At 32.6% G+C, this 52,480-nt stretch overlaps 4 protein-coding genes across 5 annotated transcripts; 3 read left to right on the forward strand and 1 right to left on the reverse strand.

The window, feature by feature from the left end:
* Positions 1-2,435: 2,435 nt before the first annotated feature.
* LOC132739631 (uncharacterized) lies at positions 2,436-7,231 on the forward strand. The gene is made up of 3 exons (XM_060727382.1): positions 2,436-2,967; positions 5,358-5,469; positions 6,237-7,231. Exons 1-3 carry the CDS (start codon positions 2,697-2,699, stop codon positions 6,481-6,483), a joined length of 630 nt encoding a protein of 209 aa, XP_060583365.1. The 5' UTR covers positions 2,436-2,696; the 3' UTR covers positions 6,484-7,231.
* Positions 7,232-12,557: 5,326 nt separating this feature from the next.
* Positions 12,558-15,665, forward strand: LOC132739633 (uncharacterized). Its single transcript, XM_060727385.1, has 3 exons — positions 12,558-12,561; positions 13,930-14,041; positions 14,542-15,665. The coding sequence occupies exons 1-3, from the start codon at positions 12,558-12,560 to the stop codon at positions 14,786-14,788; spliced, it is 363 nt and encodes a 120-aa protein (XP_060583368.1). The 3' UTR covers positions 14,789-15,665.
* A 7,971-nt stretch (positions 15,666-23,636) lies between these two features.
* On the forward strand, positions 23,637-34,897 carry LOC132739632 (Krueppel-like factor 10). Of its 2 annotated transcripts, none has more exons than XM_060727383.1 (4): positions 23,637-23,829; positions 27,993-28,343; positions 28,673-29,528; positions 30,567-34,897. In XM_060727383.1, the coding sequence occupies exons 1-4, from the start codon at positions 23,758-23,760 to the stop codon at positions 30,959-30,961; spliced, it is 1,674 nt and encodes a 557-aa protein (XP_060583366.1). In that variant the 5' UTR covers positions 23,637-23,757; the 3' UTR covers positions 30,962-34,897. The 2 variants fall into 2 exon arrangements, with proteins under 2 accessions (XP_060583366.1, XP_060583367.1); XM_060727384.1 differs by lacking the exon at positions 23,637-23,829 and adding an exon at positions 24,277-24,387.
* A 2,191-nt stretch (positions 34,898-37,088) lies between these two features.
* On the reverse strand, positions 37,089-41,540 carry LOC132739630 (RWD domain-containing protein 3-like; the record flags this gene model as incomplete). The annotated part of the gene is made up of 3 exons (XM_060727381.1): positions 37,089-38,066; positions 40,231-40,349; positions 41,028-41,540. Coding segments are annotated over 3 exons (744 nt in total), but the record flags the coding sequence as incomplete, so codon positions are not given.
* Between the last annotated feature and the right edge of the window lie 10,940 nt (positions 41,541-52,480).

Here is a 52,480-nt window from a genome sequence, read left to right on the forward strand (position 1 = left end):
TTATCCTTTTTTGCCAAAAACATTATATAGCAGTCAAAACCTCGATATTTTTGGTTTATAAAAGAAAACAAGTAAAACAAAGTGGGAATTTCATAAAAAATAACTATGAGAATTAAAAAAAATTATAAAACTACTTTTTAAACAAAAAATTTTAACATGAATTTTACATCTTCCAAAAAATTTAACTAATTTTTTGCGAATTTAACGGTAAAGGGAAAAATTGTGGACGTTTAACGTTAAAATTTCGCATTTTTAAGGGGAAATTTTTTGCGTATTTTGGGCGGTTTCGCATTTTGCGCAAAGGTGCGAATTTTGGCAAGCGACATTTGGGCGTTGCGACATTTAACGGCGCCACAAAAATTCACTATTGGGCGGGTTCACTTGGGAAAAGATTCATGTTGGACGAGTTTTATAATGGGAACAATTAAAGTGGAACAAGATTCACTGGTGGGAACAAGATTCATTTGGTGGGAACAAGCTTCACTGGTGGGAACAAGGTTCACTAGTGGGACGAGTTTTCACTAGTGGAACAAGATTCACTAGTGGGGATGAGCTTAACAGGTGGAAACAAGATTATTACCTAGTTTGAACGAGCTTCACTGGTGGGAAACAAAGATTCACTTTGTGGGAACAAGTTTCGACTGTTTGGGAACAGATTCACTGGTGGGAACAAGCTTCACTGGTGTGGACAAGATTCACTGGTGGGAACAAAATTCACTAGTTGGGACAAGCCTTCACTGATGGGAAACAGATTTACTAGTTGGGAACAAAGTTTCAACTGGTGGGAACAAAAATTCACTAGTTTGGACGAGCTTCACACGTGGGGGAACAAGATTTCACTGGGTGGTACGAGACTGTCCATTGGATGGGGACGTGCTTCACAAAATACATTCTTGTCAAAAAAAATTCTTTTTGTGGTAAGTTCCTAATCTTACAACCCTGTTTATTTTTACTTTTAAAGGAACTCCACAGGAGGATCCGATAGCCTTAAATAATGAAATTTTGGAATTTTTTTTCCTTAAACCAAAACTGCCGGGTACATTTAAATTTGAAACGGAAGCAATAGAATGAAATATACATAACACAGCAATTAAATTATAATCGATTTTTATGCGATTTTTGGCTCCGATTTGAAGTCGAAAGCGCATTTAACCGCTTTTCATTTACTGGGCCAATTTGCACATTTCTGGAAAACGGAGAGAGCGAATGATCTGAGATTTTGTACATGAGTTATTGGTCCAGACATCTAGTTATACAAAAATATGGAAAAAATATTTTCGGTCCCTTCACGTCAACAAACCTCAGTGGAGTCCCTTTAATATACCTTTTTCACCAACTTGCTAGCATAAAAGCTTATATAGTTTATCACATATATGTTGAAAGAATGCATTGGATCGGGTATTTGCGACAAATATTTTGTTACTCATTCAACGGAAACTGACTTACATATACCTACATACAATGCATTTATTTTAGATATTGTCTTTAAAAAAAGCATTGAAAATTGTGTATAGATACACCAAAACAAAATAGCTCAATAACTTCGTGGTAATAACATTTTACTTACAAAACTCAATTGAGAATTATTAATTTTTACAGCCTGTCGCACTCAGCAAAACACGTCAGAAATGCGTTTGGTAACCTTATAAGCCCCACAACAATTCTGTGTAGTACCTGCAAGTATGGTCTGATTAGTAACTGTTATTTTAAATCCCTTTAAAGGGGACTATTTATACTCGTTAAATATAATCTCAAATTGGGCGGACAAAAAAAAACCAACGGTTCAAATATCAAATATTGTATGTATAAACATAGTAATATGTGTCAATAGCACTTTTTAAATGCTATCAAAGGTGTTATCATTGAAAAATTAAATATTGACGATGCATGAACAACACAGTCCTTTATTTCTAATCAATTAATTAATCGCGGTATTTCGGATTTCCATTAATAAACAATGCGATATTTTCATTTTCTGAAAACAAGTATTGTTGAAGTTCCGAAATTGTATAGCAATTATTTAATCAAAGGGATACAACTGCTGCATCCGATACGATTTTCACCTATATGAGGATATACGGAAGCTTTAGATAACAGGGGATGATAGAATGCGCTACACACGTCAATTGTTGTACAACCCAATATTACGACCTTGAAATATCGTAAATCAATCACTTAAGGAAGTTAAGGCAGAACTTTTGTCTTGCATGATTTTCGGAAAACGACCATAGTTTTAGTATACACCTTACGTATATTATTAAAGGGTGTATTATTAAAACGTACTTGTGACAATAATTATTGTATAGATCAGTGTCATCTATGATAAGATCTAGAGCGTTTTTCGAAAACGTACGCAAACAATTACAAAAAAAAAGAAAAAAAAAAGAATGTAATTTTATTTACTCGATCTGTAAAAACTAAATATAAATTTAAGGCTTCGGTGGTTTTCTTTTCGAAAAACGGATCATAAAAATATTATGATATGTTTTCATGTTTGAAATATTCTATTTTTATTCATGATGAATAGACATAAATGTTGAAACATTGTTTGATCATATATTTTTGAAAATCAAGTTATTCGGTTTACTTCAGCATGCACGTTCTTTTTATAGTTAAGAGAATTTTATAGATCTAATAGAAAGTCGTGTGTTTTATAAATTAACTAAACAAATTTAAAAAATAAATAAAATAAAAACATGTTAAATGGGAATCTTGGAAGTGACATTTTACGGATATATATTTGTGGCCCACACAGCACGGGTAAAACGACGTTATTAAACGATCTCAGACCACATTTAGGCGATGTAACGGTCGTGGAAGAGGTCGCACGTGGTATAATTAAAAATCATGGTTGGTCACGTGACGATTTCATACCAGACAAACACCCAGATGTATTTCGTCAGCTGAATGAGGAAATTTTAGAAGCACAGATTGCTAACGATATAAAGTATTCAAGTTCAGGTGAAGGTAAACTATTTCTTTATATTTTTTGGCGTTTATTGATAGGGAAAGCAAGAATCTGGTTCACAACAAAGTTCAAGATGCTCGATTGTCTACTTGAGTTCTCCTCAAGCAGAAGTTTTGTGACTATCCCTTCCAATATGTTTTATTTTTTCGAAAAATAAAATATTCAAAGAAAAGAGCAGAGACAATTTCATGCACGCAGGAGATACCTATACTGCTTTATCTTTTTTTTATTTTATTGTTTATTTTATATTATTTTATTTCATGCTTTCCAGTGTTTTATTTTAATATATCAGATGATTATATTCTGATAAACCACTATTGAAATCTATAAAATATAATTTTCACTGTAGCCGGACTATATCTGAATGCGGATGAAAAGATAATCATAACTAAATGGAATAACAGGCAGAAATAAATGCTGTCATGGGTAAATTTTGCTTCTTTAGGAAAAGAAAGGCGATGTCACCATACATCATCTTAAAAATGTAACAAAATTAGAGAAATTTAACAGAACTATATTTTGTTTTACATGTAAGATTGAAATATATTTCATTCGTGAACACCAGCTATTATATTTTCACTCGTGGCTACGCCACTCGTGAAAATATTGCATCTGGTGTTCACTCAGTGAAATTATATTTCAATCTTACATGCAAAACAAACAAATATTCTCTATATAATTATTTTTTGTAGTTCTGTTACAATTTTCGAAATATTACTCATTGGCCAAATACCGGTAGTTGAGACATCTTTTGCATTTGGGCAATTAGCACAGTAGCCAAACAAATTTTACGCAAGAGGTTTTTATTGTATGTCCGACGGTCGGCGAAATACTACTTTCGTTAACATTTTTTCACTTTTCTCATAAAAACTTATTTCACATTCAGTGCTATTTTTTCAGGTTATAAGCTTAATATATCTTTAAATATCGTCTTGAATATTCTAATACTCCATTATTACAGCATTATAAAACACATGTTTGCCCATTCTATAGAAAGAACAACATATTCATTCCTGAGGCTTAATGTGCCTTTAATGAATAAAATAAAGAAAAGAAATTTTATGATGTTATAATAAACTACATGTACACTAATGGGTAAGTCTGGTTACCCGTGTGGAAAAAAAGATAAAATAGGCGATAAAAGGAAAATGATTGGTTTTCATATATATTTAATATAATCTGATCAACAAGATCCAAATGACTTGTCAAGCGTTGCAAAAAATACATGAAACATCGCCATATACATGTATTCTTGGCTATCTTCTGTACTTTATATGCTTACATGCGTCAAATATATAAATTATTTCGTTACATTCTTATTGGAAGACAAAATGGACCAAGTGTAACTATTTGCCCGATCACAGTGATAAATGGTCACTTCGTGTGTGATACATCGACTTCGGGTATGCCGTTGTGCACAGAAAGGCGATTTGAACTAATAAACGACAATTATTCTCGTGGCCATGATAATTCAGTTATAGTATTACGATGAATATTATTTATATCTGCCTGAAGTCGAGGGGAGTGGTCCTATATGGTTGGCAGGGACCACGAGAAATTCGAGCCCCTATTACGCCATGACGGCTTGTAGGGCAGACCCTTTTCATAGCACCACTTTTGTCTCAGGTTACTATTTGAAAGACCCTGCTTATACCCATTTAATTCAGTATTAAACTTATTCTCATCCTCTTTTTATCACATATCTGTGCCGTTTTGCGACTCTACAATCCTCTATATCACAAACCTTTTAAGATATCATTAACATATGTTGCGCAAAAGCAATATCAAACAGTATGTATTTATATATACGTAGGACAAAAAACATTATTTTGTTTACCGATAAAAGAAGTGAAGAGGCAATTTCTGGGCTAAATCGAACTAACAATTTCAGGGCTTCGTAATATTGTATTTAAAGTCACAGAATGTGTCAGAAATTAATAAATTTGCATTTCTTTATAAAAAAAAAGAGAGAAGCCAACATGAGTTTTAAAACATTTAAATAATGGTTTTAGGGTATGTTAGATGCTTACTTAAGAAAGTAGCAGATAGATAGATACTTTTATTTCCTCCAGAATTGAAGAGCATGGACGTATTTTTTTATATTTTTTTTTGATCATGATAGTAGCAAAATGTAAACAATGTAGTATGTTTACTTCCAAATAAAATACTATATTACAATAATTGTACTAATTGCCAGAAAAGAACATAAGCAAAAAGAAAAGGTTCATGTAATTGGCCAATAAGTATTTTTTTGGAAACTACTGTCATAAAGGACACCAAAAATAAATGCTTTTTAGAAATATAAATAAAACTATGTTCGAGACTTTTAATGAGGCATATTATAATACAGTAATAAGTACCATTAAAGCAGATGTTTTTATATTTTCAGATTTTATATGTGACAGAGCTCTAGATCCAATTATTTATTGCGGTTATTATGTAAGTGAACAGGCCAAAGAAGCGATGTATAAACTGCACGGAATACATGAATGGCTTGATAGGTATGACATTTTAACCATTACCTTGTAACCATTACTCTGCTGGAACCGAAAGTGCCAGCCTGTGCCAGGCTAGCCTGCACGTCCGTGAAGTCTCGATTTACACTGTTGGCGGCTCATTTTAGTTGGGACGAAGTCCAACTATTGTTTGAACACCTTTAATATTCAAATGGACTGTTCCAAATGCAAGGCAAACAATCATGTAAGGAAGCCATCCAGCTGGCTTACGGAAGGTCGGTGGTTCTACCCAGGTGCCCGCTCGTGCCTGAAATAATGCCCAGAGGTGCACCTGGGGTCTTCCTCCACCAATAAAGCTGGAAAAAAAATCGACGAAAAAATCTCGGCGGGACGCTCTAGGATGGCCCGACTTGAGTCTACGGTCGCCCATAGGGGCTTTCCGGCGGCGACCTTAAATAAACGCATACAAAAAAAAAGGGCAAACAAAGACCACTTTTCATCATCAAACAACTATGCCTACCAGGTGGCTTGTTCATTTTACTGTTCAAAACGTTTGTGAAATGTAATTTATTTCTTTTCATGTTTTAATAATGCATAACAATTTACCAGTACAATATGACAGATAATATTATGTGATGTTGTTTTCTTTTCATTACACGAACATCAACATGGTACGTACAGGGTTGAATTTTCTTTTCAAACAAATACATTTTACAAATTTATAAAACTTTATTACACTTACAAGTATATATATGTTTGTTCATTAGCTACATAGCATTACATTAGACTGTATTATTATTTTACCACATCAGGATGCGGAGATCATTTGTTATACTGGTATCACCGCACCCAGAATGCATCACTGACGACAATGTTCGACTTCCGTCACCAATAGAGGAACTGAGAGAGTTCCATGCCAAGTTCAAACAAGAGCTGCATAAAAATAATATAAAATACTTGGAACTTACACAGCTTGACCGACAAGAAAGAGTTAACATCGTTATCAAAGAACTCAACAAATTTAGACAAAGAAAAGATGGACGCGATATAAAAGATTAATTTACATCCGGTGTCATAAACGATCATTAAGATTAAGGAACGCGGGTACACACATGAAACTGTTATTTATAGACCATGCCTTGACATGAAGGTGACCACTATGACGACGACGACGACGACGACGACAACAACAACAACAACAACACTCAAATGAACGGATCCGTTCGTGAAGTAAAATAATTTTGCCACTTTTGCCACTCCGTAAAAATTGGTATTGCACGGCCGTGACGTGACGTTACTTGCGTTATACAAACATAACGTTAAAGCGCGCTAATGTCGGCATTACTCTATATAGGCCTGTCAATGAAAAACATGATTGTTTAAATGAAAATCATTCTTTTTAAGTATGTGATAAATAGAATGTTATATATTCGTGTAGGTCTATGACTAAATTTATTGAACTCGTTGAATTAAATAATATTATGCCAGAGAGGCTCGCGTAATATTATTTAATTCAACTCGTTCAATAAATTCACTATTGAACCTACACTCATTCAATATCATCTATGTACGGCTACGTAATGTTTTTCAGATGATTAAACTATTAATGTACTAAATTGACAATCGACTTTGGACCATTCGTTTTTGTAATTATCTGCATCAAAAATGTAATTGTACTTTCACAGTTCAAAAGCATGTCACGTTTATCATACAACGTAATTATGTCATTTAAAAAACTAGTCAATTACGCAATGTTCCAAATATATTATTTCTTCTTTTTCCCCTTCAATTCAAATTGAAGAATCCGTTTGCGTCATTGGATTTCTGGAATGTGGGTATTCGAACGGTTTTAATTTCCCGTATTTTCGGCAATTTCCGACACATTTCGTTAATCGGCGAGGACTCGGATTGACAGGGTTAGCATCATCACGACTAGTTTAAACGATATTTAATTTGTATCATTTACATTGACAAAGTTAGCGATAACCTTATAACTCAATAAAAATTTATCTTTGCCTTGTCTTTTAATTTCTATCATACACACAATGTAAATATTGTCACAGATAACATTGTCCGTTATCATGAATGTATCACGCAATTTTATAATAATTAGATAAATGAAAAGTCCGGAATCATATAGCCATGTAAACATCGTGATGAAACCACCAGTGAATTCTTCTATATAGAACGTTTAACAATACGATATTTCCCTAAAAACGGAAGTTTCATTTCGTGCATGCGCATTCTGTGTACGGGAAAAAAGCAATAACGAAGGACTAGATTTTAAGGGGTTTTTTTTCAACAAAACTTCAGGGATATTTTTAAACAAAACATCATCGAAATGTCATTATGTTCCTTTTGCCGTGAATTTGTAAATTTTAAAATGAATTACGGCACATTTTTTCTGTTCACCTATGTATTATTGGTAGTGGAGAATTACCTGCATGGTTCTGAGACAACTTCCTGCCCTTTTAATATGTCTCATATCGCAATTGGTGTTCATAGGTTCGAACAGTCGTATACTATAAGTCGGTTCCGTCATACCTTATCTATAGATGACCTGAAATATCAAACCAATCAAAACAAAATGTGTCCGGTTAGCTCAATAGCTAGAGCGTTAAACTGTGAATCGGGCGACCCTGGTTCAAATCTCTGACGGTACAAATTAGCATAGATATTGCTTGTATATAAAATATTGCGTGGGAGTTATCAACAATAAAAGTACGCGTGGGGGTTACCCAAATAATTTTTCTTTTGTGTAATGGAATAGAAAATGACCTGTCAACTTTTAACATGCTTAATATTTACATTTTCAAATAAAGAAATTCTATGAACATTTTCTCTTTTCTAACACGACGTTGTTTAATCAAATTCATATAAAATACAAATATTGCGTGAATGTTACCCGAAAAATAATTGTCAACATAGAAAATTTCTGTTGAATTTTTGAGTGTCGGCGGCCAAAATACGACGTAAATCTGACGTCCAAAAACCGATGTCTATTAGACGTTATTTTTGACGTCGTACTAACGTCAGGTTCTGGTCGGTGTCCTGACGGTAGGTAAACAGTTAACAAAAAATAATCCTTATTCGCTGTTGTAATCATTTAAACTTTTTTTAAAATGTTATTTGGCTTACAAATGAAGTGTATATATATATATACAAGTGCCTTTCGAAGACAAAATGCACGGCGCTGCAACCTAATAAAACATATAGGTGGCGCTGTATATAGGCAAGTTACATAAGTTATTGTTATGAAAGCTATTTATAGCCACAGATCTGTGTACGAGTTCCATTCATTTAACGTTATAATATTATCATTTGTGGTACATTATATGTATCAAAATCACTAGTTTTTAATTTAATCATAGTGATAGAAAAAGGAAAGAAAACATAATTATAATTCGAATATACAGCCACGTGGATGGAAAATTCAAATTCGTAGGCGTTTCGTACGTTTTGGCTGTCAGTCAGGAATCGGGATGCATTGATAACGTGAATATTCCAGATTTTCTTGAACAAAAAGGTCAGTTCAATTTATTTAACTTTATTTCTTCTTTGTACTTGATAAATAATTGCATGATTGCAAGCATTCTTAAATTTGATTATCATTATTTGAACTGTTGAAGCAAAATGTCACTCAAATTCGCGATAGTTTGTTTGATAATGAATCGTTTGAAATTTGGCATGTTTTAACTCTGCTTGTGAAGCGTTTATAATGTGCCTATCAGTACTACCAAAGACAATGCTTAGTTTTCATATTTTAAACTGTGATGTTTTTGTCAGTTAAAATCTGAGAGTTGAGAATGAATTTACATTATCATGTATATGATTTCGAGCATTTCGGACCAAGACGTTTCGGTCCCAGACATTTCGGCATTTTCCCAATCGGCCCAATTTTTGATCACAATAAATCTTACCTTAATGTGTTTTACACCAGATTTTAATAATTATCATTCTAATAAATGAAAAGGAAATAAATGAAAGAGCGAATTGATTGATTATCTAATTATGTTTTTGTAATATATAATGAGGCTTCATTTTAATCATTATTTTTCCAATGTTCATAAATTTCTTTTTTTTTTCCAGTGAAAATGATATCACAAACGCTATTGGACATTAACATATTCTCCGGACAGACGAGGGGGTGGTGAGAGAAGGTCATATATCTAAAAGTATCACAACTCCAAATTCGTGCTAATTCTCGTGGATATTTAAAAGTATAACTTTGTGAAGTAATTAAAAGGAAGTAATTAATACGTCAGTGACAATTATCAAAAGGAGGTCAAAATATGAAAAATAGCACTAAATGTTTTAGTAATACTTTAGAATTATAGTTAAAATACTGAAAATCTGTCATTAATTGCTTGAAACATTATTACCCGAATCTTTTAATTTTTCTTAAAGTATAATATTTTCATTATTTTGTTTGATAAGGCAAACTTTGATAGAAATGTACATGCATTGTTTTGTTCTTTAATAAATTGTATACGTTTTCTTAGTTTCATTTATGTCATTGTTTTTGTAATACTTTTTTTTTGTTATTAACTTATTTCATGTTTTATTTTGTTTAATTTATAAAAAGTATTTAGCCTTGCAGAATTTACTAAAACTGTATGTATCAACTTTAAATTGCAACTTTTATTTTAAATAAAAAAAAAAACATAAAAACAAATTTTTCCTTTTACTTTTTTGTTATACATTTCATTGGAGGGAAAGTTACTTAATAGAATGAGTTACATTAAATTTGATCAAATCAGGATTGGCCAGAAAATATTTATTACATGGTAAAACAAGAAGGATTAGGGAAATGATCAGATTAAAGTCAGAAAATGGTCAGATTTAGGTCAGAAAAGGATTAAGATTTAGATCTGAAAATGGTCAGATTGAGGTCGGAAAATGATCAGATTTAGGTCGGAAGATGGTCAGATTGATGTTGGAAAATGGTAAGAAACTGGTTAGATAACGGCCAGATTTTGGTTGGAAAATGGTCAGATTTTGGTCAGAAAATGGTTACATAATGGTTAGATTCTGACGTCTACCTGACGTCAGATTATTACGTCAAAAAACTTTCAAATCCTACCGTTTTTTCGACCGTCATCCAACGTCAGAACCTGACTTAAATCTGACGTCAGTGTGACGTCTTGTGTTTGCTGGGTAAAATGTGTCAATAGCACTTCTGATGCTATCAAAGGTGTTATCATGAAATATTGACGATACATGAACAACACAGTCCTTTATTTCTAATCAATTAATTAATCGCTGTATTTCGGATTTCCATTAATAAACAATGCGATATTTTTATTTTCTGAAAACAAGTATTGGTGAAGTTCCGAAATTGTATATCAAAGGGATACAATGCTGCATCCGATACGATTTTCACCTATATGAGGATATACGGAAGCTTTAGATAACAGGGGATTTTTTATGTAGAAGATAATATTGGTTGATAGAATGCGCTTCACATGTCAATTGTTGAATGAATTGACGTACAACCCAATATTACGACCTTAAAATATCGTAAATCAATCACTAAAGGAAGTTAATAAGGCAGAACTTTTGTCTTGCATGATTTTCGGAAAACGACCATAGTTTTACGTATATTATTAAAGGGTGTATTATTAAAACCTACTTGTTACAATTGTATTGATTAGTGTCATCTATGATAAGATCTAGAGCGTTTTTCGAAAACGTACGCAAACAATTACAACAAAAAAAAAAGAAAAAAAAAAGAATATAATTTTATTTACTCGATCTGTAAAAACTAAATATAATTTAAGGCTTCGGTGGTTTTTCTTTTCGAAAAACGGATCATAAAAATATTAAGATATGTTTTCATGTTTGAAATATTCTATTTTTATCCATGATGAATATACATTATTTTGAAACATTGTTTGATCATATATTTTTGAAAATCAAGTTATTCGGTTTACTTCAGCATGCACGTTCTTTTATATTTAAGAGAATTTTATGATAGAAAGTCGTGTGTTTTTATAAATTAACTAAACAAATTTGAAAAATAATAAAATAAAAACATGTTAAATGGGAATCTTGGAAGTGACATTTTACGGATATATATTTGTGGCCCACACAGCACGGGTAAAACGACGTTATTAACGATCTCAGACCACATTTAGGCGATGTAACGGTCGTTGAAGAGGTCGCACGTGGTATAATTAAAAATCATGGTTGGTCACGTTGACGAATTTTCATACCAGGACAAACACCCAATGTATTTCGTCAGCTGAATGAGGGAAATTTTAGGTAAGCACAGATTGCTAACCGATATTTAAAGTATTTCAAGTTCAGGTGAAGGTAAACTATTTCTTTATATTTTTTTGGCGTTATTGAAGGTTTAAAGCAAGGAAATCTGGTTCATCTCTCAGACTTGTCAACAAAGTTTCAAGATGCCTCCGATTGTTTGATTGAGTTTCCTCAAAGCAGGTGGTGTCTTTTGACTATCCCTGCCATATGTTTTTTTTCGAAAAATAAAATATTCAAAGAAAAGAGCAGAGACAATTTTCATGCACGGCAGGAGGAAATTAACCTTATACTGCGTATAATTTTATTCTTTATTTTTATTTATTGTTTTTTTTTATTATATTATTATTTTTGTAATTCTGTTACCAATTTTTCGAAATTGGTTACTCAATGGCCAAATATCCGGCAGTTGAGACATCTGTGTTTTGCCTGTGGGGCAAATTAGCACAGTAGCCAAAATTTTGGTCAGTCTTTTTTTTGTAATATGACGGCCGGGTTTTAGAGGGCCCATCTAGCAATATCTTTGAAAAATTGGCCGATCTTGCAGTCGAAATATTGAGACTGTTAGTACAGATGTAATGATTTAGTATTTTGTATGGAAGTGAAATACTACTTTTATTAACATTTTGCTTCATCTTCTATACAACTTATTTCACATTCAGTGCTATTTTCTTCAGGTTATAAGCTTAATATATCTTTAAATATCGTCTTGAATATTCTAATACTCCATTATTACAGCATTATAAAACACATGTTTGCCCATTCTATAGAAAAAACAACATATTCATTTCCGAGGCTTAAAGTGCCTTTAATGAATAAAATAAAATAAAGAAAAGAAATGTATGATGTTATAATAAACTACATGTACACTAATGGGTAAGTCTGGTTACCCGTGTGGAAAAAAGGATAAAATAGACGATGAAAGGTAAATGATTGATTTTCATATAGATTTAATATAATCTGATCAACAAGATCCAAATGACTTGTCAAGCGTTGCAAAAAAATACATGAAACATCGCCATATACATGTATTTTTGACTATCTACTCAGTTTTATATACCTACATGCGTCAAATATATAAATTATTTCGTTACATTCTTATTGGAAGACAAATGGACAAAGTGTAACTATTTGCCCGATCACAGTGATAAATGGTCACTTCGTATGTGATACATCGACTTCGGGTATGCCGATGTACACGGAAAGGCGATTTGAACTAATAAACGACAAATATTCTCGTGGCCATGATAATTCAGTTATACAGTAGTATTACGATGAATATTATCTATATATCTGCCTGAAGTCAAGGGGAGTGGTCCTATATGGTTGGCAGAGACCACTAGAAATTCGAGTCCCTATTACGCCATGACGGCTTGTAGGGCAGACCCTTTTCTTAGCACCACTTTTGTCTCAAGTCACTATTTGAAAGACCCTGCTTATACCCATTTAATTCAATATTAGAATTATTCTCATCTTCTATTTATCACATATCTGTGCCGTTTTGCGACTCTGCAATCCTCTATATCACAAACCTTTTAAGATGTCATTAACATATGTTGCGCAAAAGCAATTTTCACAAAAGATTTATTGAGCGTAAAAAAGTATACGTATTGAGGTTTTTCCAGTATGTATTATATATGCGTAGGACAAAAAACATTTATTTTGTTTAGCAGAGATAAAAGAAGTGAAGAGGCCAATTTCCTGGGCTAAAAATCGAACTAACAATTTCAGGGCTTCATAATATTGTTTATTTAAAGTCACAGAATGTGTCCAGAAATGAAAAAATTGCATTTCTTTTATATAAAAGAAGAGAGAAGGCGCAACATGAGTTTTTTAAAACATTTAAATAATGGTTTTTGGGCATGTTAGATGCTTACTTAAGAGAAAGTAGCAGATAGATAGATACTTTTATTTCCTCCAAAATGAAGGAGCATGGACGCGTATTTTTTAATATATATATTATTTTTTTGATCATGATAGTAGCAAAATGTAAACAATGTAGTATGTTACTTCCAAACAAAATACTATATTACAATAATTGTACTAATTGCCAGAAAAGAAATAAGCAAAAGAAAAGGTTCATGTAATTGGCCAATAAGTATTTTTTGGAAACTACTGTCATAAAAGGACACCAAAAATAAATGCTTTTTAGAAATATAAATAAAACTATGTTCGAGACTTTTAATGAGGCATATTATAATACAGTAATAAGTATCAATAAAGCAGATGTTTTTATATTTTCAGATTTTATATGTGACAGAGCTCTAGATCCAATTATTTATTGCGGTTATTATGTAAGTGAACAGGCCAAAGAATCGATGTATAAACTGCACGGAATACAAGAATGGCTGGATAGGTATGACATTTTAACCATTACCTTGTAACCATTACTCTGCTGGAACCGAAAGTGCCAGCCTTTGCCAGGCTAGCCTGCACGTCCGTGAAGTCTGGCTTTACACTGTTGGCAGCTCATTTTAGTTGGTAATGAACGCCTATAACATTCAAATGGACTGTTCCAAATGCAAAGCACACAAAGACCACTTTTCATCATCAAACAACTATATATATGCCTACCAGGTGTCCTGTTCATTTTACTGTTCAAGCCGTTTGTGAAATGTAATTTATTTCTTTTCATGTTTTTATAATGCATAACAATTTACCAGTGTGTTGCTTTCCGTACAATATGACAGATAATATTATGTGATGTTGTTTTCTTTTCATTACATGAACATCAACATGGTACATACAGGGTTGACGTTTCTTTTCAAACAAATACATTTTACAAGTATATATATATTTGTTATACATAAGCTACATAGCGTTACATTAGACTGTATTATTATTTTACCACATCAGGATGCGGAGATCATTTGTTATACTGGTATCACCGCACCCAGAATGCATCACTGACGACAATGTTCGACTTCCGTCACCAATAGAGGAACTGAGAGAGTTCCATGCCAAGTTCAAACAAGAGCTGCATAAAAATGATATAGAATACTTGGAACTTACACAGCTTGACCGACAAGAAAGAGTTAACATCGTTATGACAGAACTCAACAAATTTAGACAAAGAAAAGATGGACGCGATTTAAAAGATTAATTTACATCCGGAGTCATAAACGATGATTAAGATTAAGGAACGCGGGTACACACATGAAACTGTTATTTATAGACCATACCTTGACATGAAGGTGGCCACTATGACGACGACAACGACAACAACAACAACAACAACAACAACAACAACAACACTCAAATGAACAAGTAAAATACTTTTGCCGCTTTTGTCACTCCGTAAAAATGGTATTGCACGGCCGTAACGTGACCTCACGCTAATGTTTGTACTCCTGTCAATAAAAAACATGATTGTTTAAATGAAAATCGTTCTTTTTAAGTATGTGATAAATAGAATATTATATAATTGTGTAGGTCTATGACTAAATTTATTGAACTCGTTGAATTAAATAACATTATGCCAGAGAGGCTCGCGTAATATTATCTAATTCAACTCGTTCAATAAATTCACTATTGAACCTACACTCATTCAATATCATCTATATACGGCTACGTAATGTTTTTGGAATGATAAAAGTATTACTGTACTAAATTGACTCTCGACTTTGGACCATTCGTTTTTGTAATTATCTGCATCAAAAATGTAATTGTACGTTCACAGTTCAAAAGCATGTCACGTTTATCATACAACGTAATTATGTCATTTTAAAAAAAAAACTAGTCAATTACGCAATGTTCCAAATATATGTATAGGATAGATCATGAGTGCCAGTTGGATGTGAGATTTATCAACGAGCGAAGCGAGTTGATAAATCTCACATCCAACTGGTACGAGCGATCTATCTGACTTAGACCACAGGTAGTTTTCTCTGTTTAAGGTGAAGATTAAACATGCGTAAACTTTTTATTCTTCTACTATTACATAGGGATATCCAAATATTTCTTATTCAATCTGTTTGGCCTTTTTTCGCAATAAAATGCACGATAAAACGGCATAATTCATGTTATTTTTCATATGTCTTAGAATGATAGATTTAAATTCCATAAAAATTTCTTACTCAGGAAGAAAATTGGGAAGAAATTTAACATTTCTGAATGTGATAATATTATATATCTCGCAAGTGAGATATTTTGTTGTTATTATGTTGATTCCTCAGTTAAATGATTTAATGACAACACCGTATACAGCCTTGAATAAAAAGTCAAGAAGCAAAACTGCTTACGGTAAAATACTCTTAGACAGAAATCATGGCGATGGCTGCTTATCAAGAGCCCGCGGGCGTGTTGGGGAGAAACGGGCAGGTAACATTCATTAAACGTTTTCTTAAATGCTTAAACAATTCAATGGAACAGGATATTTATGGTTGTCCGGCTGAAGTTGAAAATATTTTACTTGACGTATAGATTTGTTTATTTACATTATAAAACATCCTGCATTGACGTTTTTTACCTCATTCATGAACTAAAAAGTTTACAAACGTCCCTCTGAAAAGCCTTAAAGCATAGCATTTCCTTAGCGTTGCAACTGCAGCCCAGTAACATTTCGGAAACTCCATCCCCTTCCCCACCAGTGGAATCCCCTCTTCCCAAACCAGTAAATGAATGTAAATCTACAATGTCTGCTATTAAGAGTGAGCTGGGCATATTTCAGGATGAGATTATTGAAATGTTCCTGACAATATTACAGTAACACAAAAGGGGTCGTAAAATTAAGATACATATATAGATTTAAGTAGTTTTTGATAAACGCATTTCATTTTATTATTGCTTGTTTTTTCTTATTAACAAATACAGTAACTATTGAAATGACGAAATAAATTGGTCAAATGACTATTGCTATCTGTTAGGTTTTTTAATTGTCGTCAGACCAAACAAATAATGGTAGCGAAATATCAGACCCTGGTGCTGTTAATTGCAAATGCCGAAAGAAGTCCGCTTTTTGAAGCGGTTAATTCCCTTTATATGTACACTAACGCCGAAAAATTCAGAAGAGATCACTGCGTAAAGATGGTGAAATGACAGGCGCATTAATTTTCAAGCAAAATAGTTCCCGTATTGTCGAATATTTCCTATATTGTTTAATTCTTTATAGATATACATGCTTATATATAGTAAGCTCCATGATTATTTACATTTGTCTTAAACAACAGTTAGCGTCGAAATAATAAGGGTTACAAACCCTAATTTAGAATAATATGGTTTTCTTCAGGCCGTTAACATATAACTTGCCGTGACCGAGGGGTTAGGGCACTCCCTTAAGAAGCGAGAGGTCTGGAGTTCAAATCCCAATTAAGGCAACTCATTTTTTTTCAAATTGTTTAAGTTAAATAAACATTGAATTGAATATCAGTGTTGCAATTAGTCTTATAGCCAATTTACCACAATTAAAACGCTGGAAAGCATTGGTGGCACTATACAAAAACCAATTGGTTATTAGTCTCACAACCTTCACCTTTCTGACATTCTGAGACCCAAACAAATTCAACGCCTTCTGTTCTTTGATTTTAAAAGGGGCATTACACTATTTACTTTACCATATACATAGAAATTTTCCCCGCATAAAGCGTGCACATAACGGGTTTTTCGTTTCAGTTGAATACAAAAATGATAGTTATATCAAACACTTTACTGTGGTGTGTGGGATATATCAAACACTTTTAAACTTATCTGATTGGCTGAGAGAAAACAGCTGTGGTCTAATATTTCTTCTTTTTTCCCTTCAATTCAAATTGAAGAATCCGTTTGCGTCTTGGGATTCTTGGGATGCGGGTATTGAAACGGTTTTAATTTCTCGTATTTTCGGCAATTTCCGACACATTTCGTTAATCGGCGAGGACTCGGATTGACAGGGTTAGCATCATCATATATTTAATTTGTATCATTTACATTGACAAAGTTAGCGATAACCTTATAACTCAATAAAATTTTATCTTTGCCTTGTGATTTGATTTTTATCATACACACAATGTAAATATTGTCACAGATATTAAAGGATTTAGGAGAAAGCTAAAAACATTGTCCGTTATCATGAATGTATCACGCAATTTTACAATAATTAGATAAATGAAAAGTCCTGAATCATATAGCCATGTAAAAACATCGTGGTGAAACCACCAATGAATGTCTCCTATATAGACCTTTTTACAATACGATATTTCCCTTAAAACGGAAGTTTCATTTCGTGCATGCGCATTCTGTGTACGGGAAAAAAGCAATAACGAAGGACTAGATTTTAAGGGGTTTTTTTTCAACAAAACTTCAGGGATATTTTTAAACAAAACATCATCGAAATGTTCATTATGTTCCTTTTGCCGTAATTTTTAAATTTTTTAAAATGAATTTACGGCACTTTTTTTCTTTTCCCCTATTATTTTGGAGTGGAAATTACCTCATTTTTCTGAGACAATTTCCTGCCCTTTTAATATTCTCATATCGCAATTGGGTTTTCATGGGTTCAACATCGATCAAAGTGTTCCGTTCATATCTTTCTAAAAATGATTCGAAAATAAAACCCAATCACTAAAAAAATTTCCCGTTAGCTCAATAGCTAAGCGTTGAAATATAATGGGGCGACCCTGGTTCGTTCCTACGGCGCAATCTTTTTCTTTGTTTTGATCATAAATCATTTTACGGTATTTGCACTGACCTTTCATACACTTTTTTGGGGAATGAAGGCAATAGACTAGAAATGGGTTTACAGCTTATCCAGGAAGTAGGTACTAACTGGCTCTGATAAATTCAGCGTGATCTCTGTCGGATCCGGGGGGTAACTACATCCCCCAAAAATGTGTTTCACAACTTCACTTAAAAAGTGGTTTGAAAAATTTGTATTTTACAAACATCTTTATTGATCGCATGTTCCCCCGCAAAAGGGAAAACTATAGTTTTAACAAAAAATTTATGTGCGTTTACAAAGGGCCTTGGGGGATTAAGGCCTATCGAGGCCCCGACCGCTGTTCATAAAAAAAAACAAAAAGGGAAATTCGCTCCATTTACTGAAAGTTAAAAATGAAATTTACTTTCTTCTCACTCCAAATTACACCTTTTTATTTTAAATCCTTTTAAGACAATCTAAGGATGTTCCAACCTTACCATTTGTCGAAATCTTTTATCGAATGGATTTTAATTAAACATGAGCAAACAACAACAACAACAACACAATCGCTTCATGTTCTTTCTAAGTGACATTGACATTGTAATGTTTCAAATGCAACAACTAAACTTTTCTGCCGGCCCTCCGTGTTTGGTATATGCGTGTAACTCAATAGAACCACACCTCCGTAGAACCACACCTCCGTAGAACCCCACCTCAGTAGAACCACACCTCCGTAGAACCCCACCTCAGTAGAACACTGATATTTTGCTAGTTAGCAGGGTAGCTCTTTCACATGGAAGTTTAACAAATATGGTATAATTTGAAAACACAGGACAACATTCAGTCGAGGAGGTCTCACAAAAGTAATAATATCACAAGAATTTTGACATGTACAAGTACTAAAATTTCAGCAATATACATTTTACAACGTGGGACTGCCATAACTAGCATAGCTAAGGCGCTGAACACCCAATTTGTGTAATAAAAGAGCAGTCAAGTTGATGTCGTTGAATATCAGCTGTGTTATATTTGGCATTATCTTTATGTCATAAATTTATACATTCCGAAGTGTAGGTGTTTTGAGGCCTGTTTCCGTGACACATTTATTATAGTAGCTATCTCCTCGTATTTTCATATTTATAAAAAGTGAATCTCTAAGATAAACGTGTAAAGTTGATTCTCCCATCTATAAGTAACTGTTCTGCCACGACTTTCTTGAAATCATCGGTTGTAAAAGTATGTACGGAAATATCCCTTGTAATAGCGATAGACTTAATCGGTAAAAAGTTGTATACAGTTGTTCCCCTTGCCATGTTCACAATCCAGAGGGGCTCCGGTGTCGAGTGGTTAAGGACGTTGACTTCAAACAACTTGCCCTTCACCGCTGTGAGTTCGAATCCCGACAGGGACTTTGGATTCTTTCATGTGAGTAAGCTATCCAGCTAGCGTGCGGAATGTCAATGGTTTCACTCAAGGGCAAGGAAGGGCACCTGAGGTCTTCCTCCGCCAGTAAAACTGGAACTTCGCCATATGACCGTGACGTAAACCACATTTTCAGTGCCAGACGTTGATAAATTGAATTGGAAACTTGTAGACGCGCGAGCCCAGTAAAACAAACACAACATGCTTATAGCAATAGTGTATTTCATTTTTAAAATTTGACAATAATCATTAAATATATAATATATACAAGTGTTTAAATAACAGGAAAAAAAATATTTGTATTTTAGTGAAACGGGATTGATCGCTGATGTGTGATGTTGACTGAGGGACTGAACTTGTTTGGATTGATTCCATATAGACATAGCTTTATATCCTTTAAAATTCAAGTTCTTTTCGTGGTAAAGAACTTGACAAAACATATAAAGTGCTGCCGATGCAGACTTTCAATGAGTTTTCAAGGCGACCCTTTATTTTCAAGCAATTTCAAGCTTCTTTTTGTAATTGTCCTGCATTGTTGGCTTTTTTGACGGACTCCACATTTAAACCAGCCTTTAAGTGTTTACTATTATATTATGTCTATAAAAGGTAAGTAACCGACTGAATGGTGCCAATTGTACCTCCAAATGCATGATTTATGTAACTTTTATAGAGGACAACAAAATCATGCTACATATGCCGAACATCGAGTGTATATGCTCTCGGCATTGTTTTTTTTTTCAGAGCGGAAGATTTTTACAACATTTTTCATGTAAACAAAGTGACCACTAGGTTTGGGGTCAATTTTTTACACCAGTGAAATGATTTATGTAACTTTTGTCGAGGTCCATACTTAACATACTTTTGGGTCCGATCCCAGAGTGCGTTACGAACTTTGGGGTCCAATTTCTCGATTTTAACCTCAAAGTGCGTTGGACCCTAAAGTACGATGCAAAGTATAACGCGCTTTGGGGTCGGACCCTTAAGTGCGCGGGACCCCAAAGTGCGATGTCACATGCTCAACACGCCAAAAAATCTAAGCTCTAGGCCTTAGAAGAAGCCTTGCATGTGTTTTCATAAACAAATTGATCTTCTTGTTGGGCCAGTTTTCACCCCAAGGACACGATTTATGTAACTTATGGACAAGTCCACAAGGCAATGCTACATGCTAACTATCTAAGGTCTAAGTATTTAAGTTCCACACAAGAAGACTTGGATGTATTTCATTATATAAAAAATATAAATGTATTTAAACTGATTGGACCCCAATGGCAGAGCCAACTTTGACCACATGACATGGCTAATTTATTAAACTTTTGTAGAAGACAGGAAGGTGATGCTACATGCAATATATTAAAGCTCTTACTATTGTAATTTCGGAGAAGAAGATTTGAAATGCATCAGTATTTTTGTTTATAAGTCTATGTAGACTAAGTAACCAAGGAAGGTTGCCATTTTAACTGGCATAACTTATATCTTTTGTAGAGGTTAACGTTAAAAAGGCAATGCTACATGCAAACTATTGAGGTTCTGGGCATTGTGGACTCACTCTATCATACTTATATAAGCTAATTGTGCTTCCAGTTTAAATCTATATAAACAATAAAATGACACAGAGCGAAGAATATGTCTGCAAGGTGATGCTACACCAAATATATATGGTCTGAGCAGGAGAGGATTTTAAGTGAGTGTAAGTAAACTAAGTGATCCCCAGGGCCCGACTAATTTTGTCACAAGGGTCATAACTTATATTACTTATCGAAATACACTGCAGTGGTACATGTCAAACATTTAGGCTCTTGGCACAGTAGCTTCACGGTGTATTTAATGAACTTAGTGATCCTAGACGGTGCGAATTTAGCCCAAACGTAACTCCGAAGAAGACCATAAGGTGGTGCTGCTTCTCATGTACCAAACTTCTTGACATTTTAGCATCAGGGAAGAGGATCTTAAAACCTGACACTACAAGTCCATTTAAACTAAGTCATCGCAAGGGTAGCACAATTCTTGATCATTGGGACATGACTGTAGAGGAATAGGCAATGCTTCATACCGCAAATCTAAAAATACTTATAAATGTATGTAAATCAACAGAAACGAACTGACCCACGGCGCAAGACTTATTTTAACTCCAGGGTCATGATTTATATAACTTTTGAAGAGGACAACAAAAGGACGCTAGAGCTACTTGCCAAATATATCTATGTTCTGCGCATTGTTGTTTCGGAGAACAGGGTTTTAAAAACATTTTTAAATTAGGGTTGGATGGAAAGGGGCATGATTTATGTCACTTGTGTAGAGGTCCATGCTTTAGAGGTTCACTAGGCAATGTTACAAGCCAAATATAAGCTCAGGGCATTGTAGCTTATGGGGAAACTAATTTTTAAGATTTCATTTTAAGGTACATGTAAGTATATTTTTAACTCCTGTCACCTACTTACACAGCAGATCATCAGTATTACTTTTGTACAGGGCCACCTAAGGATCATTCTAATGAAGTTTGGTAAAAATCAATCAAGTGGTGAAAAAGGCGATGTTCAAAAATTGTGGACGAACGGCGGACACACTGCCATAAGAAAAACATTTGAGCATTTTTCCCCTGGTGGGCTAAAATATCAGTATTATCAATTCTGGGAAGTTAATTACTTTTTCCAAACAATGAAAAATTGTTAAAGGAGTAAGTCTTTTAATAAGAACCTTGAATCATTAGATTTAGAAACGTGATGTAGGTATAAAGTGAAAGCAAAAAATAAACAACAACATCAATTAGCGAGCTAATTTATCGGCAAGAAAATACCAGAGATCTGGTACAAAAGTTATCCCTGATGTTATTTGAAACTACTGAGCATTTTTCACTTTATTTAACTCTGCAATTACATTTCCTTTAATAATATATGTGCATGTAAATAAATATATATGACAAACTCATAAAATTGTATCTCAGACCAAGTACAATGTACGAGTATCTACATATTTCATTTGTAAGTTCCTGATAAGAAATTATATTTTGCATTTTTTAAATCTGGAGGATATTCAAGTTTGATCTTCAAGTTTGATCTAAGTTTACAGGATTTATTTTCATCGTGTGGCATGAAAATAAATATTTCATGAGTGGCGGTAGCCAGGAGTGAAATGTGATAATTCTCATACCATAAGATGAAGATAAATTCTGTGTTTGTTGGAAAAAAAACAACACAACACTTGAATATACAAATTTCTCAATTTAGACATTAGAATTTGAAAGACTCCATCTTAAATTGTGTGTATTATTAAGTAGTCCGACAAGACACCAGTGGAAATACGGAAATTATGTTCCACTGCGGCGAAAAATTCGGAAAATGAAAATAAGCATTTTATCTCATCAATATTTCATTTGTAATAGATAGATCTATATAGATCTTTAATAAATATTTTAATTCCCAGTTTAAATGCGTAAATATATATTCCCTGTCTTCATACAATCTACATCTTTTCCCGGATTGCTTATTTTCCAATTTAAATTTAATAAAAACATTATCGTTTCCATAATTATGTGATAGAATTATGTGATAGATCTAATGTGGCTGACGAAATGTAGATCTAGATATATATAGATCTATTCTAGATCATTTTGCGCTACTGTAAGTAGCTTATTTTAATGTAGAATATGCATTTCACCATCTGTCGTACGTGCTTTTCCGCAGGGAGCTTTATTAAATGTTTAATTATAAAACTATTCACCTTTCTTTCTTTATTATCTACCTTTTCCCGCCTTACGTGATTATCAAGCGTCGCTTCAAACGTAACTCCATGCTCTTGGCGCATGATTAGTTTACAAACATAAACCACGTGCCTCCAAGGTAGTATCAGCCGCTGATCAGTCGTTCCTTGCGCTTTCATTGGCTGTGAAAGTCGTGCCCTCAATTCTGATTGGTTAAAGTGGACCTACCTTCTCCAGGTCATGGTCACATTTATTATGATTTTTCACACACACCCCTTTAGCATCTCGGAGAGAAAATTACATTACAGTGTTTCGTTTATTTTAAACAAATATATAGGATATGGAAAGGAAACTTGTGGATGGAGTTTATCCGCCAACCCCGCCGAAAACGCCGCCGTCTTCGGAAATATACGTAAGTTTATCTTTTGAAACACATCGTCTGCTCGCATTGTCACATTGTGATTCTTTGCTATTGTTGTCATTTTCGTTTGTTGATACTTTACAATCTTTTTTATCTCAAAATCTTTCAAACAAAAGTTTTATTTGTGTATCTTCTGCATCTTTTATTTACATTTTGAAAGTACAGCGCGATTATGATCCATGCAATAGGGTACAGTAAACTTGCTCCCAACGGTGTGATTTTTACTTTAATAAATTTTTTAATCATTCAAAATATGAAATGAGATGTGACTGAGAGAACTGACAAATAACACATTTATTGTTCCAGTCATCATTTAACTGTTAAAAGCATTCAATTCAGTGTACTTTTAAAAAGTGATGCAAGGTAAATATTAGACTCCTGTTCTCTGCGACTTTAGTTGTGTAAGACTTCTTTGAGACTGCATCGAGTTGTTTCCCTTTGCGCATGATTTCCACGCTTAAATCACGACCAGTTAAAATATATTACGAGTGATTGTGTAGTATTTCTTATAGTATTGTTGCATTCATTTGTTCTCTTGGAATTAATTATGTAAGTTGATGTTAAAGTTCTTGTTTTCTTTTTATAGAAGTGAATGATGTTTAATTTGAACTTGAACCACCGATTGTATATCAATAGGTCAAGTTATACAATCGACCTAGATTTGTCATACTGCACTTCAGACTTGGGAGTTCAATAAGTATAACGTTGAAAGATAACTCAAAGTTGTATTCTACGTGCAGTTGCTGTTGTTCACAGTAAAATTAAATGTATGATTTAAATTTTAGTGATATATTTCTCATAAGTCGATATAGTAATTTAGTATTTCTATTTGAGCTAGATAAAAGTAAAGTAAAAAGTAACTTTTAGTAAAAATCCGTAAAAATGGTTATTTTATCTTGCTTACAGTATCTTATTGACATGCCAAAGCAAGATGCTGAGATATTTTCGTGCTGGGTCAGAATCTTGCTTCTATGTGGTAGAGGCGAGATATTGCCCAAAATAGCACGAAAAGCACAATATCTTGTCTCGAGGTACATTAGTTGGGGTTGGTCTATTTACCCCAAGACACCTCTTGATACCCCAAGACTACTTTGGGACAGAAAGATGCACATTTTTAGTCCCATGACTACACCAAGACACCCAAAGAAACTTATTGTCTAATATATCAAATATTGTTAATTATGTATGCAGGGTTGTCATTAATATTTTTTGCAGAAGGTTTGTTTTGAACTTGAGGCGGTCATTTCTGTCTTTATCATGCATAACAAAGAGTGTTTTCTTAATTTTGAGGCGGCCCATAATGCATTTGAGACAGGCATTTTGGCCTCCTGCCGGCTCTTAATGACAACCCTGTGTATGAACTTCTTTCATCACTAAATTATTTATTGATATGCTCCTTAATATAAGATAAGATAAGTTTTATTTCAAGTCGGCAAATTTTCAACAGTACAAATTTATAAAAATATTTTGATTAAAATTAACTTTACTGGTTGGGGAGATAACTTCGGCTGGTTGATAAACTCGGCTTTTTATAATTAAATGGAGTTATCGGAATTTTTAATCTAATCAAGCTCACCATCTCATACTATCGCTGAAATTCGACAATATCTGGAAATTTTGTCAAGTTTGGTAAGATATTTAAAAAATAACACAGACTTTTACCTGTTTGTTTACAAAACATGCCTATAAAAAGTAAGGGAGTCCCATTGTTGTGCGCATGTGCAGCAGATGCTCATTTTGTGGCTCGCACAGGAAACAGGGGTACTTTTATATATTGACCGACTACCTGTAAAGCAGACGACGTTTACGTATACATTTTGTAGATGAAATTCAGACTCACTTTGTCTTGCTAACTCAAAAAAAAAGGCTGATTACACAATTGTAATCTTTAAGTGGAATGGATTGAAAGACTGATGTTAAATGCTCCTTTTATATGTTAATGTGTAGGTTGAATACCACTAAATTAATTTCTTCTTCACTCTGTTAAGCTAAGCAAAAATAAATTTGAATCACTAATTCTTTAACTACATATTTCGTTATACGTTAATAAATGATAATGCATGTGTTTTTACGTAAAAATGATTTATATGTTACATAGTACGTTGCATATAAATATCGTGTTATCATAGATATTCATTATACTAACGTAATGCTCAACAATTTTGGTAACAAATATTTTTTATTTGACATAAATGAACAGCAAAGAAATAATAAAATGTCTAAACATGTTATTTTACGTTTTAACTTACTCATTTAAGAAGAAAAACAAAGAGCCGGAATTATCTACATGCGCGCGTTAAAAATATTCTTTTTACTTACCTCTTCCAGGGCCTCTCAAAATTACCCGTTATGTTTCTAAATATAACTTTTATGGTGAGACCGGGAAATCGAAGAGCTGAAGTTTATTATGGTGCAAGATTCATCAGAATACTTAAACAAATAAATGAAACATGCCCCCAAAACACTGATTTTCGGCCGAGTTTATCTCCCCAACCAGTACTGAAACAACAAGACTATGTTAATCTGTTAATCAAGTGAAAAGTGGGACAGATGAAAAAAAATCTATATTATGAAACAGAATATTATCAATTTAATAATCAGGCATCAAAAATGTGTCACTCATAAAATGTCATTGTCGCAGAATTAAATTGCACTACACACCCAAATCCCCCAACATTGCCATTATTTCATTGTTGTAAACTATTTTGCACAAAAATAAGATAATATTTATAATCTTACTAATTTATAAATAAAATATGAAATATTCTTATTCTTATCTAAGGATTGATCATATAAAATGATGCTTGAAAAAATCATAATTAGATCTATATTATATTTTTGTAGATATCAATCAAAAACAACATAAAAAGGAAGTTGTTTTCAAAAAAGAAACTCAAATAGCAAGTTATTTGTAATCAACTATGGACAACTGATGGTAAACCTACCTGAAACTTGACCTTTTCAGGCATTCGATATTTGGAGCATGAAGATGTTATAACTAAAGGATTATTTAATGTAACAATTGAAGGTCCTTTTAACTTGTAAAGGACATCTAAATAACGAAGGTACAAACTGTAATTTGATAGTTCACTAAATTGGATGTTCATTGTATTTCGAATTTCAAACTTATAGTGTTTAGTTGAGAAATGAAGTGGATGTGTTTTTTCTAATTTTGGATAAGAATAAAAATATAAACCAAAGGAATGATGTTATATAGTCTGAATTAAATAATTTTAATTATTGTGGTATGAATATTAATAATTTAAAAAATAGCATGTGGTATTCTTGACTTCTATAGGAATAATTATTTGATTTGTAGTCATTACTTATGAATAGTTTAATAACCATTTAAAGGAAATAAAGGGAAATGACACTTATTAATTATGTTCATCAAGTATACACTTAAATATATATTAATATTGACAGATGTGACCTAATATTCACCTTTAATATATATCTATTTAATAATAGGTATACCTAACATTTTCTTATAGTAATACAGTAAATATAATTATAAAGGCATGTTGTCATCATTAAATGTTTTGCATAATAATGGACTGCATATTAAAGGTGTCTACAAAAACCTTCTGACAATTTAATGACATGAAATATTAAGTTAAAAATAATATTAACAAAATTTGAAATTTAAATTAACTCCCTAGTACAATGAAAAATAACATTTAGCTAATATTTAATTGTAAATTTATCAATGATTTAGAAAAAAAACCAAGCTAATGTGACACTGGTATATAATATGACTGAAAATGAGTTTCAAAGTAACTCCAGAATCATAAATGTGCAGCAGTTAATTTGAATTTATTTCAAAAGTTTATTATTAACTAAATTATCCTTCTATGAAATTGAGGTTTTATTCTTATTTAGTGTTTGAAATTATTTTTTGTCCAATAGGATTGCAGTATTTCAAATGAATTATGATGCAGTTACTTTGGTAAATCAGCAAACTGTTAATCAGTCTAGTAAATCGACTGCTCATAAAACTAATTTAAAACACTATTAAAGCTGGTTAATATTTATTAGTATGTATTTACAAAATTAAATTGGTTGCGCAGCTAAACTTTTACCTATACTGAAAAACATTGATAATTTTGTTAATGAAAATTTTAGTTTATAATTATCTATTATTTATATTCTAGGGCCAGTCCAGTAGAACACTCATGGACAGTCCCAAGTCTGTCGTAGACGAGACATCGGAGAGAGAAGCCGTCGAGACCCTGCTTTCTATCTGTAAAGCTCCTAGCCCAGCAAGCAGTGAGCATAGCATGGATTCGACATGTTCATCAACATCCAATGACCCTTGGAATCTTCCTGGTGACCCTCCACCGCAACCTTTATATGGTCCATATTCTAGTCCATCTAGGAGCTCAAACATGGGTGCCGCATTTTATGATTCTACATCATCTGCCACTTACACTGCTGTACCAGAATCTAACAGTTTAGAAAAAATGCGGGCAATTCCATTAGGGAGAGACTCCAAGTTGGCCCAGGTAAATGAAAAGTATTAAATGTATTTATTTAATAGATAAATATATGTCCGCTGTTATACAATGAGAAGCTTAAGTACTTAAATGTTAATGATAAAAAGAGTTTAAAATGTTAACCATTGTTAGACTAGAGTCATTGATAGGACAGGAAAACCAAAATACGTGTTGATTTTGTTGTAGGTGTTAATTCAATTTGTAACACTGTTTTATAAGATTTTTCTTTTGGATATATAAAATACTTTTAAATTTAAGGTCTGTAATTCATTTCAGTTTGCTATATTTTAGGAATGAGAAGTTACATGCATGGACTAATTGACTAATATTGTTTTCAGTTACTGATGGAAGGACCTTTAGAAAGAAAATCTGGACAAACCATGATGTCTGCTGCACCTTCAGTAGGTGACCCTTGCAGAGGTCAACCAGTCTCTGTAATTGTGCCGACCAGTAGGAGTCAGTCCTGTCTCCCGGCAAAGAAAAGACTGATTATACGTAACAATAGAGAGAATAGTGATCCAGTTACTGTTTGTCAAAATAGTCAAAACAATTTGTTCAATGGTGCTTCTACAATGAACTCAACAGGAAGTGAAACAACCTCGTATTCTATCTCTAGTCCATCTTATTCCATTTATACTGAAATGACTCCATTAAGTGACTCAAATACTTTACAAGGAATATCATCCTCATCATCACAGATTCTTGGAATTAAACCATTATCAGGGCATTCATCATCAGCCACTGTGCAGTTATCGGAGGCAGAGGACTCGTCTTTATTGGAATATCCTTCTTCTGCTTCACCTCTAATTGCAGAACCTCTTAAATCAGCAGTAGAACAGTTGGACAAAACTCAGAACACAAACAATTTTAAAATTCTTCCTAATGCTTTATCAGGATCACATGTTGCCCCATTACCCATAGTGCTTACAAGATCTCCTAACGGGGAAATCACGCAGCAGCCACCCATTGTTCAAGTCATTTTCATGAACAGTAACTGCGCAGCAACTTGCAAGGCAAGTAATATGCCAGGACTTTGCCCCATTGCTCCGGCCCCTCTGACGAGACACACAACAGAACAAGATATAGAGGTAATTGGTAGTTCAAGGTCAAGGCCGCACAGATGTACATACAAGGGATGCGACAAGACATACTTTAAAAGTTCACACCTGAAGGCTCATTACAGGACACACACAGGTTTGTTGCTTAGATAAATTAAGGATTATGATACAATGATATTGCCAGTTTTTGAAAGACAGTACAGTACACAAATCACAATTCAGTTTTAGTTGTTATAATTATAGTAATTATTTGTTTTAAATAAAATGGATTTCGATATTTAAACAGTTAATGGAATAGCCATGTGGTATTTGCAGTTAAGGAGGAAATTATTCATTTATAAATGATTCCTCACAGGGAGAATCAGCTATTTAGAAACACAATATGGAAAAAAATCAATTTATAGGATGATTGAATTTTATGGAAGGACAATTTATCTTTTGATGAAATTTACTAAAGTGAAATTTAACTGTCAAGTTTTACAGCGATAATAAATATTCAGTTTCTTTGTCAATCTGACCGTAAAAAGTTATAAAGTTCTGACTTGTATATCAAGTAAAGTTCAGTGAATACATTAATCAGTAAAAATTTATGATAATATGACATTCATTGTATATATATGATATAATTATCAAGTACATAAAGTATAATATAGGGACAAAGTACATGTTCTATAATCAGTTTGTCAATGTTTTTCCATTAATTACTAAATGACATACTTTTTAACACTGTCTCTTTAAATGTCACCATACTATAACAATAGCTTATTGTCATAAGGATGTTAAGACCTAAAAAAAAAGGAACAAAATCACTGAATTTGTAAAGAAGCTAAAATGACAACTACTTTGGAAAAAAAATGTAAGATCACTTTGTTCACTGACCCGAGTTTTGTTACACTATATCTTACTTTAAAGACTGAAATGTGAAATTTCAGATTAAGAAGATTATCAAATTAAACATGATTTCTTTATTATCATTATAATTATTATTATAATAGCCATATATGAAGTTCATTATTTTAACTTTATTTTTTTTTTATTTTTATTTTTTTTAAATTTAGATTTGAACCTTTTTAAGAAGGGATTTGATTTTGAAATCATATATCCATCCACAATAGAAAATGTAAGTTCTACAAAGATTTGTATATAAAAAACATAATGTTTTTATTTGTTTCAGGAGAGAAGCCATTCATTTGTACATGGAAAAGCTGTGACAGAAAATTTGCCAGATCTGATGAGCTTTCCCGTCATAGACGGACTCACACTGGCGAGAAAAACTTTGTGTGCCCTCTGTGTGAGAAACGGTTCATTAGAAGTGATCATATGTCAAAACATTTAAGTAGGCATACCAGCAGCCCACGTCCAAAATCAAAAGGAAAGAAGGATGTTGAACAATCCATGGAAGTTGTTCATGAGAAAGTGGTTGAACAGTCCATGGAAGTTGTTCGTGAGAAAGTGGTTGTTGAGCCATTAGTTGAAAAGGACAGAGCAGTGGATATTTCAGAAGATTCGCATATGTCGTGGTCGGCAGAAGCTTTGTGCATGGATCTGCCCCAGGCAGTCGCAGATTAAGTTACATATATAAGATCAATTTTTTACACCCGGTCAATAACATGTCATAATATATAGTATTTATTTTTCATGTTTTGTGTATTTTGTTCGAGAAAGCTTTTGGTTTGAAAACCATTTCTTTGTTGTTTATAATTTGTTAAGCAATTGTCTCTAAAACTGTGTATTTTGACAAAGGAAATGGTGCAGTTGTATAGTATGGTTGTATGATTATACATGTAAATTCACATACGTGCATAATGTCCTGGTTGAATATTTTCATGGATACCATAATGATAGATTATTTATTTAAGAAAAGATTCAAAAAGTGCTAGGCATTATTTCACCTTTAACCTGCTGACCTTTAGAATAAATGCACACCCAGTTTCCTTTTTTTGAAACAGACAATTTTTGGAATGCTATGATGAATCTTGTCATCAATATAGAGCCTGGTCAGACTAGTGAAAGTGCAGACAGGTCTGGCTCTATACTGGTGGCAAAGACTTATAAATCATTTTCAGTAGGTCAAATGGTAATGTTTCACACCTTTAATACATTTGTAGAGTCTACATACACTACAGTATTGCATGCTGAAAATAAATTAATACCCAATTAAAGGTAATATCAACTTATTTTCCTCCTTATCAATTAGAATGCTGGTATTAAATCACTATTGTTAAATTTTAGAATATATACATGTATATTTTTTTTAAAGAAAAATATCTGATAAAAATATAAATAACACTACATATATAATTGCCATACAAATTACCCCTAGCTTTATGTAACATTATTAATGCAAATCATTCCAAATTGTGTGTCCTTAATATTATATACTTACGTACTATATGTAGTATGTATTATTTTTGTATATATTGTAAGCCTTGTTACATAAATACTTATTTGTTATTATAAGGTCTAAAGGGTAAAATACTTGATACCAGAATTTAAGTGTATACTGAACGGTGCAATACTGTGAATTCTTGTTGTTAAATGAGCTCAAACTGATTGTTTACTAGTGTTTTACTAAGCCCTTTAGGGAATAGATATGAGTCAGTAAACCAAACAAAACATATAAGTCCAATGAATGGGGAAATATTTTACCAGTGAAATTCAGATTTATTGACAGAAAATGGCTTTAGACAAAGGCATAATGGTGAATTGTTAGCAGTTTGGATTTTAATCCTTTACTTATATTTATATCTTTCAAATATGTTTATTACCGTGAAAATATGTTTGATAATAACTGAAAGTGAACAACCTTTGCTAACTGCACAGCACTAGGCCAGGCTATGATATGAGCTAGGCCAGCCTGTAAAATGAGCTAGGCCAGCCTGTAATATGAGCTAGGCCAGCCTGTAATATGAGCTAGGCCAGCCTGTAATATGAGCTAGGCCAGCCTGTAATATCCATGCAGTGTGATCATACTCTTATACTGTTGGCTGGCTCATTTAAGAGTTTTAATCTTGATATCCCCCACAATTGTAAATGATAAGTTTGAAAAATGACAAGCAGATAATTCTAGGCAAGAGGTGTAGAAGGAAAAGAGTTAAACATTAATTTGTTAATCAAAGTGTTCTTTTATTTGTGCCATTATTGTTGTTTATTGTATTTTATGAATGTTTTGTTGACATAGACATGATAGAGAAGGAAATATTTTTTAACTCTTGTTCAAATCAGTTTTATTATACAGTAGCTTTTGTACTTTTTGTTCAAAGTCAGTATCTTTAACTTAAGTCCCATATAGATATTTATCGGATATTATTTGATATTATTACTATTTTCAGTTATTACTGAATGTATTAAAATATTTTCTGTAAGTGCCACATTGGTTATTGATTTATTTGGATATAATGTGAAGGACTTTTTATCCTTATAATTTTAAATTTTGGTATGTTTTCACCATGTCAAGTTCATATCACAAGTATTATGCTGAAATGGCAAACACTTTTTTTTTGACAAATACAAGTAATTAGTTATTATTCTTTATGGAAAATAACTTTTCTAATTGAAGGAACTTGATTAATTAGAAAAAATGGTTAATGTATTTTTTTTTTCTTATTTTTTTTTCCAATGCAGAAAAGCTTTAATGAACAATTTATGTTAAAAATTATAAAAAAAACTTGGAAGCATACACCTGTACATCTGTTAAATCTGATATTTTTTTTGTACTCCAGTATTGCATTAGTCTTAAGCTATTTATATTTTCATATTTGCATAATTGTCATTTAAGGGGTTCTATGTATCCTCTATTACATGAAACAGTGTAAATATTTTTGCATTGTGTCGACATTAACCATTTACACACACACAAAATCCTTCGTCACAATTCAGGACATAATCTGTCTCTCCTGGGAACCATTTCTTTGATATAATATGAGCAATTCTGACTGCATTCATGACTAAATTTATATATATACAAGTATGTATTATATCATTTACATTGACATATCTCTTTGTTTATTCTTTCTGGCAACATGTTTTAATCTTACTTTTTCATGAAATCCAAATCACAAATGCAAATATTGAAACTTTGTCTACATAGAATATTATGAGTTATACATATTAATCATAGATATAAAAAGATTTGTTTTTTTGGCGTAACCAGATGTTTATAATCTCCATATCAAAGTTCTTATAATGGCTTTTTACCATGGCATACTTATTTAATATCTAAGTATACTTATATACTCAAAGATACTGTGGTAAATGACAAATGTAATAGGTGTTTGTATGAAAAGATAATTTTGTTTAAAAATCTACATTATTTTGTACTTATTTATTTTCTACAAACCGTATTCTGAACAAATATCACAGTATTGTTTACTAACCATATAATGATGTGTAATATTGGCCAGATCAGTTTAGTATGAAATGTTAAAAAACCCGACTGTTTTGACAAAGTTTATGATATAGTTATAATGTTGTATGTTATTTAACATAACTCCCGGTGTATGCTTGAAATACTCCATCTTGGATTCTTATGACAAAACTCTATATACTGTTGGCTGACTAACTTTAAATTTTCATCTTGATATTGCAAAATCTGTAAAATCAAGTTCAGAAAATTGGAAAATGTTTAACTCCATTTTAGAAATTCAGCAGGTGAAGAGTTTAAATAGACTCTTTTATGTAATATAAATACATGGACAGTAATCTTTTCAAAAAGAATATTTTTACATACATGTTACGAATTTACAGTACTGTTAAATGTAATACTCCTATTTAGGCAAAATCTATCTAGAAATGACTTTGTATGCCCAGTCTTTTATTACTTTTACTGGAATGAAAAGGTTGATAACAGGGGGTAAAATAAATCACTTAAAAATGGCATCAAAATTTTCAAATAAGAATTATAATATGTAATATATAGACAGCACAAAATATTATTTACTTGTACATTGCATTGCTGATTAAAGGTTGTATTTGTCACAAGAATTCTTGTGACTGAAGTATATTACTGAAGTATATTACTTCTGGTAAATGTTGAAAGATGTGATAACCTTGTCTAAACATCTTACAATTTAAATTTCAATGCATCTGCATTTACGTACATGCAATGTATTGAACCTTAACATGAACCTTTACAAGGAAAATTATTCTGTTTAACCCAGTTTAAAAATAAGGTTAAAATTCTTCAAAATTTGATTTTTTTTGTTTTTTGTTTTGTGACATAGTGACATAATTTTGTTGTAAAATTTGTAGTTTTATTTTTGTAAAGATGTCGTAATTTTTGTATGGCAGATGTTGATATATTTTTAGTGTAATTTCAGTTTAAAACTGTTACAAAAAATGTTTTGTTGAATTGTTTGACATAATGTGAATGGATTGTTATTCATACTGTGCTAGTCTATTGAAAAGTTATATTGTTTCTTTGTGTATATAGTTGCTACATATTTATTTGATTTCTTATTGGTTACAATGCAATAGCAAAAAAAAAATAAAGATTTTTTTTGTACATTAGCCTTGGTGTTCTTTAGGGATTTGGAGGAGGGTGGGGGGTTGTGAATGGAGGAGGAGACACCACTTGTTAATTAAGGTTCCAAAGATACAAAGCTATTTGCAGGTAACTGATACTGCAAAAGTCATAAGTCATCTTTTAAGTTTTACTGGCGGAGGAATACCGGAATACCTGTAGCGCCCCTTTTATTATATTATTTCAATTCACTTTCTGGTATTGAAGCAGAACTAGGTAAATTCTGTAAGCTAGATACATTGCAAAGAAAGAATCCAAAGGCTATCATGATTGAAACTCACAAGGTTAGGGATAAATGATCTGAAGTCAACAGCCCCATCCATTGTGCCACATATGCTAGAATTCTACTGGAGACAAATTGATGTTTCCTTATGTGAAGCATAAGTAATGATACAAGAATGTGTACAGTCTTCTGTTTGATTGAGCTTAAAGCTTATCTGAATCCATAGATTTCGAATCTGGAATAAACCAGTACTGGTGCCATATTAGGAAATGTGGTTGTGACCGCAGTAGGGCTCAAACCAATGGTTCCTATGTTGAGAGGCAGGCATTTAATCACAAGGCCTTCTTAATAAACTTAAATCTTGGTGCTTAGAATCACTTACATTCTCTTAATTCTGTTAGAAAATATTACAAAGTGACACTCAGTGTTTTTACTTGAAAATACTATGTGAGAGACATGGCCCATTTAAAGTAGACAATGGCAGGCCCCCATATTTTGTCATGGTTCATCTGCATGGCCTTTTTTTGGAAATCAGTTATGTAACATTATAAAAGTCATAAGCTAGAGCTGTCCATAACATTTTCTATGAAATACTGAACTCTCTTAGTATAACATGAAACTCAATCCTGCCCCTTACCACTTTGACTTCAAATATAAGGATCTTTCTCCAGCTGCTGGTACAAACCTGAATATCTGGCTCGAGTGTAACTGTTTAGGGCAGTAACAAGGCTTGTCGATTCACTAAACAGTTACCCAAACAGCTAGCTATTCCTGCCTATGATGACAGCCGGTGTTTTGATTCTCTTTCTTGCATATTACAAATTAATGAAATAACAAAAAGAAATTACGAAAAGAGCACTTTTCCTAAGAGTAGCGTATGAAATTACAACTTCATTTATAACAGCACAATGAAGTCATCCTGCACAATGATGTCATCTTGAGAATGCAATTCACTCATACAAGACACATGGAAATAACATCATTTAAAACATGCGGCATGGGAATGTAAGACAGGATTTTCCAGCACTGTGTAAACAGTAGATAATACTGTCTTATATGCAAGAAAACTGCATTCTTTCATCTGAGGAATCTATTACCCTAAGTCATGGAAGGTTAATGATTCTACTCAGATGCCTGTTTGCCCCTTAAATAATGCATTAAAAAGGCATCTTTGATCTTCCTTCTCCATATGTGTCCTAACAGACTCAATATTCAATAAGATTATTAATTTCAGCTATGAGCTTACAGTCTTAATTATCCAGCTACTTCAAATATTAAACCTACAAAGTGTACAAGGGTGGGAAGTTTAGTGTGAACTCGACTGTACCTTACCAACCAATTAAAATGATATATCCTTTCATTCCAATAAATTCTACACATACTTTAGAACACTACAATGAATGTAAATGACAATTAAATCAATAATAATATTTCTAAACAAGAAATATATTGAAGATTCCTATGAAGTTTTGATAAATTCAAGTCGGCTAAGTGTCTCAACTGAAAAGGGGAATAACTGAAAAAAACATTAAACTGGAAAATGCTTCTACATGCTTATCTCCTCTTGACTTGGTAGTGAATTCTAGACAGTGGTTGCTAAGCAAAAGTCCAGAACTAAAGACAGACGAAGTAGTGGAAAGGGCATAAAAATGTGGATTCACAAAAGAGTTAAAGACTGAAAATTAACTTTATTTCTGTATTTATTAGTTATTTCTTTCTTTTTGATCATAATTGAGCCGTGTCACAACAAAATCAACATAATTGGTTTGCGACCAGCATGGATCCAGACCAGCCTGCGCATCCGCGCAGTCTGATCAGGATCCATGCTGTTCGTTTACAAACCCTATTACAAGTAGAGAAACGGATAGCGAACAGCATGGCTCCTGATCAGACTGAGCGGATGCGCAGACTGGTCTGGATCCATGCTGGTCGCAAACCCATTATGTTGGTTTTGTCATGACATGGCTCATTTTATAACAGAATAAGTGTGACTAGCTGCTGCAATGGATGTGGCTGATTATTTACTTGTTTATCATCTTTTAAAAGTTGAGAGCATGTAAGAATTCAAATAGTAATGACATTATTTAGACACTCATTAACACAAATGTTGAAGTCTTGATTAAGGCATACACATGTATAAATCTGTTAATTACATGTAACAAATAAGGTAACTAATAATTTAGTTAGACTAGTAAAGAAACACATATTTTACACAACAAGCCCATTGTCATTTAATATGCTTGCCTTCATAAATTATTTCCTAAACCCTTTTACCTTCCCTTTATTCTCTGTATAATGAAATTAGCCGCACTTCAATAAACAAAAGGGCAATGATGGCCCTGAGTCGCTCCCCTAAAAGGTGCCAATTGAAATGTCATAAGTAAATTCAAGTGTGACTGTCACAAGGATGCTACAGACTAAATTTGAAGTAAATCTTCCCAGCAGTTTCAGAGGAGAAGATGATTGTTGACGCATGAAGACGGACGACAGACGTCAGAGCATCCCCCTTTGATACTAATAGCTCACCCTGAACCTTCCTTTCTAGTGAGCTAATAAAGTCCTTCTACTTAACTTTATTCAGTTTATTTATCATGTTCTCTGGATACTGAAGAAAATAGTCTCTAACTCCTTCTATTCTTTTAATATATTCATAAAAGCCTTATCACATTTTCTGTTCATTATAATAAAATAATCCCTGCCCAAATAAATTTAAATGCGTAACTCCTCCTACTCTCACATTGTTTATTCAGATATGTCTCGTAACATGATGAATATCTAAAGAATTCCCAAGCTCTATAAACATATTAACATAATTTCATCAGTTAAGTCTCATCACATGTTCTCTGTATAATGTAATAAGCCCCGCCTCCATAAATATAGTCTCTACCTCCTCCCTGCATGATAACTCTTGCCTGTTAAAATCTTTAAATCTGAAGATAAAAAGAATATCAACAATAATAATTAATGAATCAAAAATTTTATTTTCTATACATCAGAATTGAGGCCCCATTAAGCCCCTTTACATGCACTCCCCTCTCCATTCCCAAGGGTGGTACAGTAAGGATTCCTAAACTAGAGTTTTTACATTCCATCATTAATTTATTGTTTATGTGCACCACAACAAAAAATGACATGTCTAGCTTGCAGTATTAGTGAACATTGAGAGAAATTTTAATCTGATTGTATTATCAGCTAGGGGGCATACTTTACAAGGGGTGTGGAGAGAGGGCTAACAATTGGCTGGTCCCTTACATGTGAGTTCTTGTATAGGGGTCAGTACATATAATAATTATTTTAAAGGCATAACACCTTATACTATTTTAGCTGTAGATTGGCATGATTTTTCATTTGCATTGTGTACAAGACCCATATCTTTAGGTCAAAGGTCAAGGTCACAGCATGTGACTTAACTTGGTGTAATTGTATAGTTTGTGTCTTTGTCTGGTTGATAATTCCATAAATGATGGGCTTTCAAAATATATATGTATATTATATATATATAATATATGAGTCGCGTCATGACAAAACCAACATAATGGGTTTGCGACCAGCATGGATCCAGACCAGCCTGCACATCGGCGCAGTCTGATCAGGATCCATGCTGTTCGCTTACAAACCCTATAGCAAGTAGAGAAACTGATAGCGAACAGCATGGATCCTGATCAGACTGCGCAGGCTGGTCTGGATCCATGCTGGTCGCAAACCCATTATGTTGCTTTTGTCGTGAAGCGGCTCATATATATATATATATATATATAATATATACATAATCACCATAAGTAGATGATGTAAGGTTACAGGATAGAATTGATTGAGTCTGTTCATGGATGGTGCTTGAATATGCAAGTTACCATCTACGACCCCTAGCACCAGCTTAAGTAACTTATAAATACATGTATATACCAAATAATAATTAATGAACTATACCCCCTAACCTCTAAGAAGAAAAAAACAATAACAATGAATGGTCAGGTGAACCTGTCAAGATGCTGTCAATATGTAGATGCAGTAATAATCTATACACGATCAGATGCATGAATATGACCTACAGGAAAATACATCATGTCAACTTAAATGTCGTGTCATTCTATAACAATACAACTCTAGTGATTACATCCTGATAGCATCTTTACACTTATAAATTAAGCTACTTAATTTGATGTCTGGACTTTCAAAATACAAAATGCATCACTTTAATCATAAATCAGCACTTCAAGTTCTCTAACCACTGGTGTTACATGAAAATATGAGTTAATAGTAGTATTTCATTCAAATATTGGACCTAATTAAAGTGCTGATAAGTATTTGACATAAAGATATTATGTAAGTAAATTTTACATGTATTTTTTCAATAATTATATAAATGAAAATCAAATATTTGTCAGTGAGCATTTCTCTGATATGATAATAAAAATATAAGCATTTAACCAAAAATTGAACACTAATAGATATATAACTTTAAGTAACACATTTAGCACTGCATAAGGAACACATTTAGCACTGCATAGGGGTCACTGTTCTATGTAAATTGTAATGACAAAGAAATAATATTTTTGCTTTGAAGTCTAAAACTTCCATATCATATATTAGTAAACATGGCGTTCACACAAAATGGGCTAAGAATGGCCCAAAACTACAATTTTCAGTCTATTTCTAAGTAAATTTCTTCTTTATCTCTATTTCTGTTCTAAGTTTCCCAGCTGAAGTATGTAAGAAATTCATACTTTATGATTTTAGGTGTTTGAACCTCAGTGGAGTTCCTTTAAAAATTATAGGAAGTAGAAATGACATAAAAAAAAAAGATTTAAGAAGCAAGATTCTTCAAAAGAACACAAATGCATTATAAATGAATAAACAGGTAGTGAAATATGTGCAAAAATGTTCTTTATATTCTTTATTTGCATTTGCCACCAGTATAGAGTCAGGCAAGGACTGAAAATCTATGCCGAAGCTCAATTTTTACTTTTATATATTTTTTTTTCATTGAAATTCCTTAAACTTTGAATAGCCCATTCTTTATTCAATGCCTAGCAAATTCATTACACAAATTCAGCAGGTTAGGATTAAAATATGAGAGAAAATAAAATACACCACCTGATTATGTCTGATATATTATGCTGATGTTCACACAGGACAGTCATCATTCTTTCTTTACAACTGTGTCCCTTTGAATCCACATCAACACTCACCGTCTTCAATCTCACTATAAAATCCTAAAACAAAACAAGGAGATTTCATCTATAAAAACATCAATACATGTACGAGTATGTCTTTGATAATAATTATACATATACTTGCCATTCACAAAAATTGTATGACTCCTTTAATATCATGTTCTTATATAAATGTTTTCTATTAATATCTGTCAAGTTATTTCTCTTTTGATTAAAGTTGCATGCTTCCAGATGAGCCAAAATATTTCAAGAAAATAAAATTTGAGAAAAATGTGATGAGATTTTCAGAAAAGAATTCAAGATTCAAGTAAATATGTTCATATTTTTGATTCTGCAGTATTTATTACTACATGTATATGTCTACATTGACTAATCCTGTAAGAGCTATTGTTGCATATTTGGTAATTTAAATGGAATATTACTACTTGTATTAGTTGTAAGGGTAGTTTACAATGTGTAGATTACTTACATTGCCCTTTTTGCAATATATTACTTTTTAATAATTTTTCAAAATTTTTCAGGAAAATAAGCATGAAGCTGGAGGCTCTGCTTTAAAAACTTTAAGGAAAGCAAAATAAAAATTCAGACACTGTTGACAGGATAAGCTAAAATAAGCAGATCTACACTTTATAGGCTTTATTGATTTCTTACAATTTAAGATTTAGCCTAGTATAATACATGTACAGAGACATGAATCTGAATGAAAAATATTTTTACCTTAATATTTTTTATATCTCCTTGTAAAATTATAATTATTAGCTTATTACAGAATAAGATTTTCCCACACAATGTTAATTCCGCTGCCCACTTTTCTAAAGTCTTACAATACTTATTTTTAGATCTCATGTGATCAATATGTAAGATGTCTGTCCATATATTTTCACTGCCACTGTTAGCATTGTTCATATTTTTGTGAACTTTACATAAAGATTTTCCTGTCAATGGCATTTCAGATTCAACCTCAAGTTGCAAGTTTTCTTTGATCAACATAATCAAAGAAATAAGCATTGGTTCACCAAGTAATTCAGAACAGTTTTGAAGCACTTTCCTTTTCACTCTAGATATAATTTCCCTGTCAAGATTTTCTGAGAAGACTGAAATCTGTGGTAACTGGTTTGGGTACTCCTTTCCAATGATAAAAATTATCTTCACAGGATGCAAGGTGTCTTCACATTTTAATGTCTCAAAGTCTGTATTGATGATAACCTCATTTTCTGAAGAAAATATAAAAAAAACATTAAAATTTTTTGTCAACATGATTTCTTTTATTTCTAAAGATAAAGAGAACCTGAGACATTTAAATACTTAACACTTTACATGTAACTATTAGATATGTATGAAAGCTTCTTGTATTGATCTGAACCTTATCCCTGTCAACTTGAAGTTGAAATAAAAATTCTCTTATCTGATCTATTCTGAAGCTTATAGTATCAGTGTTTTTTTTCCTTATATAACTGATAACGGAAAATGGCACCGTTCCCAATAGCAAATAGCAGATTTCTCAATTCATGACTGATAAATTGCCATATAACAATGAAAATTTTCTTCAAAAATCGGCAAATTTAAAGGTTAACAAAGACAGTAATGCCGTTGATAAGTGATATACGGTAAAAACCAATGGATTGGGTGATCTTAAAAAGGGATTCTACTGTACATTGAATGTAATTAATTATCAATCAATTACTCTCTTAAAGTAATTGTAATTCAATTGATTACAGAGGCAAGTCTGAGTAAACTTAATCAATTACAATAAAATCTGAAAGTAACTGTAATTAAATCAATAACTGATCAATGTAATTATCCCCAGGTCTATTTTTTCCCAATCTGTCAAGTACCGGCACCATTCTCAAAAGCAGGGGAAAAAACACTGAGTATATAAACCTATAATATAATCTATAATTTGCAAATAATTTGAACATGGAGAAAATGCATGATACATGATTGTTTACACAAGTAAATTAAATTTAGCTTTTATTTTCACATGGCTTGACTTAAAATGTATATTTAATGCATAAATTAATGGCTTCTTTGTAATAGAGAGAGCATCTAAATACAAGGCTACTTAATTTGTATGAGGGAGTGTAGCCCCAAGTATAAGTTAGATTGCAGAGTGTTTTGATGTTCTTTCTCTCTTTTTAATTTTATCATGTCAAAAATAAAATCACATTCACTGTTGTCAGTCACAACATGAAACCTCAGAAAAAGAAAACCAATGAATGAGCATCTGAATATGATATTTCTATTGCTATCCTGTTCTCTGTCGTCACAACAAGTAAATCCCAGAAAAAATGAGCCAATCAATGAGCTTGCTCTTGAGTGCCGGTAACTGAACCTGCACTCCAGTTAAAGCACTGTGCATGATGTCACAGACACTTGGGGTGTTGAGCTTACAACGCCTTAGTCCAACTTATTAGACTTGTCAAAGAGACACCGAGATAATTTTGGACGGGCGCTGTCTTTTTCCAAGTCCAACCACGAACTGCATTGGGCTATTCCAGAAATTATCCGCACCCCCCCTATGGAAGAGGTATTTTTTTGTCCAAGGGGGGGTATTTAAAAATTAGGTCCAAGGGGGTCATATTTTAGATAACACTGTCCAAGGGGGTATTGTTTTGAAAAAGACAGGTTGTATGGAAAATATTATTTGTCCAAGGGGTATGGAAGAGATGTCCAAGGGGGGTATTAAATTAGACAATTTGTCCAAGGGGGTCATTTTTTTACTGATAAGTTGTCGAAGGCGCATGTATAAATGCTTGTCCAAGGGTTATGGGAAATATTATCTGTCCTAGGGGTATGAAAGAGATGTCCAAGGGGGTATTTTAGACAATTTGTCCAAGGGGGTCATTTTTACTAATAAGTTGTTGAAGGCATGTGTATAAATGATTGTCCAAGGGGTATGGAAAATATCTGTCCAAGGGGTATGGAAGAGATGTCCAAGGGGGGTATTTCAGTCAATTTGTCCAAGGGGGTCACTTTTTTATTGGTGTGTTGTCCAAGGGGGTGCATTTATTAACAATTGTCCAAGGGTTATGGAAAATATTGTCTGTCCAAGGGGGTCATTTTTTATGGATGTGTTGTCCAAGCGGTCATAAAGTAATATTTGTCCAATGGGTATAGAAAATATCGGCTGTCTAAGTGATATGGAAGAGGTTTTCATGGGGGGGGGGGGGGGGGGGGGGGGCATTTTTTACCAATGAGTTGTGCCCAATGGCAGAGATACATAATGAGGAATATTGTGTCACTGCCAAAGGGTATGGTAAGTGGGGTGAGTATGAAGTGACATTTTCCAAGAGCTCTCCACTCGATGCCTTCACAAAACGGTTTCGGTGCTTTTGTACTTTATGGAAAACAGTTGTGGAAAGTCAAAGGTAACCAGGGTAACTATGATAGCCTAGAAAACTAGGGGTCCAGGCCTAAATTTTAGGGGTCCAAAATTATATTGGCTCTTGTTGCTGGATCATGAACGCCATCTTTCCTTGTTGATCTTGTTTATTATATTTTCTTAATCGAACAAAAATCATAATCGATCATCGTAAATAATCTAAACAACCCTTTTCGATCAATCATTGATTATATAATCAAAGGATTCACAATAACAAAGTAAATATGTATAATGTACATATCATGCTTTAATATTATAAGAATTCGATAATTAATATTCTATATTTTGTGTAACTACCACTTAATAAACTGAAATAGCTTAAAGATACTATGCTCATCCTTGAGTAAAATATTTTAACAAAATTAATTCATTAAAATCTATGAAATTATTATGTCTCTTTTCAAATAGAGGAATGAATAAACTACTGTGATACTGTATGTATTCGAACGCATACTTTATTACGGGGTCAAGTAAAGTTGGTCCTTTCTTAACCCTTTCGCTGCCAGAGGGTTATTGTTTTATTGATCACCTATTTTCCAGGGGGTTTTCTAAGAAAATACTATATTATTAGTTAATATAATAATTATTATTTGTTATTAGTATTATAATTATTATATATGTTTCCAAATCTGTGAGTGAAATAATAATTATTGTTGGTGGTATTATTTTCTTTATATTTATTTCATTTTTAATATTATTATTATTAACTTATTATTATTACTATTATTATTATAGAAACGACTAAAGCCATCCATATGGCAAATACGCCGAAAATAACAGGGACCCTATGGCAGTGAAAGGGTTAACAAAACTGCAGAATCCTATCTGTAGAGTATGGACATAGAGTTCTGATAGGGTGTGGGTTCAAACCCCAGAAGAGGCATTTTTTTTTTTTTAATTTTTGTCTTTTTTTGTAGGGCCATATTTTGATTTTTTTCTAAATAAAGAACAAATTTAAGTTTAATGCATCCTGTGAATTGTGTGAAATTGGAAAGGGTAACAACTTAAAATGATTATTATAAATTTGAAATCGGCATAGTAAACATACTTTATATTTTTAACAAAAGTTTAGATTTGTATCAAGGTAATCATTATTTAAATAATATTTTGATGCCCCTATTTTATAAGACAAATTGAAAATCTAACAGGTTTTCTTACTCCAACCTCTTCTTATTTGATGTAAAATAACAAGTACCTGTCTCAATAAACCAAAAAAAATCTTTTCAAGGACATTTTTCATTTTTATTTATTTGTAGTTATTAAAAACCTATGATTCTTTATTAACACTTTTTAACCAAGTAAAATATGAAACTACCAACACTTTTCTTTGAATAATAACATATTCTTTCTTGTTGTTGTAAAAAAAAACAGATACAAAAGTAAGAAGAGTTATACATGTATTTCAATTGTCATTTTTCAAACAAGATGGTAATTTTTTGTAATTTTTTATATCTATGTCCATATAGTACAGTTTATTAATATAATTTAAGGTTTTAAATACCTTTTGAAAAAGTGTTGCTTATATATCTAATACCTTGTTTTATGTATGACTTAAAACATAAATAATTATGACCAACAGACACAGAAGACAATTAGAGAAAAATCAGTGACTGCTGACTTTTGCAATGAAAAACCATATTTTTAATGAAGACAGATAGATCTAGATGAAATCTTACCATTAGTATTACTACTAGCAACAGAACTAAATAACCTTAAATGTATCTTTGTTACATCTTTCTGTCTTGATGGAGTAATAAAGGCTGAAAAGTCATCTGACATTTTTGATTTTTAGAAGTACAGTCATGAAGAGAAAGGAATGAACAGATAAGTTATTATTGTGCATTTTATATTGTCTCAACCTCATGTTAATTTGAATTGCCTCATCTTATAACCTTTAATATCATTATACTGTGGTTGAATTAAATCAGTGGAGTATAACTGCCTGTTATAAACTAACATGTAGTGCTACATGACTGGTCAATGATCAGCATTTAACCCATCTTGTCAGAATTGTTTTATACCTGACCACACATCAGCTGCAGATTGTTTTATATGGAAACTCTGCTGGGAACAATTTAATCTGCCAACACATCATTTAGATACTGTCCTAAAGTATAATTGCTCATTGGCATGCCAGTGAAATGTGGAATTACAACTAATACTCTCCTTGCTTGATTTTTAGGCTGTAATTATCTCACTTTATATTTGTAACAAATTTGAAATCTAACAAGAGCTGTCCGTAAGACAGCGCGCTCGACTTTTTTATTGCTTGCCAATAAAAAAAGTTTTTGCAGTAAAAGGCAATACAAGAATCTCTGTATTTTTAAAGTGAACAATGGCCATGAGCATTAAGATATTTAGTGAAGAATTATTTTACTGAATTGTGTGATACCCTTGAACACTGCAGCAAAGTTTGAAATGTTTAAGTCAAAAGAGGGCTGGTAAGAAAGAAAAAAAAACTTTTTTAGTGCTTGCCTATAATACAAAACATTGACAGTTAAGGGCCATAATTCAAATAAAATCTTTGACAGAATTACCTTCTCCTGGACATGTTTGGGAATCATGATTGTAAACAAGTATTCCAACTTTCAAATTAATATCTCAAACAGTTCAGTCAAAAAGTGGACTGGTACTAAAAACTTAACCAAGATTCTAAGTCGATAAAAGGCCTTAATTTTTAAAACAAATCCTTGACAGAGTTACCTTCTCTTGCGTACAGATGGGGGTAATGATGTGAAATAGCATTAAAAGTTTCAAAGCAATATCTCAAAGGGTTAAGGCAATAAGTGGATTTTACCCATATTCAATGTATTTTCTAAGTCAAAAAGGGGCATAATTCTGTCAAAAACCTTGACAGAGTTATGTCCTCTTGTCTGTTGATGAAGGTCGTGATGGTAAACAAGTATGGTCAGTTTCAAAGCAATACCTCCAATGGTTTTGAAATAAAGTGAGGTGGTACAAAAAACTTAACCAAGCTCAATACACTTTCTAAGTCAAAAAAGGGCCATAATTCTGTCAAAAACCTTGACAGAGTTATGTACTCTTGTCTGTAGATGGAGGTTATGATGGTGAACAAGTATGGTAAGTTTCAAAGCCATACTTGTAATACTTCTGAAATAAAGTGGGGTGGTACGAAAAACTTAACCAAGGTGTGACGCCGACGCCGACGCCGACGCGAGTAGGATAGCTCCCCTTTTCATAGAAAAGTCGAGCTAACAACCAGTCTATTTTTCTATCCTTTTATCTGCATAAAGTACAGGATAAAATTATCAACAACCAGTCTATGTTATATTTTATCTTATCTGCCTAAAGAACAGGATAAAAAAACAAGAGCTGTCCGTAAGACAGCGCGCTCGACTTTTTTATTGCTTGCCAATAAAAAAAGTTTTTGCAGTAAAAGGCAATACAAGAATCTCTGTATTTTTAAAGTGAACAATGGCCATGAGCATTAAGATATTTAGTGAAGAATTATTTTACTGAATTGTGTAACTTGTCCACCAATCAAATAGGCGAGATAAAATGTGAAATATGCATATACTACTGATTTTAATTTCAAGTACAAAAAGAGAAAAATAACTAGTTGTTTGATACCCTTGAATATTACAGCAATGTTTATATGACATAATTTATGGTAAAGTGAACAAGTGGATAGGAATGAATTTTTTTAGATTTTTTAAGTTTTTTAGTGCTTGCCTATAATACAAAACATTGACAGTTAAGGGCCATAATTCAAATAAAATCTTTGACAGAATTACCTTCTCCTGGACATGTTTGGGAATCATGATTGTAAACAAGTATTCCAACTTTCAAATTAATATCTCAAACAGTTCAGTCAAAAAGTGGACTGGTACTAAAAACTTAACCAAGATTCTAAGTCGATAAAAGGCCTTAATTTTTAAAACAAATCCTTGACAGAGTTACCTTCTCTTGCGTACAGATGGGGGTAATGATGTGAAATAGCATTAAAAGTTTCAAAGCAATATCTCAAAGGGTTAAGGTGACAACGGAGTCAATTATCACTGAAAATACCTAAAATGAGATTTTTTGCTAAGTATATTTATCAAGCTTTTCTGAACACATTCGTGATTAAATTTTGGAAGCAGTTAGTCCAAAAAATGTGTTTTTAAACGTTTTAAAACGGTACCTATACTATTTCTATCTGCTACTCGCGTAACCTGTCGATTATCGATAACGCTCCGCCCCCTGTTGAGGCATCAATGAGGGAAATCGGTAGTTCCATATATCCGTGAATTACAGGTCCATACTGGTCCATACTTGTTGTAATACATGTATCGTACAACTACCGTACATCTTTTATGAATATCTCAACATTTAGCCTTTTTTATAAATTAAGAAATTGTCGGCCAATGTACGTAACATAAATAATTAAGCATAGCGGCAAATCGCACAACCACGGGGTTGATTAAAAATGTAGTTGCTAAAATATCCATAATGTGTGAAAATAATTTGTCTGTCCCGTTAATCTGATAGATATTACATTGAGTTGATAGACTTTTGTACGGATTCAAGGGCTTACTTTACATTCAACCTCGTTTTCTAACAATGTCGAGTAAAACAACAACAAAAACAGACAACATTTTTTATGTGAACGCCTATATGACTTGTGGTAAGGTGTCCCTGACAAATTTCTAAACCATTTTAGATTGTCTTAGGATGATTATTTCTCTATGAATAAAAAAAGATATTAAAATACATTTTCAGAGAAAATAAATTGTTCGCCAGTAAATCAGACACAGTACTAATAAATCTGGGACAAAGTATGAAATTTATTGTCTATCCCGTTAGAAACTGAATCTCTATGCCGTGCTTAGATGATATTCATAATAGAAGTCAAGAAGGCCAGATCATAATGATCAAGTAATACCTTTTATTTCTATTAAAATATGTGAAGCATTATCAATTTGGTGGGAAAAATATATAATATCCCGTTCTTATTTGTACATCTACCATGGACTTTAATAGACTGTCAGAAGCTCAGTTTTTTGTTATTTTATTTTATATTTTAACGGCATTTCATACACGAATACACAGGCAGAGTGACACTGGTATAATACAATAATAATGCTGATGATAATAATAATAATAAACTTCAACAAGAGCTGTCCGTAAGACAGCGCGCTCGACTTTTTTATTGCTTGCCAATAAAAAAAGTTTTTGCAGTAAAAGGCAATACAAGAATCTCTGTATTTTTAAAGTGAACAATGGCCATGAGCATTAAGATATTTAGTGAAGAATTATTTTACTGAATTGTGTGATACCCTTGAACACTGCAGCAAAGTTTGAAATGTTTAAGTCAAAAGAGGGCTGGTAAGAAAGAAAAAAAAACTGAGTTGAGCCTTAAATAAATTTAATAGTATTATACTACTGATTTTAATTTCAAGTACAAAAAGAGAAAAATAACTAGTTGTTTGATACCCTTGAATATTACAGCAATGTTTATATGACATAATTTATGGTAAAGTGAACAAGTGGATAGGAATGATTTTTTTTAGATTTTTTAAGTTTTTTAGTGCTTGCCTATAATACAAAACATTGACAGTTAAGGGCCATAATTCAAATAAAATCTTTGACAGAATTACCTTCTCCTGGACATGTTTGGGAATCATGATTGTAAACAAGTATTCCAACTTTCAAATTAATATCTCAAACAGTTCAGTCAAAAAGTGGACTGGTACTAAAAACTTAACCAAGATTCTAAGTCGATAAAAGGCCTTAATTTTTAAAACAAATCCTTGACAGAGTTACCTTCTCTTGCGTACAGATGGGGGTAATGATGTGAAATAGCATTAAAAGTTTCAAAGCAATATCAGAAAGGGTTAAGGCAATAAGTGGATTTTACCCATATTCAATGTATTTTCTAAGTCAAAAAGGGGCATAATTCTGTCAAAAACCTTGACAGAGTTATGTCCTCTTGTCTGTTGATGAAGGTCGTGATGGTAAACAAGTATGGTCAGTTTCAAAGCAATACCTCCAATGGTTTTGAAATAAAGTGAGGTGGTACAAAAAACTTAACCAAGCTCAATACACTTTCTAAGTCAAAAAAGGGCCATAATTCTGTCAAAAACCTTGACAGAGTTATGTACTCTTGTCTGTAGATGGAGGTTATGATGGTGAACAAGTATGGTAAGTTTCAAAGCCATACTTGTAATACTTCTGAAATAAAGTGGGGTGGTACGAAAAACTTAACCAAGGTGTGACGCCAACGCCGACGCTAACGCCGACGCCGACGCCGACGCCGGGGCGAGTAGGATAGCTCCCCTTTTCATAGAAAAGTCGAGCTAAAAAGGAAACAATTAAATACCCCGCTAGCGGTGCGCAAATGCGTTCCATTTCCCCCCACTGAGTGCCTCAAATTTTACCGATAGTCACGTGACATGTGCGACAGATACTAGACGGAGAGTAAATCACGTTAAGAATTGAAGAAATTTCGGCTATAAACTGATATTAATCAGCAGCTTTTTAATTGGTCAGATGTCACGGGGTCATAAAATGTTGTTAGAGTATGTTACCGCAACTTGTGACCCTCTCTGGTGCGATATTTGTGTATAATGCAATTATTTAGCGTGAAACGTAGGGGTCCGAGAGAGAACAGCCGATTTATGACACTTCGTTTGATGCGGGTCGGACTAACTTTGAATCGGCATAACTTTTTTAATAATCAAGCAATTAACATGCGGTTTAAAGCACATGAAAGGAAATTCATTTACGGAGGGAACCGTGTCAGGGATTTTTGTTTGCTCAATCAGCGACTTAATTATCTTTAATTACGTAATATGTATGGTGAAAAAAGTCGCATAAAATGTTTGACGTTACGTTATATTTTTTTGAGAAAAGATAGAAGAAATTTGAGACACGGTTCCCCAGATAATATAAGTAAGGTTATTTTCCAAAAGTTTGATGACAAAAAAATAAAAAATGACTTTGATATGACGATTTAAAATTTTAGGATTTTTATTCAAAATCAATCATTTACAAAGGCATTTTTTTTCAAATATGTTATTTTTATGCTGATCAACGACATTTAATGCACAAAGATTAAATAAATAACAATTATTGCTAAAATAACTTGGTTTAAATTACATTTATGTGAGTACCACGGAAAGTGTCTGTTGTCACCTTAAGGCAATAAGTGGATTTTACCCATATTCAATGTATTTTCTAAGTCAAAAAGGGGCATAATTCTGTCAAAAACCTTGACAGAGTTATGTCCTCTTGTCTGTTGATGAAGGTCGTGATGGTAAACAAGTATGGTCAGTTTCAAAGCAATACCTCCAATGGTTTTGAAATAAAGTGAGGTGGTACAAAAAACTTAACCAAGCTCAATACACTTTCTAAGTCAAAAAAGGGCCATAATTCTGTCAAAAACCTTGACAGAGTTATGTACTCTTGTCTGTAGATGGAGGTTATGATGGTGAACAAGTATGGTAAGTTTCAAAGCCATACTTGTAATACTTCTGAAATAAAGTGGGGTGGTACGAAAAACTTAACCAAGGTGTGACGCCAACGCTAACGCCGACGCCGACGCCGGGGCGAGTAGGATAGCTCCCCTTTTCATAGAAAAGTCGAGCTAAAAATGGCACAGGATAATTAACAAAAAAAACAACATTATGATATCAAGAAGAAACTACATGTAGCATAATAATTTAACTTTTAGAATGGTTCATTGAATTTTTTAATTAAAATGATCCTGAAGCTAAACATTTATCCAAGGTTTAATTAAATATAAATGTAAATGAAAATTTCAAATAACTTGTTTAAATCATCATAATTTTGCACATTATTTATGGATGGGATTCACACTTGGACAAAATAGCACTTCCAATATGACAATTGATTCAAATGTGACTTTTGATTGACCTTTAACATCAAGGTCAAAAATGAAATTTGGAATTTTTTTGTTACAAGAAAATTTAATTATGTTTTGTAAGAGTTACATACATGTATTTGCGTAATTATTGATAATTTATACCTTATTGAAATAGTCAGTATGTCTTCAAAGGACTTTTGCATCTAAAAGCTCAAAATATTGGAACTTTGACCAAAATTAGGGCAATTATTTCTATTCTTGCATAATATAATATTTTGTGTTTATAAATGCACAGTATTAAGGTTTTTGATATTAAACCTCATGTATATATATATGCAATGACTTGAACTTTTTCATCTAGATCAATTTTGTTTAGATATTCTTTGTACATTTGCAGAGAATTTAATGTAATACAGTAATAATGAATTTTAACCAGTGCTTGTGAATGATATTACAGAAAGTAAAAATTAACTGTTGCACTTAATCGGTGTATTAAATTAGGGAATTTTAAAAGGAACAAACAAAAATCATCAGATATTTTAAATATATACCATGCCAATTCTTGAGTTAAGTATTTTAATCACAAAAAATTATTAAATTATATGACATTGTTAATATGTCTAGTATGAATAAAAGAATGAATACAGTTTGTCTGGGAAGCTGCGTTCCCCATTACAGAACACATAATGTTGGTCTTTTCTTAAAACTTTTCTTAAAAAGACTGTTGTTTTTTATTAATGACACTATATATTAATATATTGTATGTACCATATTTTACATATCTTCTTTGTGTGAAGTCAAACATGTTTATTTTATATTTACATAGAGAGTGTGTAGCAATTATCAATATTTTCTTATATCAAATTTGAGCATTAGTATATCTTTTAAGTTTAAAACTTTAAAATTCTGCAAAATTTTATCATAAAATTATATAAAGTGTCATAAATATTCTGGGAATTA

The sequence above is a fragment of the Ruditapes philippinarum genome, unplaced genomic scaffold (assembly GCF_026571515.1).
Source record: "Ruditapes philippinarum isolate M1 unplaced genomic scaffold, ASM2657151v2 ctg6575_1_1_1_1, whole genome shotgun sequence".
In the NCBI taxonomy this organism is placed as follows: domain Eukaryota; kingdom Metazoa; phylum Mollusca; class Bivalvia; order Venerida; family Veneridae; genus Ruditapes; species Ruditapes philippinarum.

Coding starts and splice junctions, on each gene's coding strand:
- LOC132739631 (XM_060727382.1), top strand. CDS start 2,697: ATGTTAAATGGGAATCTTGGAAGTGACATTTTACGGATATATATTTGT. Junction 2,968..5,357: donor GTATTCAAGTTCAGGTGAAG/GTAAACTATTTC, acceptor TTATATTTTCAG/ATTTTATATGTGACAGAGCT. Junction 5,470..6,236: donor ATACATGAATGGCTTGATAG/GTATGACATTTT, acceptor TTACCACATCAG/GATGCGGAGATCATTTGTTA.
- LOC132739633 (XM_060727385.1), top strand. Junction 14,042..14,541: donor ATACAAGAATGGCTGGATAG/GTATGACATTTT, acceptor TTACCACATCAG/GATGCGGAGATCATTTGTTA.
- LOC132739632 (XM_060727383.1), top strand. CDS start 23,758: ATGGAAAGGAAACTTGTGGATGGAGTTTATCCGCCAACCCCGCCGAAA. Junction 23,830..27,992: donor CGCCGTCTTCGGAAATATAC/GTAAGTTTATCT, acceptor TTTATATTCTAG/GGCCAGTCCAGTAGAACACT. Junction 29,529..30,566: donor TCATTACAGGACACACACAG/GTTTGTTGCTTA, acceptor TATTTGTTTCAG/GAGAGAAGCCATTCATTTGT.